The 70,722-nt window shown below is 35.6% G+C and overlaps 8 protein-coding genes across 8 annotated transcripts in view; 3 read left to right on the top strand and 5 right to left on the bottom strand.

The window, feature by feature from the left end:
• Positions 1-452, bottom strand: part of LOC132189732 (B-box zinc finger protein 21-like) — a 1,737-nt gene extending 1,285 nt beyond the window's left edge. The window contains exon 1 of the mRNA XM_059604510.1: positions 1-452. This exon is cut by the window's left edge and continues 52 nt beyond it. Coding sequence (XP_059460493.1) covers positions 1-134 — 134 coding nt within the window. The 5' untranslated portion in view covers positions 135-452.
• Positions 453-9,530: 9,078 nt separating this feature from the next.
• LOC132190628 (DNA damage-repair/toleration protein DRT100-like) lies at positions 9,531-10,844 on the bottom strand. The gene has a single exon (XM_059605669.1). It carries the CDS (start codon positions 10,822-10,824, stop codon positions 9,547-9,549), a length of 1,278 nt encoding a protein of 425 aa, XP_059461652.1. The 5' UTR covers positions 10,825-10,844; the 3' UTR covers positions 9,531-9,546.
• A 1,504-nt stretch (positions 10,845-12,348) lies between these two features.
• Positions 12,349-21,037, bottom strand: LOC132189565 (uncharacterized). Its single transcript, XM_059604306.1, has 7 exons — positions 20,809-21,037; positions 16,697-18,796; positions 16,546-16,600; positions 15,043-15,191; positions 14,325-14,411; positions 13,455-13,583; positions 12,349-12,609 (listed from the first exon to the last, which is right to left on the bottom strand). The coding sequence occupies exons 1-7, from the start codon at positions 20,875-20,877 to the stop codon at positions 12,508-12,510; spliced, it is 2,691 nt and encodes an 896-aa protein (XP_059460289.1). The 5' UTR covers positions 20,878-21,037; the 3' UTR covers positions 12,349-12,507.
• An 8,284-nt stretch (positions 21,038-29,321) lies between these two features.
• On the bottom strand, positions 29,322-31,721 carry LOC132190638 (agamous-like MADS-box protein AP3). The gene is given in 8 exon segments (XM_059605679.1): positions 29,322-29,435; positions 29,437-29,544; positions 29,648-29,692; positions 29,823-29,864; positions 30,362-30,461; positions 30,601-30,662; positions 31,349-31,415; positions 31,531-31,721. Coding segments are annotated over 8 exon segments (693 nt in total). The 5' UTR covers positions 31,719-31,721; the 3' UTR covers positions 29,322-29,354.
• A 1,216-nt stretch (positions 31,722-32,937) lies between these two features.
• LOC132189021 (coatomer subunit alpha-1-like) lies at positions 32,938-39,887 on the top strand. The gene is made up of 4 exons (XM_059603497.1): positions 32,938-33,233; positions 33,546-33,776; positions 35,622-36,116; positions 36,581-39,887. Exons 2-4 carry the CDS (start codon positions 33,569-33,571, stop codon positions 39,529-39,531), a joined length of 3,654 nt encoding a protein of 1,217 aa, XP_059459480.1. The 5' UTR covers positions 32,938-33,233; positions 33,546-33,568; the 3' UTR covers positions 39,532-39,887.
• Positions 39,888-48,221: 8,334 nt separating this feature from the next.
• Positions 48,222-50,377, top strand: LOC132189901 (protein EXPRESSION OF TERPENOIDS 1-like). The gene is made up of 2 exons (XM_059604737.1): positions 48,222-49,356; positions 49,775-50,377. Exons 1-2 carry the CDS (start codon positions 48,756-48,758, stop codon positions 50,146-50,148), a joined length of 975 nt encoding a protein of 324 aa, XP_059460720.1. The 5' UTR covers positions 48,222-48,755; the 3' UTR covers positions 50,149-50,377.
• Positions 50,378-56,683: 6,306 nt separating this feature from the next.
• Positions 56,684-67,100, top strand: LOC132190081 (V-type proton ATPase subunit a2-like). Its single transcript, XM_059604962.1, has 18 exons — positions 56,684-57,021; positions 57,780-57,824; positions 58,480-58,602; positions 58,690-58,797; positions 59,147-59,257; positions 59,346-59,519; positions 60,039-60,176; positions 60,544-60,651; positions 60,856-60,963; positions 61,105-61,253; positions 63,963-64,116; positions 64,207-64,367; positions 64,453-64,659; positions 64,976-65,159; positions 65,250-65,333; positions 65,462-65,655; positions 66,221-66,280; positions 66,374-67,100. The coding sequence occupies exons 1-18, from the start codon at positions 56,908-56,910 to the stop codon at positions 66,576-66,578; spliced, it is 2,427 nt and encodes an 808-aa protein (XP_059460945.1). The 5' UTR covers positions 56,684-56,907; the 3' UTR covers positions 66,579-67,100.
• Positions 67,101-67,464: 364 nt separating this feature from the next.
• Positions 67,465-69,414, bottom strand: LOC132190232 (cysteine protease RD19A-like). Its single transcript, XM_059605153.1, has 4 exons — positions 68,920-69,414; positions 68,669-68,788; positions 68,193-68,439; positions 67,465-68,043 (listed from the first exon to the last, which is right to left on the bottom strand). The coding sequence occupies exons 1-4, from the start codon at positions 69,373-69,375 to the stop codon at positions 67,766-67,768; spliced, it is 1,101 nt and encodes a 366-aa protein (XP_059461136.1). The 5' UTR covers positions 69,376-69,414; the 3' UTR covers positions 67,465-67,765.
• Positions 69,415-70,722: the final 1,308 nt, after the last annotated feature.

Genomic DNA, 70,722 nt, shown 5'->3' with positions numbered 1-70,722 from the left:
AAGCGTTGGTGCTTGGAGGCGAGCTTGTTGGCGTGGTGGACGCGGTGGTCGCAGGCGTCGCAGAGGGCTGCCTCGTCGGCGGTGCAGAACACCGATGCCTCGTCTTTGTTACACACATCACACTGGATCTTCATCTTCTGTTTTGGCTTGATAATTGTTACAGTGACTAGTTTGAAAGAGCTAAAGAGAAAGGAAAGGTAAAGAAAGAGCAGCAAGTGGATTGACACATTCAAGAGAAGGAAGGAAGGAAGGAAGAGAGAAAGTTAAAATAAGAGAAACAAATAAACACTACGGAAAAAGATCTCTGCGAGATCAGGGGATCAAACTTCAGCTCTTGTCTCTTTCCCCATCTGCATGTTTAGTTTAGAGAAACGACTGCAGTTTTTCTCAGTGAAAAAAACACTGGTACTGAATTTAGCCAAGCTTTCTATATTGGGGGTTAGGTTTGTTTCTTTTCAAGTGATCTCCTCCTTAATTTATCTTTTAATCTGGTTTTCTAAAGAAAAGTATCCTTCTCAATCTATTAAACTCATGTATTTGATTCTCTTTTATATATAAATATATATTCTGAGACACAATGAATGGTGAATGAATTAAAAATATTTCTTCCAATAATAGAGCAAAAGTTTGCCCAACTTCCCTCAAGTTTGAGACTGTTTTACAGCGAATGAAAAAGCTGACGTAATTTTATTGTAAATGACTTTCTCATTTAAAATGTATAATAAACATTAATGAGAAAAAACAATGTCCATCAACTGTAGCGAGTGAACCGCTTTTCATTGGTGACTCAAAAGTTCGGACGTTCTTTCCACGCAGACTTGGTGGGGACCACCCGCCACTGGCCGGTTTTGTCAATTGCCAACTCGATTGCTGGAACTAGTTCAATTCTTTAATAGCTCCCTTCAAGGCTCGGCAGGTCCACTTACGAAAATTCATTAAAGTTCATTTATGCCGTGGGGAAGATATAAGGATTTTTTTTTTTTTTTTTTTTTAATATTGACATGAGATCTAAGGAATTTGATGCGTTTTAGTGTCTTCATTTATCTTCATTTTTTCTTTTCTTTTTTTTTTCATGATGAAAAAAAAAAAAGAATAAAAAAAAAGGAGAGAACTCGAATTAATGAGTCAGTAACATTTATTTTATGAAATATTTGAACTAATGGTCACATAGGTATCAATTTTTTCTTTATGAAACTACAAATTTAAATGTGTTTATGTTACATCAGTAATGCATTTTTATAATTATTATTTGGTATATCATATATCTACTTGATCCATCTAAGTCAAGATTCCGGGATCGTGAGCTCACCATTTGGGCCGGAAAAGCCAATATCTAGGTCAAAAAATTCCATAAGGAGCATAGGGAGTGAGGAATATAAAATGATCGACCCGTGTCTTGTCCTAATTGCTAGTGAGCGTAGAATCGGGCATAGCATCAGTTCATGTAGGGGTCGGCAAAAACCCATCCAACCCGCAAACCCACACCGACTGGTTTTTGTTGTTGTTGTTATTGTGTTTTTTTTTTTTTTTTTTTTTTTTTGTGGAAATGAGTTGGATTTCTTCCAACCCGTGATGGAAGGGGCCGGTTTTGGGTAGAGAAAATTTAGGGCACCGGGTACCCGCCCTGCCCATTGATCAACAAACCCAATTCCCTCTTTCTTTCGCTACTCACTCTCCCTTACCAGTTTTTGTTATGGCCATGGCCGTGAGAGAGGCGATGATGGCGTAGAACTAAGACGACAATGGCGAGAGAGAGAGAGAGAAGCCCAAATCAACCGAAGAGCACCGAAGCACGAGGACGACAAAAATGACGAGGAAGAGCCTACCCACAACGACGACGACGTAGAACTACAAGATGATCCTGAGGAGCCACAATCCAGCGCCGTTTCGCTCCACGAGAGCGAGGTCCTCTTGGTGCTTTGATTCAAAAACAGCCATAGCCAAAACAGCTGCCTCGCCCTGCAAAACCCAAAATCCAGCGGGTAGGACTAACTATATCCAGGTTACGAGTAGGCTTTTTCAAACCTACAAGGCGCGGGTTGGGTGGAAGAAATGGTCAATATTCAACCGTGCCAACCCCTAAGGTCATGGTAACAACCTGCTAGCAAGCTGTAATTTGGTGCCACACCATGTCAAAGTCGTAATTTGGAGTCATACCTAATAAGGGTTGCATCCCATCAGCAATTGACGCTTGGCCAAAGCCACATAATGGGAGGGGTGACTACTTGACATAAGGTAAAGATATGCCATCATTTTAGGTACGATCACACAACCATTCTCACAGCTAAGATCCTAGCTCTCACCCTCGTAGCAATTCACATTTTCACCTCAATAACTTAATCATAGGAGGTTCTTCATGCGGATACTTTTCAGCTCATCTAATCCATTTTTTGAGATTTGGATCCCCTGAAATTTTAAGCGGATTTCAGATTCTGAAATTAGAGAATCCTGACCGTTCATTTTAATCCAAAGGCCAGGATCCCGCCACGTGTCCCATAACTTTTTAAATAATAAAATAATATTTAAAATTTAAAAAGTAATTATAAAAAAAAATAATAAAATAATAAAATTTAAAAACAAAAAATAATAAAATACTTGGGGTGGCCCGGTATGATTTTATAATAAAGGGGTGGAAAAAATTACACTTAGTTTTATTGATGAGGGTGGCTTAAATTTTGCATTTTATTATGAGTTATTGACCCTTTGGGGCCATGATGCCACCCCTAACCGCCATTTGGGGGTGGACACCCCAATGCCAAAAATGGGGTGGCCGGCCACCCCAAGTATTTTATTATTTTTTGTTTTTAAATTTTATTTTATTATTTTCTTTTATAATTACTTTTTAAATTTTAAATATTATTTTATTATTTAAAAGTTATGGGACACGTGGCGGGATCCTGGCCTTTGGATTAAAATGAACGGTCAGGATCTCCTAATTCCAGAATCTGGAATCCCCTCAGGATTTCAATGGATCCGGATCCCCTTTTTTGTGGGTATTTGTTGGTTTTGCAATCAATGCATCATAATTATTCAATATAAAATGGTACGTATATATTCTAAATCTGCTAGTTCCTTTAAGAGACGACGTCGTCTCTTTTAATATTTCTTAGATTTAATCTGTACTGTCTATTTTTTAACTGCATACATGCTGTACTTTTGTTTAACGGCACTGAAGCTGAATCCATTGATTATGAGTAATGCTATTTAATGAATTCTGCCGTACAATTGAAATAACATAACAATGAAGATTCCATTGATTATTTTTAAAGATATTAGGGATATATAATCCCAATTAAGCATTATTGATGGATTATAAAGCATGAATTAAAATAATAATAATAAAGAAAAGAGTAGTGAAGTGCGGAGACCGAAAGGTTGTTTCACTTTACAATCTGGTGTTGGGAAGTGGGAAGGGATAATGTCTCATCTCTCTCCTTCTCCCCGCAATTGGGGTTTATGGGACCTCTTTTTATGTGGGCATGGGGAGCATGGGGCGCTAAAAAAGGAATACGACGCACATTTATAAGTCCGAGTGACTCTTTTGTGATGGAATAAGGAATACGACGAAATAGCCGAAGACTCGAGACCCTCTCGACTGTCTAGCCGGCGCCGGCGGGCAGGCTGGGGAGTGTTGCCTCATAATGAAGAGTTGTGGCAAGTCATGGGCAACGTTGCTATCTCGTCCTTTCGAGGAGTCTTATTTTTTTGCATCCTATTATTTATGTATGCATATATATTTTGGTTGAGTGTTTTAACCGTCTTATCTAAAAATTAATTGGCCTTTAATAAAGAAAGCTAAAACCCTTTTTAGCATCCAAAATTACATCTCATAAGGCGTATTTTAAGTGCAGTCCACATGAACAGAGTAATATTGTTGTACCTCAACAGTTTCATTAACATTATTGCTAATGCTAGTATTGGCCGTTGCATACAAATTTGGCTTAGGTCCACCAAAAAATTTATAATTTTTCTGACAGTTCAAATTTAATACTGTAAGAGATCTCTTGTAGTTTTTCCAATGGTCCAGACTGTGGCAAAACTCGCATTTAAGGTTTGGGGTAAGAAAAAAAAAAAATTGAGAGTAAAAATTTGGTTTTAAAAGGGATATAGGAGTATTTTAATGAAAATTGTAGGTTTTTAATGACATGATAGATTATGAGTCTTTTATTTAGAATGAACGGCCTAAATATTGGGCCCGATGTCAATCCATAGAGATTTAAATTATGTTTTTAAAGAATAATCCAACCTTGGGATGTTCCTATCTTCTAGAATAGGGTTCTCTCTATTTTTCAAATCAAATTGATAGTATTCTTTTATGGTTATCATCTAAAGTTTGTATATCTAATAGTGTATATGAAGTTAATATTATCATTTAAAAAATAAATAAATAATGTTGTCATTTCAAATCAATCCATGGAGATTTAAATTATGTTTTTAAAGAATAATCCAACCTTGGGATGTTCCTATCTCCTAGAATAGGGTTCTCTCCATTTTTCAAATCAAATTGATAGTATTCTTTTATGGTTATCATCTAAAGTTTGTATATCTAATAGTGTATATGAAGTTAATATTATCATTTAAAAAATAAATAAATAATGTTGTCATTTCAAATCAATCCATAGAGATTTAAATTATGTTTTTAAAGAATAATCCAACCTTGGGATGTTCCTATCTCCTAGAATAGGGTTCTCTCCATTTTTCAAATCAAATTGATCATGATAGTTTTCTTTTATGGTTATCATCTAAAGTTTGTGTATCTAATAGTGTATATGAAGTTAATATTGTCATTTTAAAAAAATAATAATAAATAATGTGAAATTATATACACTATTAAATACATCAACTTTAAATTATGACTATAAAATAAATATTATCCATCAACTTATTTATCACAATATGATATGGTACTTGACCTGTAAATCTCTCAAGGAGCAACTATTTCCGATTGTTTCGTTGTTTAATGGAGTAATAATGTATTATTACACGCATTGCAGCCGAACGACGCCGTGCGTGAGTTGAAGCTGTTAAACTCATTTTCAAAAAGAAAATGGGCAAGGAGAGAAATACGTACCCATAGCCCATAGGCCATTACCACGTACTAGAAAACAAGTGATCTCTTACAAAATAGACTATACTCTTTATTTATTTATTTTTTCTTTTATTTTGGGTTCAGCATATGATTCATTGATGTAATCTGTGTTTTCTTAGCAAAGATTCTTGAAAGAAGAAAAGATGGATTGAATGAGGAGTTGTCGGCGTCAGTCAGACTAAAGCTGATAAAGAAAGGAATATTTTTGCGTTCATTATTTGATTCTAATACCATTCACTTGGACGAAAATTTGGTCGATAATAGCTCTGACTGATCCACGGGATAATTATAATAAAACAACCACCTATCAATCTCTCAAAGCACAAATTATTATGTATATATATATATATATATATATATATAGGACTATCATTTAATTAAGACAAAGTTTTCTTCCGGTTATCATTTTTTTAGTTCATATTTATTCTTGAAATATGTAATTTTTACGTACATTTTAAACTCTTACATGTTACTATATATTATGTTCAAACTATGCTTAGATTCGAACCGAGTTTTGAACACAAAGCCCCTAGCCAAGCCCTTATCGGGTATCGACCGGCTCGACTCCGGGTTTTTGTTCTTTTCAAATTTTTGATTTAAAAATAAATAAATGAAATGATCAAAAAAAAAATGATGAATTTTATTCAATGAAAGAGAGAGAATTTTGTAACAAAAACTTAGATATCGTTCTTGACCAGTGAAAAGAAATTTTTTTTTTTTTTTTTTTAAAAAAAAAAAAGGCAATTACAAGAGAAACTAAGCTCCCATGAGTCCCATCTCACTGCTGGTTGAAATAAGAATGGAGGCCAGGCGTCGTAGCCGTTGATAAGCTAGGAAGGAAGGAAGTTGTGGAAGAAGATGCAGAATGTGGCGGCGGCAAGGCAACAATGGGGCTACTGATGGTGTCTACTGTCTTGCATGATTTGGTTGAATATTACGATCATTAATCAAGTCATACACGCATTTATCATTTAATAATCAAACATAATTTTATGTTTACCAACGGCTCATATATTAAATGAATGGAGTTTGAGTGCCTTAATTAAAAAAAATAAAATAAATTATCAATCTTATAACAGAGAATTCAAATGGCTCGTCCAAAAAAAAAGACATTAACATAAGAGAATACATAGTTATAGGATGATAAATCGCAGTTCGATCAATAATGGTATTAGAATTTTTATTTTATATATATTGCATGCTAGCTAACGTAACCCAAATATATCAGAAAATTATTGTATATATATTGCAGCATGGGTCATCCTCAAGATGGCATGGCGTCCAACTCATGTGATGTCAGTTAACAGATCGATCAGGTTGATGAAAAGCTTTATCCGAAAAAAATGGTGTCCAACTCGCCACCCGGAGTTTTGTATGATTCCAAATATTTTCTTTTCGTTAAGAAAAATCCAACGGAGTGCACCAAAATAATGGTCATGATTTCAGATATTTTCTCTTTCTTCCACTATAAATAAGCTTTTAGCTAGACATATATAAAAAAGAATATCTTTGGATTGGACTAACAACATTTCTGGGACTGATTGCTAAGGTGTATGGAAAGAAGAAGCCCCATGATGCCAGCTGAAAAGGGCCATCTTCCATAACAACAATAAACAATAGGGTCCGGTGGGGATAAGGTTTTCGTGGGACAGAATGGGAGGTCTTCTGCCGACAGTGACTGCCCTATTTGGCCACTTTCCACAGGTTTGTCAGTTTGAACCTCCCAAGGGTTGTTTGGATGCAAATTTAACGTTGTTGTCTGTCTATATATATATATATATATATATATATATATGTTCACCCAATTACTCCTTTTGGTTTATGCTTGTTCCAATTTTCATTCCATGCTTATCACCTCTTTTTTCACTCTCACACTTGAATACAGCCACGTGCGTGGAAGAGTTACATGCTCAGTTAAAAATGTATATAAGAATCGCGTGAATTACATATTAGTTTAAAAGACTGATTAGAGAAATTTAGTTTAATCTAGTTTGAAAGAGAACTTCGTTAATATTATAAAAATGATGTAAATTTCTTCAAACCTAGTATATATATAAAACTATCATTTGTCTTTTGAGCGTACGAGAATCACATATATTTTTAATAGTTTAACTAAAAATTATGTGATTCTCAAATGCTAATTAAAAAATTATGTAATTCTCACATGTTAAATTATACATGTAAACACAGTTATATAGACCGATCGAGTTGGAGTTTGGAGAAATTCTTGTGCGGAAATTCCTCGGCCCCATTAATTTCTTGTGGAAAACTTAAGATGACAACCATCAATTTTCTTTGTTCCTTAGGTAAGTAATCACCTTCTAAACCATAAATTGAGTTTGAATGTTGGAGTTTGAAAGAAATTTGTGTCCTCACAAAAATATCACCCCGCCCATTTCTTGTGGAAAACTTAAGATGACAACCATCAATTTCCTTTGTATTTTTTTCATTTTTTGTTTTTTGTTTTTTGTTTTTTTTTTTTGTGGTAAGTAATCACTTTCCAACTCACCTAATTGTGTATATTTTTTCTTTGTGGACATTTATCTTCTTAGAGGGTATTTAAAGCACCAAAGCCTAATCAAATCGAAAAATTGAAAATAAACAAAGGGGCTGGGACTTATTGGCAAAAAGTATGAACAAAATGACAACAGCTGGCACCCCTCCGTACCCAAAAATTATAAAATATATATAGCATCAAGACCATTTTAATAATTCTACCATTATTCTGGGTATCTAATAAATAAAGTACAACCATGATAAAATAAAATAAAATAAAGAAGCCTTAACCCTTAATTCATGCTTGGTGAGCTTTAATTTATTGCACCAAGCAAGCTGGATTAGGGTGGACAGATGTATATGGATCCCCCATCTACCCCCCATTAAGTCCCATGGACCACAGTACAATTTTAAGTACAACGTACACTCTCAAAATAAATAAATAAATAAATATTATGTACAACTGAAGAAACATATTATTATTGAGTTCTGTCTATTTAAGCAGATGGCTCTTTTAAATGTGGGTCGACCCTTTATTTGTTTATTGTAAGTCTAAATTTAATGTGATAGTTCATGTATTACTTATCACATCAGTCACTAAATAATTAAAATTTTTTATTAATTTTTTTTTTTCTTCAATTGGCACCACACGGCACTCATGGGACTATCAAGTGAGTTTGTAAGCAGTTTTTAGTAAAAGTTGTAGTACTTACAGCTCTCACAGAACTAGAAATTAACTCTAGACGACCTGATTGCATTGGATTTTTTTTTTTTTTTTTTAAAGGATAGCTACAGTACCCCCAAAAAAAAAATTGATTGGGCTGGATGGACCAGGCTTCTGCACTCTACTAAGGCAAGCTTTAGTGTGAAAATAGTTATGGATGGGCTTAACTGAAAAGCCCAATCTAAGAAATATGGCAATATGTTGGTGGGCTAGTTGCTCATTATATCATATGCAATTTGGATACGATCCGTATCCAAATAGGTTTGTTTCAAAAACCCAATACATCACATTCTTTAAATTTTTCTTTATTTTATTAAAATATTCAATAAAATATTCAAATTTTTTTGGCTATTTTGAAGTAGATGAAGAAAAAGAAAACAGCTAATTCTATTTTCTAATGAATTTATATATACCAAGGCACATGGAGGTAATCTATTGAAAAAAAAAAAAAAAAAAAAAAAAAAGGCACATGGGGGCAATTAATGAGAGCAGTCAGCCTCTGCCATTTAAAAAGCCTTGACTATGCAATATTTTAACCATCTATATTGTACAATAAATACTTAACCATAATTTCACATCTCAAGTATTATATACAAAGCTATACGTTAGCATATAAAATGAAAGATAAAAAAATTAAAAAAAAAAAAAATGAAAACTTTAAAAAATTAGTGATATAGTTTATAGAAGTCCAACATCTAGACGTCATAAAATAATTCAATACATACATGCATAGGATCTTGATGATTTTCAGTTTCACGTGGGCCATGTGATGGATTTCTTGAAAAGAAAAAAATAAAGTGTTGATGTTAATACCAGTCTTATATTGACAAAACGAGTAGTTTATAACTCTACATAGAGTTTGTAATAGTGGTAAGCCTTACTTTGGTTTCTTATTACGTGAGATTGAACTGTATAAGTTGATGAAATTTTTTATACGACGGGATCGACGATGGACTACTTATGAAATAAAGAAATCGTACTGGATTTGCCAGTATTTAAAGAGACTGAAAACATTATGATACTTAAGTTAGCATAATATTTACAGTGAAAAGAATATAAAAAATTAAGGTTTTTTGAGGAAATCTTGTGTGGTTCTTTTAAGTATGTTTTATGATTTTATCCATCGATGGGCTAACAATCTAGTCAACAAAATATCTCTATACGAGGTAAGGTAAACAAGTTCAAAACAAAAAAAATAAAATAAAAAATCCTTCCATTTCTTTGGAGCCCTCCTATCTCAAGGAATCGCAGGCCCAAAACTCTTACAAGCCACCAACGACTTCTGATCCCCGCCTTGACAGAAGAAGTACACGTCAGGGCACCGGTACAAACAGTTATCCACCAGGCTCACGTTAACCGAACCCGGTTTCAAACCCATCAAAGCATCGGGTATGAGCCCGAACAAGTAATTCCCACCCAGCAACAGCCTCTTAAACGTCGACGTTCCGTCCACGGGAACAGCCGCTTTCAGAGCGTACTGCGAAGGTATCATCCCCGTGAATTTGTTGTGCTCCAAAGACAGAGCCGAGAGCTCCGGCATTGACCCCATAAACGCCGGCAACAATCCTCCGAGCTCGTTGTAGCTCAGATCAAGAGCTACTAAGCTGCTATTGACGCCCTTGTCACCTGGCACTTCCAGGGACGTGAAATTGTTGTGAGAAAGCGTGAGTTGTTGCAGAGAGGGATGGTCGAAGAGAGCAGAAGATACAGGGCCATTCAGGTTGTTTTGACTCAGATCCATTACTTGTAAAAACCGTAGATTGCCCACATTGTTTGGGAGCTTCCCTTCAAGGTTATTGTTTCGGATTGAGATCTCGACGAGGGATGATGGCAATGTTACCGGAACTTCACCGGAGAGCTCGTTATCGCTGGCGTCAAAGAAAAAGAGCTTTCTCAGAGAACCCAGATCGGGAATCTCTCCAGTGAGATTGTTTCTCTGGATTTCGAGTCTCTTCAAGCTTCCTAGCCGGTTCAAGCTTGAAGGAATTGGACCATGGATATGGTTATTGTCGAGACAGAGCTCTTCGAGCTCCGAGAGCGAGCTAAGCGATTCGGGTATATGACCCGATAGTGAGTTCCTGGACAGACTGAGCCGGCGCAGGCCAGTCAAGTTGGAGAGTGAGTCGGGGATTGAGCCAGAGAACGAGTTGTCCGAAACGTCGAGGGTGCGCAGGTAAGGGAGGGACCAAGTGGTGGAAGAGAGCGAACCGGAGTAACCGGCCGGGTCGAGGGTGATCTCGGTGACTCGGTACGATCGGGAGACGACTCGATCGCAGCGGAAGCCGCAAGTGAAGTGTTTGCCGAAGATATTGTCGCAAGGGTCCAAGGAAAAGTCCCATGAGCTCAGACAAGAACCTGAAGATACAGAGCGTGAGCTAAGCCCATTTTTCAGATCCTTGAGAACCTCAATATCTCCTGGGTAGGTTCTTGAATCTACCATTAGAAGGAACCTTCCTGAAAATGCTACGATCAGGAGCAGAAGCGATGGAGGTAGGGGGAGAGAGTACTTTGACATGGTTCTTTCAGTTCCAGTGGGATCTGTTTTCAGGGGAGTGGGATTGATTGTACGGTACGGTTTGGATTTGGAGGCTTTAAATAGTGTTTGATAGATGTGACCGTCAGAGAGTTGAGATTTGAGTTGTAAACAATTTAGAGCACTGCAATATGTATAATATGGTCCTGATAAGGGTTCAATTTAATTTGATATACATTTTTTTGGACACGTGTTTGGTATTGTTGACGTGATAGTTATGTCATATACTAGTCTCACAAAAAAAATTTGAAACACATAAATTTCCTCCAAATCGGTCTTGAGTAAATATTTACCAACCCATGTAAAATAGTATTAAGCGTATGTAAACATTTAAAAGGTACATTAAATTACTATTAATAAAGTTAAGAATTTAATGTGTATTTTAAATGTTTATAGACACGTGGCACTATTTTACATGGGTTGAAGATTATTTGTTCCAGACTGATTTGAAGAAAATTTATGTCCAAATTTGAATGCATGAAAAAAAAAAAAAAAAGATTTAATACTAAAAATAGTAAAATATTTAGAACACATTGTAATTCCTAATATGCATGTCATTTTCATATGCTAGATTTTGTAAGGTTAATCTAATGAACATTAAAGCTTCAGGATTTAGATTAATACGACTAATAATCCTGGGATGACTTTAGAATCTAATACATAATTCAATTTTCTTTTCTTTTTTTTTGTTAATTCTCTCAAAAATAAATTATAATAAGGCGTGCTACACATTATTCTCTTAACCATCTCTTTTTATAAATCTAATAGATCCACCATTAAATTTGTAGACATATATAGATCCACACAAATTCGATAATAAATTCACTCATTCGCTATAGGAAATGAGTAAAAGATGAGATGAGAAATTATTTTTATCATTTCTTTTTTATAATTGGGCTATATAATGCGATCACCATCTATAAATGGGCTACATAAGGAGAGAGATTCAGAAAGGATGATGATGGTCTTTCCTTTCAACATATCAATCTCTCTAGTGTCTCTAAGATCAACTCAGATCAGGTGGGAGATAGCATTTCTCTTCCAATGAACCTCCAGGAATCGAGCATCATCATCCCCCTTTGGCCATGTACCAGCATTTGAACAAGGGGGCATCTTCCCTCTTTGTTAAATACAGCCAAAAGCTCAGAGGGAGAGAGAGAGAAAAAAGAAAAAAGAAAATACCCAATAACGATTGCGCTGCTGCTAATCTGAATAATGAGTTTTCGGTACATTTTCTGAGCTTTCCAAACAGAGCCAATCGGTCCAATAACACAGAGATAAAGAAGAGTCATGTCCCCTACCAATCTGATGTAATGAACCAGTCTCGTCCAGTGAAGTTCTACGCCATGTGGATGATGTAATAATTGCCTATTTACTCTGTATATCCCATGATTGTTTTGATCCTTTTTCTCTGAAGGGGGGGGGTTGGGGTGGTGGGGGCATTATGCACGGTGGTGACTGCCATGAGCTACATGGAGAAGAAAATATTATGCAGATCCAAACATCTGGTAAAATTGCCTTTTCACTTGATAAAAGAAAAAGAACAAAATAGCAAAGTTCCTCCACTTTTACAGTTGTTACATGAAACAGAAAATATAGCTTCCTTAAGGAACCCAGAAAGCGCGGCAAAAATGAGCACCTTCTGCTAATTAAGTGGGCTTCAATTCACGGCTGGTGCTCCAGGGTTTGGTTATTCTTGGTGATGTTATCCAAATACTGCTTCACACAAGTTTGGTTCGTCTCAAATATGAATGACATTCCCCGTATCTGCGAATTTACCGTTTGTCACAAACCACCTCATATTTCAATATATACTGAAACTGACTGCACTGATATAATTCTATAAGGTATGGCTGTTAATTTGAACAAATCTTAATAAGGCATAAGTTACACTTGGGTACTCCAACAACAATAGATCCTGTGATTTAGACACCTTGAGCGCTATAAAACTGGAAGATTGGCTATAGGCTGCTACGAACTACTCTCTGAACAGTTCGATGTTAATGGGTCTAAAGCATCTGATTTTGAAGTTACTAATTAATGTAAAAATATACCCAATAAAATGTTTTTATTTAACTGATGCATTGCGAAACTTTGTTCTCTATACCATTGTAAAACATGTACCTGATGGGTCAGAGAATGAGAATAGAAATTGTATGAAAATTAGTGCAAGAAGGGTTTCTAAAAGTATTGAAGACACAATCCCAGATGTACACCTCCTATCGAATTAGGTTTCAGGATTCTGAACCACTGACAATTTTGATCATATTCAAGAAACTACAGAAGTCAAAAGAAGAGTAATGAGAGTATTTTTCTCAGAAAAAGTAATGAATACAATAAGGCGACATGGAAGGTTTGGTTTTAAAAAATCCTAGCAGTTATTAAATAAAAGGAGCAATTTTTGGATACGATCATTGGTATTAGACTTCGCGTTAATGTATGAAACACAGGGCGATTATCAACACCAAAACCAGTTGGTGCCAAAAATGAAAGTATATTGTAAAGTAGTTTTTGCATTATGATGATAGAAAAGATACCAAGGCAGAGAAATCTGCAATAAAACTTATAATACCTTTCAATTACATCATGTTTGAAGAACTATAGGAACATACCTCAATCAAACAACTGGAAATGAGGCTTAGACTCTGACCAGGGCCTACTTCCTTGCTATTCACTGAAATTGACCACTTGCCCAGATTTTTCAGATAGAATGATCCACTTTTGTCCATCTTTATTATAGCCTAATAAATGTGCAAAATAAATCAAATTAATCCATTTCAGGTCAAAGCAGAATATTTACTCCATGGTGGGCTAGCTAAGAAGGGTCACGAGTATCTAAAGATGCCTATCAGTCTAAAAGTAGCTAAGAAGGGTCAAGGGAATTTCGCAGGGGGTGGGGGTGGGCAAAGCAGTGGCATCTGATAAAGGTAAACCACTTATCTTCTCAACTAACAGCTACATACACACAAAAACACGCCAAAACAAAAGAAAAAAATAAGTACAACAAAATAATTTAAAAGGAAATTTCTGCTTCTAAATTTGGGCAAGACTTGCAAGCAGAATAGTCAAATTACAAACCATTAATATCTTGCTTAGTTATAAAATAAAATCTCTACCTTGACAAAAAAAAAAAATTTAATCCACATATTCAGAGGTGCTCCAGGAATCTTAACAGCAGGTGAAACTAACAGGAAATTTGTTTTTCTCTTATGTTAAGCACTTGGTGGGACAAATGAGTCATCATTAACTGTCCTTATGGGTCATGTCTTGATATTTTAGAACTGTCTATTCTGTAGTCAATTTGACCTTCATCTAGGAAACTGATATGACAATGATATTATATTTATAACAAAAGACAGAGAACTTCGGAGCGAAATAACAAATATAAATAAATTCCATACATTGACGGTATAGGAGAGAAATATCAACCCAAAAATATTCTTACTAGCATGGAAGAACATGGTGACGATAGAAAATCTCACCTGCCGTCGAGATATTTTATTGGCGCGCCCTTCCCTTCCCAAGTCAATGTCAACAATAACATCTTCTGTTGCTCTACCAAGTAACACCTGCAGAAACAAGCAACATTTTATTGATAGCATTGTCGCATGTCTGCTGACCTAGCAATAATTTGCAACATTCGTTTTGATTGGCTTACTCTTGTCTATAACACCAAGACCTACATCGCTTCAGAAATTAAGTCCTAAAAGAACCTCCTAATGTATTGGGTTCTGCAAGTTTCCAATTTAACAAAAAGAATCAAAATTTACCATCTTGTTCTTTCCAACATATGTGGTGCTTATCCTTGCAAAAAAGCCAGTTTGGGTGAACGTTAAAACCAAACTCATAGTTCTTTGCAACATATGTTCTTTTGACAATTTGGGTGAACGTTCAACCCAAACTCATAGTTCTATCCACATGATTCATGGTTGTCTCACTGGAATGATTTCTGGGAGTGAAACCCACTCACAATAAAGTGGATCATGCATAATGATACCTTTTCCGAGATAATTGCTGTTTTAGATTTTCAGGGTGCAAAATTGATCCAGAAATTACTATATTACAAAATTATTGTTGCAAATTTTAGAACATATACTCAAAAACTACTTTATAAAAGGCAACTCCAGATAGAGAGGTCCGCAAAATGATCATATATAGCCAACCTGGAGTAGGTGGGAATTGAATTATAGATTGACATACCTCAGGTTTTTTAATATAATGCTTTGAATATCGGCCATACAAAATGGCAAATGATCCATGAGAAGCAATGGCTCTCTGCATATAAGAATGAGCACCCTGCTCCAGCCTTATAATTGCCCTCTTTGTGTCCTCATGCTGATATCTTGAAACTGCACATAGAGAAAGAAATGTTAACTCAAGATGAGGAAGACATCATGCATATGATATAAGCACAATAACTCAAGATGTTAACTCTCTCACCATTAAAATAGACAAATACGGGTGAATGAGGCAGAGGGAAGAAAGGGGGGAATATAGCATGAAAGATGTAATGCATTGCTCAAGTAATCAAAGGTTGTCTCAACCATATTGGGTGTTATAAATTGAAGGGAAAATACACTTTTGATCACTGTGGTTTGGGATTGTGACAAATAACTGCATAGGGTTTAAAAAGTGATTAATCACTCCTGAGGGTAAGCAAAAATAAAATAAAAATTGGTCTCTACCATCAAAAAGTTGACAGAATCTATTAACTTGACATGTCAGCACCAATTATATAACGACACGTCTGAGTTGCTAATGTGGAGAGAGTGAGCTAACGTGGAGTATATGTGTCTCTAAATTGGTGACATGTCAAGTCTAGTGTGTATTTTTGTAGTGGCTAGGAGTATATGTGTCTCTAAATTGGTGACATGTCAAGTCTAGTGTGTATTTTTGTAGTGGCTAAACAAATCGGACGCATGTCGTTATATAATTGGTGGAGACATGTCAAATTGACGGATTCCGTCAACTTTTCTATCAATAAGGACCTTTTTTTTTGGCTTAACCTAGATAGTGATTAATCACTTTTTAAACTTCTGGGAGCAATTTGTCACAACCACAAGGACCAAAAGTGCATTTTTCCCTAAATTGAATAACAAATAATTTATTAAAGAAAGCAAGCATCCCTGGACAGGCATGCATACAGACACAATAAGAGAAAGAAGACAGAGAGGTACCGTAAACAAAGAGGTTGCAATCATCTATCTCATTATATTTTGACAACATTGAACACATATCTTGTAACATCAAGGTTGATATACATAAGCAAACACCAAAAACATGCAATATGTGTCGCATATTGTCCATTGTATAGAAAATTATAAGTAACAAGAACATGTATAAATTTCCATTTCATCAATAATAAAAATATCAACACAACATTAAATAATCCAAATCATATACAAGAAACCAAATTATCTATGTTATATGTGCCCAAATTCAACCTAAAATCACTCAACTTGAGGAGCAAGCATAGCATACATCTGAATGAAGGACAAATATTATAAAATGCCCAACCATGAAATGTCTGTAAGAAAGGAAAGTGGAACCATTATTTCATCTCCATATATTAATAGAGTAAAGCATGGTAAAAGTAGATCGGTGGCCAAAGGATTTTCAAACTAGAAGTGGACCATCCTGATCAACAGGCAAACACGTAATGAACAATGGATACTTTTATCAATTTGCTGAACTGAGAAATACCTTCCTCACTAGAATACAGATCCTGGTCCTCTGGATCCAAGTCCCTATCAAGTATCTGTAAGGGGAAAAAGATCAACAAAAATGTAACAAATAAATCAAAGATGAGATCCAAAATATCCACCAATCCTATAAGGTTAGTAATAGCATTCACCATCGCCTCAATATCTGAATAATGAGGTACATCATCATCGCTCTCAACAGGTAGCTCTTCCAGATCTGATATTGGAGGGTTTCCCACAGGTTCAGATACAGCAATATCTAACAGTCCCACTTCTGCAATTGATTGATAATCTCGAATTGTAGCTGGTGCATCTAGTTCCTGTTTAATGCCACTAGCATTTGTCTGGGTACAGCCATCAAAGCTATCAGAACCAAGACATTGCCTCTTTATGAATGAATCCGTTTGGTTAAGAAATTTTGTGGGTGAAACTTCTACCATCTCTTCCTTCAGCATTGAGGGTCTAAGATTATCGGTGCTCAGATTTCCTGAATTAATATGATTTGAACCACCACAAACACCACCTGTACCCCTAGATGCCACATGTCCGTAGTCACTATTGGGCAACCCAAACTTAACCCCATCACCAACTGGATGGTTTATACCCACTTCGGTTAACACATATGACCCTACTCCAGTGTTTTTTCCTTCTCTCTGCATCAGAATCTTACCTCTTTCATGTGTTCTTTGATTACCAGAGATATCATTTATAGTTGAAGACGTTGGATTATTAACTCCTTGAAAATTCTGCTGTGCTACAAAGGAAACTGATGATGGGGACTGCTGATATGATGGGATAAAATCATCATTGCATGGAATTTCTAGATCTTCGGTATTAAGTAGACAAATAGCTCCTACACTCGGATCAGGTAACGGAGAGTGTGAAGCTGGCAAAGATAGTAGCATTTGGGCCCCTGAATCTTGAGCTATAAGGCCATCACTACAGTGAGATCCCCTGTTGTCCTCCAACTCTCCAGGACATCCAATAGATGGATTCTCAAGACACATATCTGGAGCTACTGATGTATCTGGCTCATCAGTCATATTGGGTGTGATATCTTGACTTACATCATTAGGTGAATTCAACAACAGTGTCAGGCCCTCATAGTAAGATTTATCAATCACATCTTTCCCGTCAACATCCATGAACAGGAGTGCTTCCTCATTTGTAAAATTCAAAAGAGAATTGGACAGCTCCGCCAAATAACCTTCTGCACTAGCAGTTGGACTTCTCAAACCATCATAATAGGGCATTTCAATTTTCACCTTGGAATCTAAGTGACCATCATAACCTGATGTTGTTGCATTCTTAGCGTCATCATCATCAGGAAGTTTAAATGCACCTTTTTCTCTAAGGCCAACATCAACTGGCATAGATGGCTCTGCAATGCCCTCAACTGTTCTCCATATAGGAATTCCATCAAGTGGAGATGAAAACTCCAAGTTGTGAAATGATGCACCACACTCCGACATAGGTGAATTGAACACCTGGTTACCTTCAAAATCAGAGCAGATATTTCCTGGACCGGTATCAATCCGATCAAATGTAGATGAGGGTTCTGCACCTAAATCATCGACTTTGAACAGGTTGTGTGCAGGTAACTTTTTTGGTTGACCCAATTCCTCAACCGCTGAGCTATTCCCAGTAAAAGGTGGATTCTCAGCAAAAAGATGAGGAATTTCTTTGTGTATATTATCTTGTTCGATATGAAAATTTTCTTCACCTGGGTGCTGGAATTCAGGATCAAAGGCATGGGCAGCGACGGCAGTACCACTAGTGTCGGTGCCACTATCCATCAGATTTTGTGGAAAAACAGGATGCATAAGATCCAAATTCGATCCTTGGAGTCCAAAATGATTTGAGATAGGATCTCCAGCCATGCAATCTCCAGATAAAGGCTCATCTCCATTCTCAATGTAATTGCCATTACCAGGTGCAACAAGAAAACTCAGATCCATGGAGTTAAATGGCTCATGGCATATTCTTTTTCGCAGAGCATAGTAACAACTACGAACACTTCCAGCCTTTCTCTTCCCAGAAACGGATTTGTTTTCTTTTGAGTTGCCAAATCTATTGAATTTTGATGGAAGAGTTGAAGCCGAATGTTCAATCGCAATCATGCAAGCAGAAGCTTCTTCAGAAATAACTGGATCATAAAGGAGAGAATGCCACCGATCTTCTAGCTCACTAACAGTAAATCTTCGAGAAAATTGCACTGCACCTTTAGCAAGTGATTCCAAAGAAGCACCAGCCTGCAAACAGAAAATAAATAAACTCAAATAGGGTTTCTGAAGACGATACAAATTTTGGGGTCAGAAAATAATTTAAAGGCAGTCCCCCCACCCCCAAGAGGAAAAAACACAAAAATAAAAAAATAAAATAAAATAAAATTGTGAATATGCATCTATATTTCAGTTTAGGCCTTGGCTGGAAAACCTGCCTTGATCTTCTGTAAGAAGTGGCAAACCAGTTGCAAAAGCTTTAGCAAGGCTGTTATCACACTGCCGCAGGAATGAACACGGTTCTAGAAGGCAGGAAGGGTGATGGTGAGTTACCAGCATTGGACTTATGGTGATAGTGCACTAGCCCCCCGTATGTGCTCCCTTTCCATGGAGACTACCTTTTGACATGCGGGTTAAGCAGACTAAATATGTAAGGAAAACCCAATTACATTTTTTTTTGGCAGCACAAGTGTGCAAATACTTAATTGGAAACAAATCTTAGCTCTCCACTTCTTTAAAATGAACAAACATGGCCTTTATTATTATTGAGATGCCATAAACCAATTAAAAAAAAAAACAGAAATATCTGCTTCATTCACTGATATTCTGTAAAGTACTTACCCATATAAGAATAAGTAATGCAACAATTACAACAAAAAGTAACACAATCTATTGGCATAAGCACTTTTCCTTCCAGACCTTTGTCTGCCAACTTTTATGGAATTGTATTAAATGCATTATTTCATCCACTATCGTCTTTTCCTTTTCTCCTCAACCAGTGACCAAACAGATTTGAAAAATCGTGAGACTTTAGCTATATGCCTCCCGGCTCAAACCTAACAGATTCGGAGCTCTCAGTGCTTCTCATGTCAATTTTTTTGTTTTAAACAGTGATTTTGATAAAGATTTTTGAGTTGTCAAATCTCGAGAGAAGCTGACAAAACAACCCTACGAATTATGGCATGTATGATGCAACTAACACCAGCACTGCATGGCAGGCACTTAACATAATACGCCCAAATGTACACTCCTTACTCATTAAATGCTCACAAAGGGTCTTCTTTCCCCATGGACTATGTCAAGGTAAACAGCTCCTCATCTCAAATATGCCAGTGAATCTCAAACACATTGATACACATAAATTCTTAATAAGATGATTCACAAGCTCATGAAACCATGTCCAGTGAACTAGATTTCTGGGACCTGATTTTTGAACACCCAATAACTGCAGGAACTTCTGAAGGCAACAGCTGGCTCCATTTTTATAGATTATTGGAGAAAGGCTAAGGTGTATGGTTTGGTTAAATCTCATACTTGATACGTTTCCTGGGTCTCCAGAACATCACCAGCATACATATACAGAATCATACATTTATGGAGGCATTCAAAATTGACACTTCAGAACCTAATGAATTTACAGAAAACGACACTCTAACACCCACCGAAACCCAATTTGATTTCCAAATATGGCACCCCGACAATTTGATTCCAACCACATACTCTTAATGTGTGGCAAAAAGATATCAGTAGAAACAACACAGCACCTACGGCGGAAAAGGTAGACAGCTAACAGTTAAAGGTTCGGCTCCACACCACCAATTCTGACAGTATTATCTAACGTTAATGACTAATCTATCTAACATGGTCAATTTCCTTGATTCTAAACTGTAAGCGCTTGAAATCCTCTAATGGTAAGAATTTGAAGTATCCTAAGAGGCTACGCAATCAAGCTCAAAATTCTTTACTTTCATACAGTTCATGCTTCAATGCACCAAACCAATACTTCAAAAATCCCAAACAGACACAGTGTTTATTACATAAAGCACCAAAAATCAAGATTAATATACTCCTACAATGCACTTAACAACTCCAAGAACGACTAAAATAAAACCAGAAAAAGAAAATTCCCTGATTTTTCAAAAAACACAAACACAAAGCAATTCAGGCACGAACGAGTACACAGTTTTTCGCCACAGCAAAGAAGAAAAAAAGAACCATATTTTGCAAAGAAAGAACACTAATGGTGGGTTAAAAGCCTTTACCTCAACAGCGTTCCTCAGCAGAAGATCATCTTCTGGATTCCAAGGCATCATCGGAGCAAGTGCTCCCATTTTTGGACCCCTCTCTCTCTCAACCGCGCTCGTTATCTGAGAAAGTTGCCACTCATGTAACTATGCTGGGAGAAAACGAGAGAGAAAAGAGACAGAGAAAACAAGTAAAAAAAAACGGAGGGGTATTTAGAGAAAACCTAATATAGAGGTGGGGGGTTTTGAAACGTGGGCAATTGAGCCGCTCGGCGGTCTCAGCCTCAGTGTAATCCGTGATGTCATGGAATTTCCATGAAATCTAGCTCAGGTGGAGGCCACGTGCCATAATCCCTCCTTGCCTAACCTAGATTCTTCAGGTGACATGATGGCCCACTGATACTTTGCATTGGCACGTATGATGTAAAATTCCACTTGTCTGATGTTTTCTTAACCGTCGATTGAATCTTAGAGTGAAAATAAGATTTAAGGAAAAAAAAAAAAATTATTACCGAGACCGTTTTGGAATTGTGTGACCAAGGTGATGGGGCTTTTTTATTTTTTTAAAAACTGCTAAATTGGTTTTTGTGGTATGAGGCTGTGATAAATAGTTCTGTATGGTTTTAAAAAAAGTAACTAAACACTTTTGATAATCAAAAAATAATAATAAAAAATAGGTCTCTACCGTTAGAAAAATTGGCAGAGTCCGTTAATATGCCGTATGTGTTGTTGATGTGGTACATTAACAAATTCTAATGGTAGGACCTTTTTGGTGTTTTTTTTTTTTTTTTTTTTTTGGGATACTCCAAGGAGTATTTAATCCATTTTTAAAGCTCAATGAGATATAATTGTCACAACCTCAAATCACAAGAACTACATCTGAAAATAAGCACTTAAAAATATGTGTAGCATTTTTTATTGGGTTGATGTGATACTATTATCAATCCATTGGATTATAAGAGTAATTATAATACTTAGTACTACATTTTCATCTCATTGGGCAAATGTGGCGATGTCCATCAGCCTTTAAATTTTTTATTTTTAAAATGATTGATTCAAGGACTAATAAACATTACTGCATCAATCTAAAATAAATGGAATAATATGTTGTATGTAGCCTAGAACGGACCCATGTATAGACTAAGGGCATAGCTCCCCTTGGTTTTCAAATTTTCTTTTAAAATTTATTTATTAAGCTAATTTAGGCTTAGAAATTAAGCTTGGCCCTATCAAACATAAATTTTAACTCTCATTTATACTTTGGCATCAATATGAAAAAATCCTTGTATGTATAATTACTCTATTAATGAAATGGTGAAATAAAAATCGAGAAATGTTAAGAGTCAATAAGTTTTCTATATTCTCCGGCCATCTATTTGCTTATGCAGCGCTGCCTTCGTCCGCCCTCCACCGTACTGAGCTGCTCTTCGCCCCCCGGAATCGGTTGGGCTTTTCGCCTCCCTCACCTTGATTGTTGTAGCTATTTGTTGGTTTTTTTTATTGTATTTTTGTTATTTTTTTTAATAAGGATTTGATTTCTCCTTAGATCTACTTTCATGAGCGATCTTCGGGATGAAAGTTTTAATCATGGTCTTTGGGTCGAGGAGGATTAGTTTCGGTGTGAGACTTTTGATCTAATGGCCAAAAAAATAAATGTTGGGAATATGGGCTACCTATGTATTAGATTGAGTTTGTTTAAAGCAAATATGTTTTATAACTGAAGTTTGGACATAGGTTAACGGATGTTGAAGTCATAGATAAGACTTGATTGTAAAATTTTTATGTTTGTCTCTATGACATTGTAACCTCATAGCTTTGGCTATAATTTATGAGAGTTTTATGTTCTCTCATAATGTAAGAGTTTTATGTTCTTAATCTTTTTTTAATGAATGAATAAGAAAGGTCGGTTGGGTCTTTGGTGTGTACACAAAATCATATTAAACACTAAATTACGAAAATATCCCTATCGGGTCTTGGGTGGGTCCTAGGAGTGACAATTCGGGTAATCGGATAGACCCGATTAAGACCCGCGACTCGATTACCCAAGACACGAACACGACCTGTTTAGCTAATCGGGTTAACGGGTCTGACACGATTATGACACAAAAAATACCCGGGTAACCCGACACGACCCGTTTAAACATTACCGGATAAGATCGGGTAAACACGACCCGACCCGACCCGGGAGGGAAAAAAAAAATGTAGAAAAGCCATTTGAGGCTTGAGCAACCGACATGCATCTTTTGTTGAGCTGTTGCATGATAATTGTTTTCAGGTGTTTGAAAAGTAAAAGCACTTCTCAAAAAGTTTGCCAAATGAGAAATTAGTCCTTACACATTAATTGCATCTACAAATCAAACCTCCTGTTCAAATTTTGGGGTTTTTAGATGAGAGAGGGTCCAAAGGAGATAGCCAGATAGAGCCGAGAGGGAGAGCCTAGAGGGAGTGCCGGTCCGTCGGAGAGGGAGAGAGGAGAGAGAGGCGTCGCCTGTTTGGGGTATCAAGGGGTGGCGTACATTGGTGGCTTGCAGACTGCGAGGTCGCGGAGGGTGAGGCGACCGAATGCCCTGAGAGAGTGAGAGGGAGTACTGGTCCTACTGGAGTAGTCGTGTTTTAGTGTTTAGCTGTTTAGGAAATTTTGATTTTAGAGTTTCACTTATTCTTAGTTTCTTACCGGGTTGGGTTGGGTTACTTGGGTCTTGGGTACTTGGGTTACGCTTGGGGCTTGGGCGAGTTAGGGTTTTTTTTATTTTTTTTATTTATTTTTTTTTAAAAAAAAAAAAATTAAATAAGTTAACGGGGCTGGCGGGTCACCCGTGACCTGCCAGACCCGTTAACTTAAACGTGTCTGGCGGGTTGACCCGCCAGAAACGAAGTTATCCGGGTCTTAATAGGGTCTACCCGATTAAGACCCGAACCCGATAAGCATAAACCCATTACCTATTAACTTCGTGTCGTGTTCGTATCGGATTCGCGGGTCGTGTCCAAATTGCCGGCCCTAGTGGGTCCTGCCAGGGTATAGGGCTGATCCCGACAGGTCCTGATAGGGTCTAGCGGGTCCCGGATGAGTCCCAGTGGGGTCCTTGCGGGACTCAGTTCAAACACCTCTAAAACTTGGTCGGGACATTTTCATAATTTAAAGTTTAATATGATTTAATGAAAAAATAATTTTTTTAAAAATTGAGTTTCCGTGCCCTCACTAAACACCATAAAAGAAAACATTTTTAAAAAAAATGACTTTCCTAAAAATATTTTCTAACGAAAATCATTTTAGGTCAAAAGAAACAGAACTCAACATAAAATTGCAGTGTCTGGCCACTCTCTCACTTTTCAAGTGGAGTAGTGGTCACATCCCAGTAGGCAGGTCCAGCTCATTCTATAAGTTTTAGACTAACGGTCCCCATAATAAAGGCTACAGCATATCTAAATTAATTTTTTACAAATTTAATAATGTATATAGTCATTCTACAAAGTTATTTGCAAATTATTAATTATAAACTGCCACATTAATTTATAAAATAATTTTACACTTTTAGAGTTGTAGCATCCTGCCATCCTAACACGAATCTAGACCAGAAAAGGACCCGAACAAATGGGCTTGCAATAACATGGTTGTCAGTATTAGCGAAAGCATGGAAGCGTGTCTGCCTGATTACACAATATCAGAATAAAAATGGGACTAATATAAACAAAGTTGTCTGTTGTTAGATTTAGTGATAATGACATTTTGCACGAGGAGAACAGAAAGAGCAAGTGGTGGGGAAGATTAAAATGACACTAAGTGGACCTGCTGACTAGAGAGAATCTCATGGGAACTGTGAAAAATAGAGCATTGGGCTGACTTTTTGCTTTAATTAAGAATCCAATGACATGGATTCTAATGACAAGATTAATTCAAGAGGGCTGTTGGAGATATTATAAACTTTTATTATAAATTTCTTTTAAATTGACATGAAAGTGCATGTGACACCATATCAACCATTTAACGATCATGCTTACATTCGGTTAACAAAAGAACGTGAGAGAAAGTGTTAAAGTAATTATTAAATTTATCTCTTCTTATAAACTTATAAGTTTTTGGGATAAGTAGTGATTTAACAATAATATGCTATTAAAAAAATATGTATTTATCAAATGTTAACAGACACATGTCACTTTTATAAACTGAATTTGAAGAAAATTCTTACAATCCGGTTTGTAAGAAATTTGTATCATACACAATTGCAAACATATAAATTTCCTACAAATTGTCTCTTGAAGAGGCTGAAGACAATCACATTAATTATTGAATTTGAGCGTGACCTTCTCCTTTTCCCCTCTCCCGCTTTGAATAAAATTAAAAAATAATAATAATAATAATTTGCAATTGACCAGAGAAAAGCATGGCAAAAAAGTTATTATTATTATTATGGATGAATAAAAATAAGTACAAGTACAAGCAAACAATACAGTTATAAAAATAGAAAATTAAAGAATTCAAAATATAAAGACCAAAAAAAAAAAAAAAATTCAATCTTGATATCAATCAAAATATAAAGTCCAGAATTAGTAATCATTTTCAAAATAGCTCCACAAACTTATAAGTGTATATATATATATATCAAACAATTATTTGTGGCTAACATGTCATTTGACTCATTTCTGTCTTTCTTTCAAAAGATACCCTTATTTTCTTAAAAATGAAAAATGATTTTTTAAAAAAGAAAACCAATATAAAGCAATCCAAATGGTGAAATCAACAATAGGGGTGACAAACCACCCTTCAAAACCAAATATATGGCTTGGGGTGGCTCAACCACCTTTGAGGGTGGTTGTCTAGCCACCCCAGAAGAAAAAGGGTTAGCCCAACCACCCCGTTCAGTATTTTTAGGTAACTCTTAAAATGAAAATTTTGGTTTTTCAAAGGTGAAAGTGGGGGCATTTTGGATAGTTTGTGGTAAAAAAGATGACTGCAACACAATTGTCAATACTAATGAAATTGTTTTTTTGCTACAAAATAATAGTTTGATGTAACCAAGTGTCACATTAATATATATATATATATATATATATATACTCATGAACATAAGGGGAACTATAGAAGGTAGCTGTGACTTGATTAGCATGTGGAACTGAGAGAAGCCATAAGCCGATCCCAACCACCATTAGAATCTGCATAATCGTATGCAATTTCCCCGTGTGCCTGACGATGATGAAGTATACAACTAGCTAGTTTCTGGTATAAAGTTTAAGCTTTCTTTGCATTTATAGTGGGAATATATCCCTGCCTACAGCCATGAGCAAACTTTTATTTATTTATTATCATTTGTTTTTATTTTTTTTATTAGAGAAATTCATTCTAATTTCATTCATGAATAATCAAGAGCATAAAAACTTTTATAATTACAAAGCATACATCTTTGAAATTCATAGCCGAAGCTAAAAGATTACACGTCATAGAGGTCAAAACATACAAATCTTACATTGAATTCCTATGACGTCTACATCCGCTAACCCATGCCCAATCTTCAGCTTATAGATTAGATATGTCCGGTGCAAACTCTATCCGAGACATAGGTAGCCATTCTCATCTTTCCCCAATTGCTTTGGTATCTTTGAAATATTGTTGGAGAAGTGCTTTACTCCTGGCTCCTAGAATTCTTAAATATTTCACCCAATGAATTCATCAATTCTCAACCATTTTTTTTTTCAAATTAAATGGTTTAAGTTATTTAATATTATTATTATAAAGTTGGGTGGCCTTTTAAATCTTTTTTGTTTTGTTTTTTGTTTTATATATATATGGAAGGGGTCACGGCTTGAATTGAATAATGACTCTTGAATCAATTTGTAAATGGTTAGAGATCCTATATTGATTGTGAATACGGTACAATTGTAATATATATTGGGAAAAAAAATGTAAAATCAGTCATTGCGATTTACTTAATTTGCAATTAACTATATGTGGTATTAAAATGAATTCAAAGGACCCTGAGATATGCGAAAAAAATAATTTAGTTCCTACAGTCAAATTTTGTTAACTGGCGTAACATATTCTGATAGCATGAAATGTTATAGCCAATAAAATTGTGACAATTGTACTATTTAAGTCAATGTCACACTAACTGAATCTATTAATTTAGTTGATGAAATTTGACTTTATGAATTAAATTATTTTTTTTGGCATACCTCAAGAACCTTTGAGTTCATTTTGATATTACTGAGAGTTAATTGCAAATCAAGTAAATCATATGGATTGAAATGAAATGGAGAACCCACATGAAACGTATGAAGATGCTAGTGATTGAGGTTGGAATGTAACTGGAAAATGGATTGAGATGATGGAATTATAAAATTTGAATTGAATTGGATGAAATCTAGACTCCACTTCGGGAATATTATAAAACATTTTACATTAAAAAATTAAATGGTTTAAATAAAATCCTAAATTCCCCATTCTCGTTGAGAATTGGAGTAATTTTCTTGACTCAACCAGTCAACCAAAACACATAATAACTTAATTAGATCTTAGGAAAAAACATGTTTAGCCCATAAGTTTTACTATGATTCAGATTTAGTTATCAGGGTTTCAATTTAAAGAATACGGTCCTTAGGTTTCACACAAATTTAAAATAGTTTCCTCTATTAGTTTGAAATGTATGTCTCATTTAGCACATTATCGTCCATTTTAACACACAATACAATGCCACGTCAACAAGTGCCAACCCATTCATTTTATAAAAAAAAAGGAGGAAGAATACCCACAAAAACCAATCAATATTATCATGTTTTATGTTTCTCTAAGTTTCGTGGGTGTGGGTCTTTTATTTTTTCCTCTATAAATGACATGGCACTTAGTGCCGTGACATTACATTGGGGTGTTAACATGGACAATAACGTATCAAATGAGACATACGTTTAACTCCAAGTACACTTCAACCAATCCCTTTAATTTCTATGAAAATTGTAGTGCATTGGATCTACGAGCACTAACAATTTCAATCATTAATTTTTAAAGTTTTTACACAGCAACAATGATCTGAGGCAGTCTTACACTAACAATTACCAACCTCAGTTTCTAAAAAATTATATGGGAAGAGATTAACATACCATTAAAGTTGCATATAGTCACCTCCACTGTTTTTTGTATTTTTAAAAGTGTTTTGTGTTTTATTTTTAAAAAAGAAAACAAAAGATCGAAAACAAAAAATTTAACAAACGTATAAATCATTTATATATCCGTTAAAAAAAATTATATATAAATACTCACGAACATAAGGGGGATTATAAAAAGTAGCTTTCAATTCAGAAGCATATACAACCGAGAGAAACCATCATCAGAACCCGCATAACCCCATGCATTTTCTCGATCCCTATGTATGCCTAATGAGGAGCTAGGTACCATACATGCAACTAGTTTAAGGTACAAAGCTCAAGCTTTCTTTGCATTTATATTGGGAATTCCTGTCGAGATTAACAGGAGTTTTCATGTAATTATCTGATGAGTTTTTGGGTAATTAATCTCGTGTATATTCGAAGGGATCATGACAGAGAACGTGGTCCAATGGTAATATTGTATTGAAATGAAGAACCCATATGAAATAATGAAAGGGTGATAACGATGGAGGATGCTTGCCCAATTGAAACAAAAGGGTTTCATAGATTTATGTGAAAAGACAAAAATTAGGGTTAGAATAAACATGAGTTTACTAAAAAAACCCTTATTTGATTAACAAATAGAAAATGTTAATTTTGGGTATTTATTATAATCATTTTGTTCTATATATATTGTGTAACTTTGTACACATGGGTTGGAAGAACCTCACCAATGGTATTATAGCATATGCTTTGATAAAGATTCATGTTGAATACAACGTCTATATGCATGGACCCATATTCTCTCCATTTCAAAGGAAATAGAGAGAAGTCCATCCCTTATTTTACAATATTGGTAGGATGGTCGTTTAATCATTTTATTTTAAGGACCTAATTTGTTTAAATATTGTGATTTCAATTTCCAGAATTAGGTCTTTAAATTTCTTTTCGGTTTCAAATAAGTCCCTTTGTCAACCAACTTTCTAACTAATTAAAGATATGCCACATTAGACTAATCAATTAATGTAATGTGGCTCTTGTTTGACACGTTATATGCTAATTGTATGTTCTTAATTACTTATAAATTACAAATATATTATAAATGAAGAATTAAAAACAATTTCTTAGAGAGATAGAGAGAGAGAGTTGGTTACTTTACATTTTTCGTTGATTGTTATTTTAGGTCACACCAAACACCCGAAAATACGAAAAACTTATTCTAGAAATTATTTTACCCAGAAACAAACGTAGCCTAAGTATAGTTTATCCTTTAATAAGATATTTACTTCATCTTCTTTTAGATTCTTCAACATAAACCAAGCATAAAGCATTAGGCTATCACTAAGTACTTAAGAGAATAACGAATTAAACGAGATTCTGAGTACTTCATCGATCATACTCTAAAAAATTACAAATAATTTGGATTCTTGAAATAAAATATTAATTGGGGTAACTGAATGTGGAGAATTTGTGAGATAATCTCATGAGGTCTACTCAAGCAAGGTATAAGTTGTGAGCTCTGACCCCGACCCACTACGAAAATTAGGCTGCTGGTTACTGGTTAGGTCGTTGCAGGCGTAGAGCAAATATGCCAGAATCTCCATTTGAGCATCCAAGGAGGGACCCATAATCCCCTGCATTATCCACTAACCCATATTGTGGATCTTCATTTCTTGCATCCTTAATCAAGTAAGAAGCATCCTTAATTCTATTAGTTCCAATTTGTTTCTCAATTTTCAAATTCCAGATAATATGATATAGAGCTTGCATGCATGATGCTTACAAGTTCATGTAGAAGAAATCTCTGTACTTCTTCAGCATTCCTTGACTGCAATAAGGTTAAAACAGAAAAAATAAAATAAAATCTTTATCAATCCAAACTGAAAAAAGAAAGTTGAACGAAATATGTTAATTATAACCATGCATATATATATATATATATTGCCGATTGGGTTTACCTTTTTCTTGTGAGCTTCAATCCGGTTAGTAATCACCCGATACTGTGGATTAATTCACATAAAACCAATTAAGTTCATTAATTAGCTTACATGATATAATAAGCCTCAGAAAAACCCTAGCTAATTATCCGTTAGGCTAGCAAAAAGATAAAAATAACCTTAAAACTCTAACGGTAAACTTAATAGATAAATACATTATATATATATATATATATATATATATATATATATGTGTGTGTGTGTTTCACGTGTTATTAAAAAATGATATGATTTTCTTAATGCTAAGGAACATATATATGACAATTTTCATAGATTAAATTGGATCGGAAGAAATTCATTTAATTCAGTTTGGAGTAGAACTCTGTCTAAATGACTTAATTTTTTAAAATTTTATACGGCCATTTTGAAATAACAAAAAATGAAAACATATTATATATTGTGAGAAGGAAAGAATACAAAATTATGAGAATGGAAATCAAAAAAATGTGTAACATATAATGGTGATAATAGAAACAACTGCAAAACCCTAATTTTCCAACCTTACGGTCACGAATAACCTTGACAGCAACCTCCATTTCTTGCTCAAGATCATGCAATTCCGTCAAGTTCAAATCATTCAGAGATTCACCCCTCCTCTGCCTACCAGTACCCGGTCATATCATGCAATTGCAATTTGCCAAAGAAACAATTATATCAACACAGGAAACTCTCAAACCAAATTCACCAAACACAAAAAAGCGACAATTATTCCTCATCGTTCTCCCTATTAGGCTATTACCTTATCTCCCTTCTTAGGCTTTTGTTCACCTCGTTAAGCTCCGTCAGCTTTTTTAGATTTTTCTGCACACATTTTCATCCGATCTGAGTATTTCCGCATAGTAGCCGGCCAAATGGACAATTTTCCTTTAAATTGGATTATCGGAAGAAATTCTTTCAATTTAATCTATAAAGTGACATGTGTTCATTTTTTTTTTAATAACATGTGATATACATATAAGTTTTTAATAAAATTTATTTCAACTTTATCCTTACTATTAAAAAAATATGTGCTTTTCAAATATTCAAGGGACATATGTCACTTTTATAGACTAGATTAAAAGAAATTCCTCTAATCCAGTTCGAAGAAAAACTCTGCCCGTAGCCAAAATCGCCACCGAAAAAATATAAAATTTTATTTTATTTTATATTTTTTTATATACACTCCAATAAATTATTTATTCTACTTTTTATTTTCTTTAAACCTTTTTTTTTTTTTTGGTGGGAAAGAAAGTGAAAGAAAGGAGAGAAAAAACAATAAAAACTTTTGTAACGTGAATAGTAGATAGGCAAAAAAATAAAAATAAAAAATGTTAAAGTAGATACTACTCTGGACACAAAAAAAAAAAAAAAAAAAAAGGCTTATAATAATCAAATTTAGCTATATGAATTATTTGTTGGAAATTTTTTGTAGTAAACTGACGATTTTTGCATTCAATATATATATATATATAGAGAGAGAGAGAGAGAGAGAGAGAGAGAGAGATCACCTCATACTGAGAGCTCCAAAGATCGTTCCCTGAGATCTTTTGGTACTCATCGAATAATTGCTTTGTTCTAAATCCAAAATTTTGAACCAAAAAAAGAGAATTAAAATTGGTATGAAAATAGGAAAAAGCTAGCTAGCTCAGCGGATGGAAATCTGGGGTTTCAGAGAAAGAGAAATGCGTACGTGATGGAAGGGCTGATATACTCTTGGAGCTTGTTAGAGGTAGAGAACATTATGATAGAAACCTTGGCATCGCAGAGCACCGTGAGCTCCATGGCCTTCTTGAACAGACCGTTTCTTCTCTTCGAGTACGTTACCTGCCTGCTCGTCTTGTTCTCTATCTTCTTCATCTCCATCTTTCCTCTCCCCATTATATCTCTCTCCGATTTTCTTCCTTTTTTCCTTTTCTAATGATACAAAAACCAAAGGAGGAGAAGAAGAAGAAGAAGAAGAAGGGGCATTGTCGAAAATGGAAAGGTTCTGCCAACCTGGTGAAAGGTAGAAATGTCTTTCCAGATTGATCCGGGACCCGCATTTCGATGTGGAGAGTGGACCATTGCCTTTCCGTCCCCGATTCTCCGTTTCCTGCCTTTTGAATTTGATTTGATTTGATTTGATTGATTGGATATTGGGTCGGTTTGAGTTTGGCTCCGGAGAGAAATTCCGCTTATCCTCCGGTTTAATTTCTTCGTTGCCGCATAGGCTTGTAGCTTAAGTAATTGCTTCGGCTATAGCGCTCCTGCGAACGTTTTGAGGACATTAACGTTGTTGAGGCTCGAATGTCGTATCAAGTCTCTCATCACTCCACTCACAATTTGAAGGGCTGAAGTGTGTATAAATTATAGAACCACCCCTCTAGTTTGCCCAAATTATAACCGTGACTCCAGAGACAGGGACAGGGCCGGGTAGCCTGCAGTAGGTCTTAGATCCCAATATTAGGCTATTGGCCCAGAGACTTTTTTTTCTTCCCAAATATCAATAAATAACCAAAGACATTTTATGGGCCTAGATAACATTTTATGGGCCTGTATGAATTCCACATGGGCCCTAAATATACGTATTTGAGTTAGTCGAATATGAATAAATAAATATAAGTCCAGCCCAATCCAATATACTTTTTTTTTTTTTTTAATTTTAATTTTAATTTTTTTTATTGTGCATCATGTCAATTATCCCAGCGAAAAACACTTATATATCACATGTGCGCAATGATTAAAACATTAGGTGACTACCTGTTACTTCAAATTTAATTCAAGATTGTTGTGCCAATTTACGTGAACTTTCAAAAACAGAAAATGATTTACCTTTATCTAAATTAAAATTTTCAGAAGTAACAAACAAGTGCTAAGATTTGATATATTAGAAAAATTAAACCTGTTTTTTAAAAAACATTTAAGCTAAAGTCAACATATTTTAGAATTATTAATTTTTAATTAAAACCAGTAAAAAAAAAGACACGTAATAATAATTTTTTTTTTTTTTTTTTGACATGTTCACCTAAGAAGAAGTAATAATAAATAAAATAAAATCAACGGGCTAAATCCCTTCCATTGGTAGACAAATAAATAAAATAAAATATTATATTTATGAATTTTCCAAGAGAGATTTCAGTCCAGAATGTAACGACCTCCTCGCAAGCATTTACATTAGCAACTTGTTACCCCTAAAGAGCGCAGATCTGCTCTTGGCGAGGAGGTGGCCCTCGCTTTCTACTACTTCTTGTTTCTTTGCATTCATTTTACGCTTCTGATCTGCGACGAGCCTAGCCCTTCTTATCCTTCACCCACCTCCCTGCTTATCCTACGCCGATCTCTCGCCTCCGCTCTTCCCGCCGCCGGAAAGGTCCGGCCCTCCTTGATCCGGCTGTCCTCATTCTCAGATCTGAGGTACGATCCTTTTTGTTTCTTTCTTTACCTTAATATTTATAAATATGTACATTTTTATATCTGTTTAGGTTTCTCGATCCGAAATTTCCCTGTGTTTGTTTGGTTGCTGAGAATAGGACGAAAATGAGAAAGAATCGTGCATAAATTCGGACAAACTAATTCAAATTAAGCTCAATTATGTGGTCGAGAATTGCGAAATGCAAGATTTGGATCATTTTCTCAGCATTCAACCGGGGATTAGACGTAATTATGTGAACTCGACCTGTGAAAGAATTTGCTTGATATGTGATGTAATTGCTTTGGTGTGTGTAGGGTTTGAAAATTGAGTGGAAAGGATGCTGACGAAGTTTGAGACGAAGAGCAATAGGGTGAAGGGACTGAGTTTCCATACTAAGAGGCCATGGATCTTGGCAAGTCTTCACAGCGGTGTGATCCAGCTCTGGGATTACAGGATGGGTACTCTCATTGATCGATTCGACGAGCACGATGGACCAGTCCGTGGTGTCCATTTTCACAAGTCTCAGCCATTGTTCGTCTCCGGGGGTAAATCAGTCTGTCACTCTTCCAAAATTTGTTTTGCGGTTTCACTTGTTTGTAATATCACGGATTTTACTCATTTGGAGCTGTGTTGATTATTACTACGTAGATATTACTATATCTGCTATGATATTAAACTTTCGGGTAGCTTAGATTTCATGTTTTCAGTTAGTAGAATTTATTATCCAAATGTTAGGTATGTTTTCCCATTGCGGAGTTGCAGTGGCAGAGCCAGTATTTCACTGCAGGGAGGCATAATTGAAATTAACAGATAGAGTGCAATACAATTCAACAAACACTAACTCAAGAGAAAATTCTAAATAAACAAAAATTTAATTGAGTAAAAATATTAAGAAATCTATTTTTTTGTTTTTGATGTCGGGGAGCCTCTTCAAGGCTGGACCCTTTGGACCCATCCCTGTAGAATAAACCCCGGTCCTGTGCACCGCACCCTCAGAAGTTTCCCTACACGAAATTGGTTAAATCACTGGGTTTTCACCAGGGGGTTTAGCCCCAAGGGATTGTTTGCACCTATGAGGTGTTGAACCTTGGACCTTGAAGGGAGCAAACGCTCAAGACCAAGGTCTTCACCACTTGGGCCAACCCCTTAGGGTTATTAAGAAATCTAATTTTTATTTATATTTTGATGCTAGTACTTCGTTTATCCTGTAATGCGAGTTCAGCTATAGTTTGTTTGATTTTGGACAACCTATGGTTTTGCTTAGGGTTTGTCATTATTTCTACCAAGTACACCAACTTATAACTACAATTAGAGAACTGAATAAAACTTAACATATAGTTATGATTTGATACTTCTAATTTGGTTAGTAGGATTATAATTAACCAATGAACTAGTAATTTTATGGATCATAAAATGCAAATGTAATAATGTAAAACCATAGTTCAGCATATAAGAATATAAAAAATTGATGAATACTTTTGCTTTTGAGATTTAAAATGTTAAAAACCAATTAGAAGAGTTAAAGAAATTACTTGTTTTGGAGAGAAACTATTTAATTGCATAGAAAAATTATTTAGCGATTGAAAGTCATCCAAAAGAAGAAATCAATGCGGTAGTATTCCAAGTATGTCAAAATTTGGTAAAAGCTCTCTAAACTTTCTTTATTTGGTTTATTTCAAGATAAAACATGATCCTCTGTCATTCTTTATTTTTTGTCAGCTTGTTACTCCTTTAGAACTTAGAAACGTCAAAAATATAATATCCTCTTTGCTAATACAATTATACAAATAGGATCACTAAAAGGGTAGAAGGAGAAATAAATTTGATAAATAGTGGAACAGCAAGATATTACTGAAATAAGATTATGAGAAAGAAAGTATTAATTTCATGGTATGGCAAAGAGAAGAATACAACTAGGAGTATTATTTTTATACTTTTATTTTATATCAAAATAGATACAATTATTTTCTTTCTTTTTATTGGAAAATACTTTCATTGAAATAAAAAGTAGTTTAGGTTGTGGGGTGGCAGGCCCAAGATGCCCAAGGGATCTCTGCTCTTTTTTAAGGGGTTGGGGCAATTGCCCTGCCCCTTCTCTTTTCTTTCAACCCTTCTTCCCTCTGCCAATGTGGGTTTGGGCATTACGACTCATTTTCTTGTACATCATCCAATGCATAAAGGATTTGAAGATTTTTGTTTTAACATTCTTGCTGCCTTCTATCATTAATAGATGACAGCTCCATATTTTCTATATGCCAAATTATAGAACCTTTGAAGGAAGTAAAGGTTCTGTAACTTGTGAAACCTGGTTATGTTTGTAAGTTTCATGATGGTGTGTTGATTCCATAAATGCCTTTAAGGAAGTAATTTCCGGTTTTATGTTTTCTCAGGGGACGATTACAAGATCAAGGTGTGGAATTACAAGTTGCATAGGTGTTTGTTTACCCTTCTTGGACATCTTGATTACATCCGCACTGTTCAATTTCATCATGAATACCCATGGATTGTTAGTGCGAGTGATGACCAGACTATCAGGATATGGAACTGGCAGTCCCGAACTTGTATTTCTGTTTTGACTGGACATAACCATTATGTCATGTGTGCTTCCTTCCATCCTAAGGAGGACTTGGTTGTGTCAGCGTCCTTGGATCAAACTGTTCGTGTCTGGGATATTGGTGCTCTAAGGAAGAAAACAGTTGCCCCTGCAGATGACATCCTGCGGTTGAGTCAGATGAATACGGATCTCTTTGGCGGGGTTGATGCTGTTGTCAAGTATGTCTTGGAAGGCCATGATCGGGGAGTTAATTGGGCATCATTCCATCCCACTCTTCCTCTAATTGTATCAGGAGCAGATGATCGGCAAGTGAAAATTTGGAGAATGAATGGTATGTCTGTGTAAACCTGTCTTTTTTTACTGGTTATTCATTTCATTTATCTTTTGGTTTTGGGTGAAAATATCTTACAGAAAAATATGTCTTACAAGATTGGTCATAATAAACAATCGCCATTGTTTTTCATGTGCTTCTCTTTGCCAGGGAGAAGGAAAAAAAACGTTGAATGACCTATACTGTTGTTTTTTTTAATTATTATTATTATTTTTTATTTTCATTTTGAAGAAGTTAATCCAACTTGAATTATAAAGAACTTGATATATGTTAAGGGGGAAAAGAATAGTGACTGATGACATAGCAAACACTAGGATGAATTTTTTGCTGGGAGACAGCTCTGACAGAAAGAAATAGGATGGGGGTTTAATGTGTTCCTTCTGTGAATAACATACATAGTACAGATTTACCAGTCTGTTGATTCAAAGTAGATAATGGTTGCTGGTTCACCTTTCTGATTTCAGATACAAAGGCTTGGGAAGTAGACACTTTGAGAGGGCACATGAATAATGTGTCATGCGTTCTATTCCATGCTAGGCAGGATATTATTGTGTCCAATTCAGAGGATAGGAGTATTCGTGTCTGGGATGCTACAAAGAGGACTGGTCTTCAGACATTTCGCAGGGAGCATGACAGGTTTTGGATTCTTTCATCACATCCTGAAATGAACCTTCTGGCTGCTGGTCATGATAGTGGCATGATTGTTTTCAAATTAGAGAGAGAGCGGCCTGCTTTTTCTGTGAGTGGTGATTCTATTTATTATGTTAAAGATCGTTTTCTGCGTTCCTTTGAGTTCTCCACTCAGAGAGACACTCAGGTAATGTCAATCCGAAGGCCTGGTTCTGTCTCCTTAAACCAAGGGGCAAAAACACTTTCTTATAGTCCTACAGAAAATGCTGTTTTGATCTGCTCGGATTTAGAAGGGGGTTCTTATGAGCTATATACTACACCTAAAGATAACTTTGGTAGGGGTGAGACTGTCCAGGAGGCAAAAAGAGGTGCTGGAGGATCAGCTGTTTTTGTGGCTCGAAATAGATTTGCAGTTATTGACAAGAGCACCAACCAAGTGTTAGTCAAAAACCTTAAAAATGAGATTGTCAAGAAGAGTGCGATTCCTGCTGTTGTTGATGCAATATTTTATGCTGGAACTGGAAACTTGCTTTGCAGGGCAGAGGACAGAGTAGTTATCTTTGACCTCCAGCAGAGGATTATTCTTGGAGAGCTTCAAACTCCCTTAGTCAGGTATGTTGTTTGGTCACACGACATGGAGAGTGTTGCTTTGCTGAGCAAACATTCTATTATAATAGCCAATAAGAAGCTCGAGCATCAATGCACTCTTCATGAGACAATCCGTGTAAAGAGTGGAGCTTGGGATGAAAGTGGTGTCTTCATATATACCACCCTGAACCACATTAAATACTGCCTTCCTAATGGAGATACTGGTATCATCCAGACCCTTGATGTCCCAGTATACATAACAAAAGTGTCTGGAAATACTGTTTTTTGCCTGGATCGAGATGGGAAAAACCGTGCCATTGTTATTGATGCAACTGAATATGTTTTCAAGTTGTTCCTTCTGAAGAAGAGATATGACCAGGTTATGAGCATGATTAGGAGCTCTGATCTCTGTGGGCAGGCCATGATTGCATACCTTCAGCAGAAAGGTTTCCCAGAGGTTGCCCTTCATTTTGTGAAGGATGAGAGAATTCGCTTCAACTTGGCACTGGAGAGTGGTAACATCCAGGTTGCTGTTGCTTCCGCTAAGGAAATTGACGAGAAAGATCACTGGTACCGATTGGGAGTGGAGGCCCTTCGCCAGGGTAATGCTGGCATTGTAGAATACGCGTACCAGAGGACAAAGAACTTTGAGAGGCTATCATTCCTATATCTTATAACAGGGAATATGGATAAATTGTCCAAAATGCTTAAAATTGCTGAAGTCAAGAATGATGTAATGGGTCAGTTCCACAATGCCCTATATTTGGGCGATATCAAGGAGCGTGTTAAGATCTTGGAGAATGTTGGCCATTTACCTCTTGCTTACATCGCAGCTAAAGTTCATGGGCTGCATGATATCGCTGAACTTCTTGAAGCTAAACTTGGAGATAATGTTCCTTCTTTACCTGAGGGGAAATCACCATCTCTTTTGATGCCTCCAAGTCCAATTATGTGTAGTGGAGATTGGCCTTTGTTGAGGGTAATGAGAGGAATATTTGAGGGTGGTCTTGACACTGTGGGCAGGAATGCAGAGGAAGAGTATGAAGAGGCTGCAGATGCTGACTGGGGTGAGGATTTGGATATTGTTGATGTGGAAAACATCCAGAATGGAGACATCAGCGCAGGGTTGGAGGATGAGGATGTGCATGAAGAAAACGATGAGGGAGGATGGGATCTTGAAGATCTTGATCTTCCACCTGAGATGGATACACCCAAAACTGCTAGCAATGCTCGTTCTTCAGTATTTGTTGCCCCAACTCCTGGTATGCCTGTAAGTCAAATTTGGATCCAAAAATCATCTCTTGCAGCTGAGCATGCGGCAGCTGGCAATTTTGATACTGCAATGCGTTTGTTGAGCCGGCAGCTGGGTATAAGGAACTTTGCTCCCTTGAGACCCTTCTTTCTTGATTTACACATGGGCAGCCATGCCTATCTGCGTGCCTTCTCTTCGGCCCCTGTTATTTCACTGGCGGTCGAAAGGGGATGGAGTGAATCAGCTAGCCCTAACGTGAGGGGCCTGCCTGCTCTTGTGTATAAGTTCTCTCAGCTTGAAGAGAAGCTTAAGGCTGGTTACAAGGCCACAACAACTGGGAAATTTACGGAGGCTCTACGGCTTTTCCTCAGTATTCTCCATACCATTCCTCTGATTGTTGTAGAGTCGAGGAGAGAGGTTGATGAAGTAAAGGAATTGATTATCATTGTTAAGGAATATGTTCTTGGTTTGAAGATGGAGCTTAACAGGAGGGAAATTAAAGACAACCCAATTCGTCAACAGGAGCTTGCAGCCTACTTCACCCACTGTAACCTTCAAATGCCTCACTTGAGACTCGCCTTGTTGAATGCCATGACTGTTTGCTATAAGGCCGGTAATCTCAACACTGCAGGAAACTTTGCCAGGCGTCTGTTGGAGACCAACCCAACCATTGAGAACCAAGCGAAAACTGCCCGTCAAGTCCTGCAGGCTTCTGAAAAGAATATGAAAGATGCGTCCCAGCTGAATTATGACTTCAGAAACCCATTTGTAGTTTGTGGGGCAACATACATGCCGATATACCGTGGACAGAAGGACATATCATGCCCATACTGCAGTTCAAGGTTTGTTCCATCCCAGGAAGGGCAGCTTTGTGCTGTTTGTGATCTTGCAGTTGTTGGATCAGATGCATCTGGGTTACTTTGTTCCCCGTCCCAGATAAGATGATCTCGGAAGCTAAATCGAGAATGGTTTTCATCTGCCAGCAGCAAGCATTGCTTATGATAGTTATTTCTTCTCCACAAGAGTAGGGGTTCGTATGTTAGAACCAAATAGTTGGTTCTGTCAGATTATAGTTCTGTTATATTTTTGGTTCAATTTCTTTTGACAGGTTCTCTCTCTCTCTCCCGCACAATTGAATTTTTATGATTATGAATGATGATTTTCACTGTAATAAACTTGTTGATCGTTTTGGCCTATAGATTGTTCTTGACTTGTGAGAATAGTATATCAGGTTGGTGGAGGGCATATTCAGTGCTTTTCCCAGAGATTTATTAATGTGAATTTTAATTTTCTATTCTTCACTTTGAGGAACCGATACTTCTTAGAACCTTCTGAAGATCTGTCGGTGTGCATAAAGAGCTGCTCAGCCAACAATACTTAGCAGTTAGCCCAATGGGCCTCAGCCCAACTTTTAAGAGCCTACTCTACTTCAAACTTATAATTGTATTCTCAATTAATTTTCAAAATAATTTTTGTTAAATATAATAAAATTACGGTATGTAGCATTTTTTTTTTGTTACTTTTTAACTAGTCCATTTAACCAACCTGGGACGAGGTTGTGGGGCGATTGGAATTTCAGGACCCGTCAGCGTCACCGGTATTCTTTAAAAAAAGTCGGTGAAGCTTATAATTGATACACATGGCTACGACTCTACACTCACTACTAACTGGTAGGGTAAGTGGGTGAAGCCACGTGAGAGCCTTGGTACTTTTTTGGCAATGATAGTTCTCCCTCTCTCTCTCTCTCAATAGTTCACCTTTGGAGAAAAAAGAAAAGAAGATAGAAGAGAGAGAAAGAGAGAGAGAGAGAAATTTTGTTGGTATATCTATCTATCTATCTTTATAGATAGAGGTTGCATGCCCAAACTTCGAAACATAGGTTATACTGAATGGAAATTTGTAGGCACTGATCACAACGACCTGGAAACCTGAAATCTTATCATTTGACACAAAAAACTAAAGAATTAAGGAGTAATAGATAATCCTATTCAGTATTGTGATATTATTTTCATATAATTGGTATAACTTAACAGTAAGAATTATTTGTTTATTTTGTTTAAGAGTGTTAATTTATTGATTGATTTTTATTATTACATCGTCAAGTTATATAATAGCTTATTAAATCGTATTAATCAAAAGTAATAAATTGGAGAATCAACTTCTCTCTCTTCTTTTTACCGCAGACTCTGCCTAGTAAGAATGGTAGCGAAGTAAAAGAACAGAAGGAGGAAATGAGAATGTAAAAAGTTAGTAACTATTCATCCTGGTTGGTAAAACAGAAAAAATAAAGTTTTGTTTGTTTTGTTTGGAAGAGGAGAAAATTGGGAGGAAATAAATACTGTTTTATGTTAGATTATATCACTATACCCTTAAGTGTTAATAAAGGGATCATTAAATAAAGTCATTTGTCATAGTCTATTTGTCCTTTGAAGATATGGATACGATGGATCTAAGTTTTTTTTTTTTTTTTTTAATTCAATATATCTAAACTTAATAGTAACTACTAAAGTTGTCAAATTAGAATTATTTAGCTTGAAAACTAATAATTATCATGTTAATAACTATACAATAAAGTTACTAACAATCCTTTAACATCCTAATCCAAGTTAAAATTCTCTCATCTTCCCCGAAACAGGAGAATGTTAGTATTAGGATAAAACTTTCTTTCAGACTGAATTATAGAAATGAATTTTTCTAATTCAGTCTATTAAATTAAATGTGTATGTTAAAATTTATGTTGACTAATTCAATGTTCAAAACTTAATGTAAGGCAAAAATTGGTAGGCCAAGTTTTGTACTTAGACTAGTTTTTAAACTTATAATTTTTATGCATGCAATAGTTGAGACAGTACCCATTCAAAGTATCCCTTCTCATATTATCTGAACAAACTACATCACCAATGGTTATTAAGGCATTCATTAGCTAGCTCGTACGTTGTAAACGAGAATTTTAAGAAGAGTTATATATAGAATTGCTCAGTTAAAAAATATGTTGAATAACTCGATCGAATGAATAATTTGTGAAGAGTTTCGGTCTCAAAAGAGCGTTTGATCGAGTCTTTCACCGAGCTTTCAAAATTGAAAATTTACGTAAGAATTAATCACACATATTTAAACACACCAATTTAATTTGAAAAAAAAAAAAAAAAACTTTATAGATTAATATTAATCTCCCCTCCATTTTCCCTTCCTACTTTTCTCTCATCTCACTTTTGCTCTTTACCAGATTGGATTTGGTGAGCATATGATTCCACATATCCAGCTTACTTTTTTCTCTCTCTCTCTTTCTTTCTCTGAGGCCTGTTGAGCGAACATTAGAGCTTTAATACGCGGCCATGGGAGGGAAGTGAGAGAGTCAACGGGAAGAAAGCGAGCTCAGGGCTCGAGAGTGAAAGAGAAGGACACAAGTGTTGGGACTCCCCCAGACAACATTAATCCACTCCTATTAAAGGATTAAACCACACTCTCTCTCTCTCTCTCTCTCTCACGTGACGTATCCAATTCTTCGTCATGATTTGATTTTAGGAAACTCTAATATAATTTTTATATATTTTTTCAGGTCAGGCCACTTTTGCATTCTTTCTTTGGCATCACCGAATCCCACCGTGTTGAAAAACAATCGCCGTGTTGAAAAACGTAAAAAAACATCACCGTGTTGAGACCCACGATGAATCTCATCATACGTCAAATGATGATCTTTTCAGGTGAGAGAGTATAAAAAGAGAAATTTTTATGATGATATGTATCAAAATGATATGGATTGATCGGAGAAATGTTTCAGGTAATTATTAATTAATAAGTTTTACATCATTTTAGTATTTATTTATATGAAAAATAATTAACGTTACTCTTTATTCTTTTTAATAAGAGAAATACTATATTTACCAAATTAATTGATTTTTAAGAAGAAAATTTGGTAAGTGTAACATTTTTCTTTCAATTTTAAATTGTATGTGTTTCTTCACGCGACTTGCACATTTTTAAATGAAGTTACCAAAAATATTGCGTGTGAAAGTTTGTTTGAAAAAATAACGGTTTTAAAATGTGAAAACGTGGGTGTGTTTTAAAAATTACACGACTTTAAAGCTCGAATTGTAATTTTATTGGACACTTAACTGTGCTTTTTAAAAGTTATATTTTTATTAATTAAAATTTTGAAATTGCTGTTTTTAAACCGACACTATATGAAGATCATAATGAGTTTAGAATTGCTAATTAATGTTTTACACCTTTTATGGGTAATGTTATGCTGATGCATGCACTGTTGCACAGTTGAAGTACAGCAAATTTGACATGGCCATTTATGGTGGTGGTTCAATAATTTTAGGTCGTTTATATCAATTTTAATAGGAAAAAAAAAAAAGCCTTTAGTTCTATGCTTTGGGGGCAATATTCTTTCTGACTATTATTAAGTTACCACATAGGTTTTCCACCAAGGTGCTATTTCGACCATGGCGAGAAGGCCAACAACAAAATCCAATAGGCATATTTGTACAACCCCACTCACAAGGGTATTGACTACAAATCCTTTAACAAATTAATAGTTCATGTGTCTCCATGTAGCCTTTTTTTTTCTTATTCAATTAGAAATAAATAAATAAATTGTACAAATATCACCCCCACCCCCCGTGGGGCAAATCCTTTACAAATTAATAGCTCATGTGTTCCCTATAGCCTTTTTAGTTATTACGTTTAAACAATTAAATTTGATTATGACTTAATGTATTGTAATAAAAGTTGTATTGCCCATGGTAAGGATGTAACTAACATTTTAGGTGTGGGTGGGGGAACTAAAAAACTATTTTTTGGAGAGTAACAGGGTTTTTTTTTTTAAAAAAAAAAAAAAAAATTATAAAGAATTTGTTTAAATGTTTTTAAAAGTTTAATGGGACCAAAGTGCGTTTTTTTTTTTTTTTTCATTTGCAATAATGGGGTATTGCAATAATGGGGTATACTTAAGGATGGCTATGAAACACTATTATTATCTCTAGACTCATCCTATATTTGGTTTTAAAAATTTGACATCAAAATGATAATTATTCAATTATTTTAGCTTGATAATGATGATTTATTTAATTAAACTATGAAAATTCCCTTGATTGACCCAGATTAAATTTATCATCTGTGGTTCCTCATAATCGACGGTGAAGAATCCGCTAGCCATCAAAGAACACACTAAATTTGATGCGACCAGTTTAAACAGACATGAGGAGGCCCATTACGAAGACAATAGTTAAGTGTTTGTTTGTTATTTCAGTAGAGAGTTTAAAAAATACTTTTAGTACCTAAAAAGTCGTGTCAAACAAAAAAATGATATGTAATTGGTAAAATTTTTTAAAAGTACTTATTTGACTTTTTTACTCTAAAAATTGCAAAAATACATTTTTCGCAAAAACTTAATATCTTAATGTATTTTTGATTTAAAAGCTCTATTTTTCGAGCACAATTTCAAATATGCTATAAGTTAGGCCCAAACTCAAACCACTTTATTTGACAAAAGCAATATATCATATCATGTTTTTCTTTTTCGTTTTTGCTTGTTGGGTTATTGGATTCATAAAAAAAAATTATTGTTGGGGTACTACAGCTTTTATTACAAATGTCTATGTAACAATTATTTGTGTGACATCTATACGGATTAATATCACGTAAATTTGTAAAAAAATTATAGTAAAAACTATAGTATCCCAATTATTTTTCATATATATATATATTTGTTTGTAATGTGGTATCAATTTTCAACTGATTGAACTAGATACTAATAGATGATTTCAGTAAAAAAAAAAAAAAGAAAAAGAAAAAAGATACATGGAGATATTTTACGTTTATTGGCTCTTAAAATTTCCCTAGGATGGGAATTCTTAGGAACAGTTTACTGTCCTTAAATTTTGAAAACTTTAAGGTACACATGCCAATTTAGGTAGGTGCTGAGTCATTATCCACAAAGGTGATTTTGGCTTCTACCACCAATTTAGGGATGCTCAATTCATCACAATTGGAGTCATGCTCATCTCACCCTCTACTGAACCTTATACTAAGAGATGCTTTTCCTCCTCTTCTATATTTTCATAAAGCATAGTAATTATAATCGTTTTGGGATCTTTTTGTTAGTGTTCATACTATATCAATATTTAAGGTGTCGGCTAGATGGTAAAAGCTTACTTTCATGTGCTTTGGTGGTGGATTATAGATTATGAATTCCACACTCACTAGGTTAACTAATTCGGGAACATGAGATATTCAACTTTATTATCTATGTCTAGGGGTGCTAGTATTTAATTTATGTGACCGTTCACATCACAATTATTTTGTCAACCAAAATGTGAACTACCACGTAACAATTAACAATATGCTTACTATTCTAACAAGCTAGTGTGATTTTATTATAACATGACGGTTACATCAGCCAAAATATAAATTGTCATGTAACAGTTTAGAAGGTACTTACTACTTTGATAAACTAACGTAATAATTTACATAATACCTATTATAATAACTACAAAAATATAGACGGACACATAATGTTCATTTTCATGGATCAGGATCTAGGAAATTTTAGTTTCTAGAATTTCGAATTCAGGCGTCTATTTTTCATCTAATGATTACTGTTTTGCCACGTGTCCCACTACTAATAAAATAATAAAATATTAGGCAGAACAATGACTATTGGATGAAAAATAGACGGTTTAGATCTGAAATTCCAAAAACCGAAATTCCCTTAAAAATTTAAGTGGATCCGGATCCCATTTTCATAAAGTATAGACAGTTTGTAATAATCATTTTCCCATGTCCACCAACTTCTGAGCGTTATGTCTCTTATATCCAAATAAAAAAATATACTAAAAGTGTATTATGTATGTAGTATTTATCAAGCAATATATATATATATATATATATATATATATATATATAGGATCGGCACTTTTAAACATGGCCTCGGGCCCCTAATAGTATGGTTATTATAATGGTGTGAAATAATTAGTGTTAGCATTAAGTAATGAGGTTTAGGTTCGGCACGCCGAACCAGATTTTGTCAATTTGTGTGTACGGCGGGGCTAAGACGGCATGGAGACCGTACCCGCTTTGATTATTGGAACCCAATTATTAGCGGCCACTAATTTTGGGCGCTTCACGTGACTGTTTGATAAAAAGAGGGTGCTCGATTCCCTTGCTCACCCTAATTAGGCTCTACTGCTTCAAAAGTCCTACTCACGCTAGCTGAGGAATTATTCTATGGGGTCAAGTCCATGCCAAGAACCCGCGTTGCCCTCGATCAACAACTATATATGCCGATCATCACCCATCAATCAATTATGATGATCACCTCCAAAATTTTTAATCCTCCTTGCGATTAATCTGAGGCGGGTCATTACGCATGATGAGAGTCGTGAGGCATAGAGAATATTTGTAGCAGCACAATATATCTTCAATGAAACCGTAAAACGTGGCTGACCGCTAAGGCATGGATTAAAAATGAAATTTTATGCCCATTGTCTATTTACATGTGCTTCTGATTGTAATCTCGACACGCGGTCAACTATTCTAACAACCAAGAATCTAAACCATTGGAATTCTATAGTGCCAAATGTCAAATGCCAACTCTTATTTGTGCATTAGTGGTATATCGACTTTATGAGGAGCAAAGGTTTTTTTCAAGTTTGAATTTGAAGATTTTGTTTTTCTTTTTATTTTTGAAACATAGTCTATTAAGCTAACATATGCCATTAAAACATTCAATTCTTGCATATACTTTTAATTCTCAAGTAATTTTCAATAGAACATATTGATTATAAGTGATCAGTTTAATAGATTGTATCAAAAGACTTTTTCAACTAAAATTAGATAAAAACTTCATCTTTTTTTTTTGACATGTCCGCACAAGAGGAGGGAGGCGTAGTCTTAATCGATTGAGCTACCTCTTGGAGAGAAAAACTTTATCTTCTATGCACCAAAGGGTCATGAAGAATATAATAATCGTTTGAAAGTTATTAACATGATATAATTGACTTGGAGAAGGTTCAAGTTCTTCGTACGTATGATATGATCATTGATTATTGAATTGAGGACTAAAAACTATGAACATAAATTTGTTGTGCTAGTGACGGGTACACGTTAACGCTGCAAACTCTTCCAGTTCCGCATTAATTGGTTTAATTCTTCGTTGTCGTTCAATTCAACCTGCACTTGTGAAACACATGTTGGTCAAATTTCACGAGCAATACCGTTTAAAATAATGAATGTGCTCCTTTTCTTTTAATTTTTTTTTTTTTTTTCATTGAGCAAATTATAGTCCTTGGTCTAACTTTGAAGATAATAGAAGTTGATTAGCAATAAACTATCTTTTATTTGTCTTAAAAGTTTGATGTGACTATATATATATATCACACAAATTTCTTACAAAGTTAATATGTGAGAATGTCTAGTAACTCTTAGATATGTGAGAATGGCATATCAATATTGTAAAATAGTTGTGGCATGGTATATAACATTCTTCTTCATCTATGATATAAATTTTCCTTATTTATTAAAGGTTTAGCATATGAAATATTTAACTTAAACCCTAAAAATGAAGATTCAAATTTAAAATCATATATTTTTGATACCATTTTAAATTTTCACTTATCTCATAAACTTAATAAATAAATAAATTATTATTTTAATCATAATTACATTGCTGTCAATAATCTTGCATCCCACCGCCAGATCGATGCATGGGTTGGGCAATGGCTGGCAATTTGACCTTTTTTTTTGATCTTCGTTTGTTTTTAGTTTTAGGGTAGTAAAATCTTCCACATGGTAGTGTCTCACTGGCTCCAAATTCTACTAGTCCCATGTTAGATATAACATCACAGGTGTTGACCTCTAAATCAATCGCATTATTCTATGTAAATTATTTAAATTGATTCCTTAAAAACTATTTTAGCAACAATTAGTCAATCATGAAATGATCACTCAAAGAATTTTTAGTGGAATTACGAGGCATTGACGATGACAAACATACGAGCAACCAGACAACACAAAATACGCTAGGAGAAAAAAATTTCCTTTTAAAAAAAAAAAAAAAAAACGTTTTTCTAGAAACTCGTAACCCTTGATCTGAATAGGCGAAATGTGTCAGAGTATTGAGACAACTGTGATGGAAATTGTTGGAGATGTGCGGTGATGCTATCGTGGCCCCTTTTTCTTGTGGTAGATTGCTTTTGGGGCATTAAAAATAGGAAATAAGGGACGGTCAGAAAAAGTACCAGCGGGTTTTCCGGTACAAGGACGAATAAGCAAAAGCTGATTCCTTGACACGTGGCATTTCGGGGGGCCGTTGGATGAACAGGCAACGACTGAGATCGAACCATTATTGATCAGATTCATTGTAACTGGAAGAGAACTGTAGAGAAATGTCAAGTGATAATGATAGTGTAAAATTTCTTTTTCCCTCTCTGTCTCTCTCTCTCACTCACACTCTCTCTGTGTCTCTCACAAAGGCACAGCCAGCCAAAACCCCAAACCCAGTCGAGAGAGAGAGAAAAAGAGTCAGAGAGAGTTTGAGTTGGTTGTCATAAATTTAAAGAGGTTGAGTGAGAAGTGGCGCAGAGTGTGGCATGGCGGCGTTGCAGAAAATTTCTTTTTCCCTCTCTGTCTCTCTCTCTCACTCACACTCTCTCTGTGTCTCTCACAAAGGCACAGCCAGCCAAAACCCCAAACCCAGTCGAGAGAGAGAGAAAAAGAGTCAGAGAGAGTTTGAGTTGGTTGTCATAAATTTAAAGAGGTTGAGTGAGAAGTGGCGCAGAGTGTGGCATGGCGGCGTTGCAGAGCTCTAATTCCGTGTCATTATTGCTTCGAACAAAGGAAGAGAATTGAAGCAAAGCGAAACCCTCTTGTTTTCTATGTCTTTAAACCTAAGAAAAACCCAAAATTTGGCCCCAAAAAGCTGCAAAAACCCAAGAACGAAGATCGAGAAGTGTGAGAAACAAAAACCAGGTCAAAACAGAAACTCACAGGCTCACAGTATCATAAAAACCCACACCAACTGTTCGCACCCACGCACGAAAGAGCCCAAAAAAAATCACAACCACTGGTCTTGTACAATTTGGTGGCTACTTGTTATTGAGAATAGGAGAGTTTTGTTTTGATATGGATTTGTTGTCAAAATTGAGAGCTATTGGGTGCAAGAAATGGCAGGGATATTCTATCTAGGCGGAGGACGGGAAGGGCAGCAAAACAAACAAGAGGAGGAGGTAGAGAAACAGGAAAGTAGCTTGTTTTTGTTCAGAAACGAGGAGATCTACAGCAATAGCAAGGGGTTTGAGATATGGCCGCAGCAGTACTATCATCAGACACAGCACCAGAACTTGAGCAACTACTACTCGTTTGGACTGGGTCCTAGTCGGAGAAACCCCGCGGGCAGCGTCTCCGATGACTCGTCCAGATCCGCCGGTTTCACGTTGATGAGGCAAGGAGGAATTGGAGGAGGAGGCGGCGGCATGAATTGCCAAGACTGTGGAAACCAAGCCAAGAAAGACTGCCCGCATCTCAGATGCAGGACTTGTTGCAAGAGTCGAGGGTTTCAGTGCCAAACGCACGTCAAGAGCACTTGGGTCCCTGCAGCAAAAAGGCGCGAACGGCAACAACAGCTCTCAGCTTTACAACAACAACTGCAACAGCAGCAACAGCAAGATGATCAACAGCAGCAACAGTTTCGAGGAGAGAATCCCAAAAGGCAGAGAGAGAATCAATCTCTTGCTTGCGCTCGTGTACCCAACACCACCACGTCAGGTAAAAGAAAACAAACAAACCAAGATTGATTGCAAATTTACGGCTAAGATTTTGGAAGAAGAATTGTCAAGAAACTGTTAATGTTTAACAAAGTTATTCCGAATCCGAGATCTTGAGGAATTTTCTGTACAAGCAAATCATCAATATCGTTTGCGTGTGGGAAAGTCCACCTCCATAGTCACTCTCACCCACTCACCTGCTTTTCTTCTTTTTCCATTCTTACAACTGTTGGTTAGTAAAACTGACGAAAAAAGTTCCATGAAACTAGTTAGACTACTTTCCGTCCTCCTTAATTACTTTATTTTTATGATGAAAAAAAAAAAAAAAGTTTCTTTTGTTTTGTTTTATTTTTATTTTTTGTTTTTTTGTTTTTTTTTTGCTTTGGTTTGAACTGAACATGTTTGTTGGAGTTGATTAGGGTTGGAACTGGGACAATTTCCAGCTGAAGTGAGCTCGCCGGCGGTCTTTCACTGCGTAAGATTAAGCGCAATGGACGATCCGGATGAGCAGTACGCGTATCAAACGGCTGTAAACATTAAAGGACATGTTTTCAAGGGAATTCTGTATGATCAAGGCCCCGAAGGTCGTTACACCACAGGCGGCGAGAGCTCGTCGGGCGGAGGAGGAGGAGACGGAACTCAACCGCTCAATCTCATTACAGCTGCAACAACCAGCACCACGGCGGCAACCACTAGTAACCCATCTGTCACGTTGCTTGACCCTTCACTATATCCAGCTCCATTCAATGCTTTCATGGCTGGTACGCAATTCTTCCCACCCCCAAGATCGTAGAAACCTCGTTAAGATTGTTTGCTTTTAGCAAATCTTGAAATTTGTCACCATCTCTAGAATATTAATGCTAGCTCTCCCTCTCTCTCTCTCTCTCGTTAAGGTTTTCAACTACTACTTTGTAACCCCCTCCCCACTGAAGTAAGGCGCATAGGATTTAGAAACGAGGATGTTTGATCATTTTGTTCGAATTTCAATTCAGATTTTCATGGTTAATTATTCTGATCTTATCGATGACTCATCTTCAATCAGAAACCATTTGTTTTTTTTTTTTTTTTTTTGTGTGTGGCAGCATGTGGATGTGTGCATTTTATAATGTTTGCCATTTGATTTCTTTTTACTTTTTTCTTATCTGGGATGATATTCAATGCACTTTCTGGTTGGTGTTGCACTCGAAGCCGCTTTTTCCAGTTTATCCGTTCGCTTGCCGGATTTAAATGGGACTATTAGCTTCCGTGTTTGGCTAAGCAAAGAATTTAAAAACCCTTCTTTAATCGATCCCGATTCCTGAGAGTTTCCTTTACACGATTTCTGGATCAAACGAAAAGATGGGCATGGGCGCCTGGGTTTGCAGAGTTTGTCATGCATTGCCAATTTGCAAGCTGGCAAATTATATCCCTCCCTCTCCGCTCTCTCTCACATAGTCAGATAATTACTTTTAGCGCCTAGCTGCACCATCTAGTTATCTGCAAAACAATACAAATGTAGCCCTTCATAGACATGCATGGATGTGAACCCATGGATGTTTAATGCTGCTGAAGCATTTGCATGTGATATATATTTATATATACATGTTTTGTGTAGGTACTGTAACTAGTACATAGGCCGGGCAAGGTACGTGCACATATGAAATAAGTAGGATTATTGATGCTTCCATTGACTGCTTGCATTTGATATATATATATATATATATGAAAGAAAGAAAGGTTTTGAAAATGTCTCATCTTCAAACGATTGAGACACCATTCATATATATATATATATACACCGTGGAAGCAGATTTGGTTGGAGACTCCGATGGTTAAGTCAGTATATATATTTATCTGTTGTCTGGAGATGGTGAAGCGGTCTTTCAATTTGAGGATCTTTAGAAGTGGTCTTAATTTGGTGTAGGTGTGTGCAATAGTTGTCCCAACATCTTATACTTTTCTTTGAGATTCTTTCTCATATTCTATCTTGTTTATATTAATTTGTTCAATGGTTGAGACAAGTAAATAAAAATAAAAACTAGTATCCCATGATTGACGTTAATGGACACTATAAAAGAGCATAAGAAATGCACTCATGAGAACTGCTTAAATTCATCATTTATTTATTTTAAGACTGAAAAATGATATAAGAACATCTAGTAGTAGGTATAAGAACACAAAACAACACGGAAGAAAGGAAATGATGTAATTGACATAAAATTACAGAATCAATAAAATAAACAAATGTTAGGCATGAAATCATGATAACTACAAAATGGTAACCAAACTTTTCTATCTCTTATGCATATATTTAATTTCATTAGTACTGGGTCAACAAACATTGCTGCTGAAGTTGAGGGTTAAAGTACTGAGGGTCGATTATTTTAGTTGCTTTTGTATTTTTTACACAATAAATGATGTAATTTGAGGATATTGCAGTATCCTCTTCATCATACAAGCTAGATGGTACTGTGTAAGAGTGGGGGTTGTTGAGATGTGTGTGTAACTTTCTCCTTGGATAACTGGATATGAATACTACTCCCAGCATTTGAAATGAGTTCATATATTGCTTTTCAGTTTACCAAATTCCTTATCTATCGGATATAGTTTTATTCATTATGTTAAAATATTGATTAAATGATTAAATTTATTATTTTTTATAAATTTAGGTTGTTTGGATAAATGGTGTCCAAAATGGTGTTTAACGGTGTATCAAGACAAAGTTCATGAGTTCAAACATTGTCTCCGTTATTCACTTCTCATGCTCTTTAATTAAATGTTTCACATTTGAGAGAGTTAGCTAGAGTGTTAGAATATGAATTAAATAATAACATTTATCATTTCTTATCACATAATTAAGCTTCAATTGTTATATATATATATATAAAGTGTTCATAATAGGGATTCGAATAAGAGGTAGTGTCCATCATTGTGGAAATGACATGTGACCAGGGACGGATTCAGCTTTTAATTTGGGGAGGAATTTAGGGTCAAAAATTTTTTGAAGAGGGACCAATTGACAAAAAATACCTTATTTTTATTTTTTATTTTTGGCCTTAAAACTTTATTTTTCTTATAATTTGGTGGGACCAAGGCCACTCTAAGTCCCCCATAGATCTTGCATGTGACCAAACTTCTGTCACACTTCACTTATGATTGGAACATTAAATGGACTTTAATGCCAATGCAGTCATCGTCTCATGAGGAGCTGCTGTATATATGATTACATGCAAAATATTTGATATGTATTTGTTTTTACAGCTAGCTGTGAGCGTGAGCTCCATGCAGGTTTTTCTTTCTCTTGCTACAGAAATCATGCACTTAATGTATAGTTTACAAGTCTTCTTAAAGAGTCTTGTGATAGAATGATGAGGTGGTCTGGAGTGGATTTTGACGGGAGATGGAGGGAATGGGGGGAAACAAACAAAGAAAAATATAAGCAGAATCACAATCACAAGAGCAGTTTGTTTGTTTGTTTGGTTTTTAATTTAAATGTGACTGAGAAAGGATCGTGGCTGGTCAAGAAACAAATCCTGGTCAAGATTTTTTTGATACCTCTGTCATGTCCCTGTCAGAAATCGGCTAGAAAATTGACTCTCATCACTCGTAATTAAATGTAGTCGGCAAAATATGGACACCTAATCCTTGAATGGTGAACATTTGTATATATAGCCCCCACCAAGTTAGGCTCTTACTGCAGTACTTACCCATCTATAGCTTTCTCTCTCTCACCTCATACCTTGAGGTTTTATATATACGGTTCTCTACTCATTTCTAGGGTGGTACCATCTGCTCAGCTGCCTGCACGAAGGAATTAGCTCTACTAGGATCCAAAGTTTTTTTTTTTTTTTTGAACAAATAGATCCAGCAGAGTTACTTTTGTTTGTTAAAACTCATAATTTATGCTCTTAAATTACTAGTTATCTAAAATAATAAACACTAAATTTAACCTAACGTAAATGCTTGCAAGTTATTGGCCAGGATAATATGAGAGCTGTTAAACAAAACCATAGTAGATCATATTTGGAGTTAGGGCACCATGCTAAACACTGAAGGGAGAATTTTGATTTTTAAATAGAGTAATGTTACGTACTCATCTCTAATCTTACTCTCATACTACCAAGAAGCTGATGTAGTAATATTCATTAGCCATTTGATCAACATTTATGTTTAAAGTGACTTCCAAATGTATGGCTTATTTTAACCCGTTAAAAAAAAAAAATTAAAAAAAAAAAAAAAAAACCCAATACATAGTTGTAAAAAAAGCTAATATTATTATTATTATTATTATTATTATTTTCATTTGTTATTTATAAAGTGAATAGCTAAAATAATGCTTTTTAACTAAATTTTAGCTAAATAATTGCTGAATGGGAATGTAAATGCTTTGAAGTACAACTTTAGGAGAAGTGGACAGGAGTGGTTGGTGAGTCACCCATTGAGAGAGTAGGCTAAGTAGCGAAAAAAGCCAAACAATCCAGAAGAGAGCGGGTGATCACTAGGGTTTCTTAGCGCAGCTAGGCACTATAGCCAGCTAGGGTTATGGAGTGGTAGCTAGGTCGGGGCCAGGCCGTGGCGCATGCGAAACCGTTTATCTCTTCTTCTTGGCTCTGTTTCTGCCTGCTGGCTGGCTTTCAAGTTGTGGTCCAAAATTTATCAGTTTTTTCTCTCATTGATTTGCTGCCGTGCACGGCCTGCATATATATTTTGATGGCTTGTTTTTGTGATTTCCAAGGTTATATATATATATATAAAGCTACAGCGTTTAGCATGGCTGGCAAGATTGCCTGGTGCCATGGCTACATAATTATTAATTATACAATTCTTTCAATCCAACCGGGCCCTCATCTCTCTGGTTCCAACTTTGCCACCTGCTCATCAGCCCACTCCAGTTTATTCCACAAATTTCACCGAAAAGACTGCTCCCTTCAACTATTTGTTTGAAGCTCCTTTTGCTCATGAAAATTGGCAGCACCAAAAATAATAATAATAATAATAATAATTTGTCGTGGAGCTCTCTAGGGTATATATATATATATACTGATCAGCGCTGCGGAGCCAGAATGTTTTACCTGGGCCGGGTCAGACAAGTTTCAAACCTTTAAGTCTAAATTATTATTTGCTTATTTTGTAAAAATTAGGCATTTACCTACCTACTTTTATAACCTTTTTTTTTTTAAAAAAAAAAAAAAAAAACATTAATAAATATAAATGAAATAACCTCCTCATTATCATGTTTCTATTACCACATAATGAAAATTAAAGAATTCTTTTTCCTCTTCAATATTTCTTTTCCTAACTTGATAAATAAATACAAAATAGGAATAAATTTTTTTTAAAAAAAATCAAAGATTATAAAATCATTGAAGAAAATGGAATATATCACGTAGCTAGATAGGTACACTCACCTAAATAAATGAAACAACAACAAAAGTGCAAATAAACCTTGTAAGAAGAATAGAGGTGAGCTTCAAATTAATTAACCTCCCAACTAATTTTACATGCTTAATTACTTCATCTTTTTGTTTGTGTATATTGTAAGAAGGCGAGAAAGGAGGAGAGCAGGAGAGCAGTATAGAGAAAGAGAATGAGTACGTTGCCTTCAAAGAGAATTGTTTTTTTTTTTTTAAGGGCAAAAAACAAATTTAGCCCCTAGGTCTTTATGCGATTTTAATTTAGTCCTTAAGTTTTAAATTTAAAATGTTGGAGCGTTTTTCTGGTCCAAGAATTTCCTATCCAGTGATTTTCTTGATGGCTAAACTATAAAAAACTCTTATATGACAATGAGGTTCCTGCAAAACAAAAACAAGATCAGAGAGTTTTCGGTTGGGACCGAAAACTTTCCGATACTTAAGTTAACATCTTTATTTGTGGATAAGAAATACAATGGCACTTTATCTTTATTTATCCATATATAAATCAGTACATGAATGGTAAGAGATGTATATGAGATTTACGGGGAGAGAGACATGGGATAAAGAGAATCTCAAAGATATGTGAGAGAGAGACTTTCTAGATAGAGAGAGAGAGAGAGAGATATCCTCCCTCTCTCGCTCTTTTTCAAAGAGGTCTTGCGTGGTGTGTACATGTGTCGCCTAATGAGTGGTAAGAGTAATGTTGTAAGTAAGTGTAAAAATGAGTGAAGCCCACTATGAGATATTTTCTCCCCAACATCCACGATTAGATCCTCAAGTTTTTAACTTTTTATTTAGTTTCAAATGAGTCCCTTTATCAACCTACCATTCAATTAATTAATGATATGTCATGTCAGACTTTTACACTTTGTTATGCATGTTATAGGTCCTATATATGCTACAAACATCTTGTCTATTTCGTTTTATCTTTACCAGTCTATTTTTTCTTATATAAAAAAGTAAAGATATCATCATTCACCAAGAATATCCTACTGCTCAAGAATATCCTACTGCTCACATATTCTTAAGAAGGAACCTATGAAAGGTCATGGGGGATTTTATTTTATCATTATATTTGGCTCCCCTTCATAAACATTTTGGTTCCATCCCTGCTACATTGTGTCTTTAGATAAGCATTCACATGGTTGATTCTTTATAAGTTCTAGATAATATATATATATATATATATATATATTGCAAACATAGCCATTTAGGTTTTACTTGAGCGATAAAAGGGTTCGCTTGGGTTTATGATTTCAAAACATGTGATTCAACTGTGTTTTTAAAAATCGTAATTTAACTTTTAAAATTGTGTTTAAAAAAAGGAAAATGCTAGGCTTACAAACACATTTTACAAAAAAAACTTTTACTAACTGATATGGCACAACATGACTGGGTTTCTCAAAATTTGATTTTATCTCATATCCAATTATATTATGCCACATCAGTTTGTAAAAGGTTTTTTTTTTTTTTGTAAAATGTGTTTGTAAGCCTAGGCTGCCTAGCATTCCTCTTTAAAAAATGCACCCATTGTCTGATATTTGAAATTGCATATATTTTTACATTTTCAAATCGTAAATTTTTAAAAACGCACTTCCAAATGATACATTTTCTATAATTTGATTCAAAGTTACACTTTTTTAAATGGGAAATCACATTGCCAAATGCACTTATGTGCAGTAATTATGACTTGGGCTTTCTATTTATTTTGGGTCCTGAATTATGGACTCAAAAGACATGGCATTTCATTGGTGGCCACACAAGGTTCTAATGTGCAAAGCCCCACGCCGCTTCAAATCAAAGCGGGCCACAAATCTCCTTAGGGCCCAATGCTGAAGACGGCTAAAGAGGCGCCAGAATTAAACGACGTCGCCCAGGGGAATTAACTTCTTTTGCCTCAACGAACACTGACGTGACAGAATTCTTACCGCGGGTCCGTAACGTTCAGTGCGGTGAACGAGAAACGAATAGTATATATATATAAATCTCAAATGTCAAAGCAATTTCCGACATCGCCCGGTGAATTCTCTCCGATCAACCGCGCATGCACTTGTATATAAAATATACGAACGCGTAGATATAGACATTATATAATATCATCTATATAGGAATTTATTGAATAGAGGTTAGAAATTGGGGAAGGAGGGTGCTGGCAGGCGATGGATCTGCTGCGGTCGGAGCCGATGCAATTGGTGCAACTCATCATTCCCATTGAGTCAGCTCACTGCACGATCTCCTATCTCGGCGACCTTGGCCTCTTTCAATTTAAAGATGTGAGCACCATTTTCCGCTTCAATTTATGTTTCTTTTGTATTTTGTATTTTTTTTTTTTGGGTATTCTCTTTTGCTATTCGTCATCGTTTCTCTTATGTTGATCGTTCTTCATACGAATTTTCATGCATTGAAATCCTAACGTCGATTTCCTTTTAGTTTTTGCTTTAATTTCTGTTGTGATTATTATTATTACTTATAAAAAAATGATTATTATTACTATTATTGGTTTGTGCTTTTCTTCTTCGATTGTTATCCAGTGATCCTCTTTGGAATGATTATTGTGCTTGTTTGTTTGTTTTATTTTGATTTTGGAAGAATTCGTGGTGGATCCTCGAGTATTTGCTAGGTTGTTGTAATTAAGAATGGAACCATGCACACCAGAATTGCTTCTAATTTGATGTTATTGCTAAAAATCATAATTGAAGGATTGCATTTATGACAACCTTTGTATGCTCGGATAATGTGTTAAAATGTTAGTCTGTGAAAACATTAGTATTTTGAGTTCACATATTATCTTAGCAGAAAAGTTTGAGAAATTCATTTGTAGAATGTTGAGACTGGACTTAATTCTTTGTTTGAATCATGATTGGATTTTATTTTACTTTACTTTTAGTTTGGGTGGATCTTATATGATGGTTTAATACTATGGCGCAGAGTCATGACTCATGCATATGAAATTAATTTTGTGACATTTTCTCTAATTGGCTATGTTTTATTTTTATTTTTTTGATTGGGTGTATCTATTACTTCTTTTCAGCTCAATGCAGAAAAGAGCCCATTTCAGCGGACATATGCTGCTCAGGTGCGTTCACGCGCCATCTCTATACTTATTGAGCCTAGGTTTCTTGTTTTGTGGGAGTGCCTTCTTGTCTTGTTTTATGCTAGCACGATGATCTAATTTTCATGCGAATCAATCTCGACAAGTAACACATTTATGCCATCAACATCTAATGGTTATCTCACATCAAATGAGGAGACCTCTAACAGCATGACAACCTGCACGCTGTGATCTTATAAGTTTCTATATATCCTTAAACTAAACACAGTAATCAAATATAATCACCAGCTAACTTTCTTTTGAGTTTAAAAATTTTTAGTTATGAAGCGGAGGTCATTTATTCAAATCTTCACTTTTTGTACACCTCCTAGTTCCATCCTTCAACTGGCCCTGTGAATTATGGTGATTCTTAGTAATAATGGTGGGACTCATGCACACAGTCTTATTTTAGTTGTTTGAACAACATAATTTGTTCTCCCATCCCTTTATCAACACAATGTGTGAACTTTGATATGTTGGTTCCCATTGTTTTTTGGCACCTTGGATATTTGACAATACAAAAACAATTGACCTTACTTTTGTTATTTTGGGTTGAGTTCTCATATAATTTATATTAAACATGAAAATCCCTTTTCGGTTCTACATATATGTACTCTGTGTGTGCTTGTCTACCATGCAGATTAAAAGATGTGGGGAAATGGCTCGTAAGCTACGTTTCTTCAGGGAACAAATGAAAAAGGCTGGTTTGCCACCTTCAACAAGATTTAATCGAAGCAATGATATTGATCTGGACAACTTGGAGGTTGCTATATAATGTAATTTTGGATTTTTGGTCTCTTAAGACTTCTGATGTCTTATATTGAAATAAATTCTTTTGTGGGTGTGTCAGGTTAAACTTGGAGAACTTGAAGCTGAGCTGTTAGAGATAAATGCAAACAACGAAAAGTTACAACGATCTCATAATGAGCTATTAGAATATAAGCTTGTTCTACAGAAGGTTTGGCTTGTTTTTCTGCTTTCCTACCAGGTTTTAAGAGAAAGTTTTACCATAATAGCTTCATGGTACTAGGAAATTTAAAGTTTTCTGGCAATACCTTACTATTAGGTTGCTTATGTATAGCTGCATGGTACATAACTGGTGTAGATTATGATCTCTCTTCTCTCTCACATCTGTATTCTATGTGGAAGAAATTGTTAAGTTTACATAATCACATTGATCTTTGACTTAGAGTAAAAATATTTACTTCATAGGAAGAAGAGAATTATCAGTTATCATGGCATTCCTTTTGTTTTCTTATATTTCCAAAATCATACAGTGAACTGTGGATCTCTTTTTCTCATTTCAGGCTGGTGAGTTTTTCCATTCAGCTCAAAGCAATGCAGCTGCTCAGCATGGCGAACTTGAAGTGCAGCACATTGCTGAAGGATCTATCGACAGTCCTTTATTACTGGAACAAGTAATAGTCTTTTGCTTTCTTTTCTTGATATTAGCTAAAGATTTTTTTCCCCCCCTTAGGATGATGCTTAGGGATTTGGTGTTTGTAGGAAATGATAACAGACCCATCGAAACAAGTTAAGCTGGGGTTTGTTAGTGGTCTTGTTCCAAGAGAAAAATCAATGGCTTTTGAAAGGATTTTATTTCGTGCAACCAGGGGTAATGTGTTTTTGAAGCAAGCTGTGGTTGAAGATTCTGTCATTGATCCCATGTCAGGAGAGAAGGTATCTCCAGAACTTGTAATTATAAATTGTCAACTTTTGGAGGGGGTGTAAACATGTGGTTCTTTAGATTAGCCTCTACCACACACTCTGCACATGGTGGGTTAATTCAAACAAACCAAAATTTCCTCATTTGTGTTTCACTTTTCTACTAATTTTATCTTGACAAGGGATGGGTCCAACTTGTTTGCTCTATATAGATGCGTCTCTTTCTTGCTTATTGATTCTATTGCCATTAAAAGACTCTGGTTGTAGGAGGAAATTTTTTGTTCTTAATTCTTCTGTATTAGAAGAATGTCACATTTTGGCAAGAAGAAAAAAATTACTCAACACATTCCGTCTTCCCCTATTCCTGTCAATAAATATGAGTATGATGAATAAAAGAAGGAAGCATATTCCAATTCCCAATCTTGAAAGACTTTCCAAAAGAAAGCCCATGTATCAAGGGTTACTCCTTTCTTTCACCATTACTGATTTTTAATCAACGGTTTTACTGGTAAACTGATAAAGTTCATTCGCCAGGTTGAAAAAAATGTTTTTGTTATCTTCTATTCTGGGGAAAGAGCAAAGAATAAAATTCTGAAAATCTGTGAAGCTTTTGGAGCAAACTGTTACCCATTTGCGGATGACTTAGGCAAACAATTTCAGATGATTACAGAGGTATGAATTATACACTTTATGGGTTCTTTCCTGTCATTTATGTGGTATAACCTTCAGGATATTGCAGGTTGATTCTATTTATTGTGGTATAACCTCAATACCTCCCCTTATCAAAGGGTTCAGAGTTACCATTTGTCACAAACTGCTGGTCATCCTTTATCAGCGATTTTCAGCTGGCACAAAATCATCAATTTAAAACATGTTATGTGAACTTATTCCAATTTAGCAATGGTCCTTAGTTCTCACCAGTTCACCTTTTCTTAGTCAATTTGAACTAAATTCTGTAATATTAGCTTTTGTTTAATTGCAAAAGTCATCAGTTACAGCCTCAGTGAGATCTAAACTATGTAGTTACTTTGATTTATAGGTGTCTGGAAGACTTTTAGAGCTGAAGACTACTATAGATGCCGGGCTGTTGCATAGGAACAATCTGCTACAGACAATTGGCTATGAATACGAGCAGTGGAATCTTCAGGTTTGTTTTAGTTGCTTTATTTGATATTCCAATGCTTTTATTTGTTGCTAAAGAAAATGCATTTAACTAAATTTTTTTCCACTTTCATGTGTGCGCATGTGTGTTGGGATTGATCTTTGGATATATGCATTTTGAATTTTTTTTTTTTTTTTTTTTTTTTTTTTTTTTTTCAGTCACTTAACTTTGGTCCTCTTAACTTTACAGGTGAAAAAGGAAAAATCCATTTACCATACTCTAAATATGCTCAGCTTTGATGTGACAAAGAAGTGTCTCGTTGCAGAAGGTTGGTGTCCTGTTTTTGCGACTAATCAGGTTTGTTCTTTCATCCTGTATCAGTTGCCATTTTTAACACTGCACAACGTGCTTGCCTTTTAATTCTTTTGCTGATTTTGCTTCAAGTGAAGTATATTGTTGAAGGAATTACTTAATTAGCTTATTCTTGATGTTTGGCAGATTCAAAATGCATTGCAGCAGGCAACCTTTGACAGCAACTCACAAGTTGGGGCCATCTTCCAGGTTTTGCATACAAAGGAATCACCACCTACCTATTTTTGCACGAACAAGTTTACTTCTTCTTTTCAAGAAATTGTAGATGCATATGGGTGAGTCACTTTGGGAGAATTCATGCTTGTGCCGTCTATAATTGTAAATTCTAATGTCTTATGTGCTGCAGTTGGAAATATCAATTTCATGCATCTAATAGTGACTTGTCAATTTCATGTATCTAATAGTGACTTGATATCTTATAGTATTGTTTGAAAAATTGTGTGATGTATGCAGTATTTAGGCTTTGTGCTATACTTCCTATCTTCTGGGAAAAAAATGCTAATGTTGTGTGCGTTTGAAATTTTGTTTTCTCAAGTTAAGCTGTGTTATTCATCTTTGATCCATGTGAAAACAGAAATATTGTAGTTGAGAAATAATTTGACCTTTGCTTTCATGTATGGATTTAGTGTACAACATTGTTTAGTTAAAGGTAATTAGGATTTAGGGTTGCATCCTAATTAGAATTTATAGTGATACTGTGTTGCATTTAGCACCTAGTTGCTGGAGTTTAATGTTTTTTCCCCAAGTATATGAGTTAGGATGGGTTTTTATCTTATTTATTTATTTTTGTTTCTTTAGCAGTGATAATATAATAGAGGAATTAAAACAAGAAAAGGTAAATGTATGGTTTGCCTACTTTCTCTGCATGGAAAATCCGATGGCATGGTGTAATCACTAAGACAACTGACAATAACGGATTACCATGCATTGGAAGTAATTGTGCATGATATTGTCAGCAGTTTAAGTTGGACAGTGGAACCATATTTGATGTTATACATTCAAATATTTTTACAGTTAGAATTGGCTTTGTTCTTGTCTTTTTAGTAGTGGTAATACTATATTGGAATAGAAACAAGAAAAGGCAAACGTTTGTTTTGCCTACCTTCTCTGCGTTGAAAGATCCGATTGCATGGTGTAATCAGTAATACGACTAATAATAACAGTTTACCATGTATTGCAAAACCTAACAAAATGATTGTATGATATTGTTAGTAGTTTCAGTTGGACAATGAGCTCCATTTGATGTCAAATTCTAAATTCTCACCTGTATTGAATAGTCTAATGATTAGGTCTCAACTGTCCATGTCCCTTACAGCAATTAGAGGTAATAGTTGATGTATAATTTTTCTTAGGGTTAAATACATTTATGCCCCTCAATTACCATTTATTTACACGTTGCCCCACGAACTACCACATGTCATATTCAACTGCCTTTAACTACCATTTCTTAGCCAAAAAAACCCATTCTGTTAGGGCAACTCACTAAATTAGATGGAATCTCGATCACGTGAATGGCACATGCATTTTTTTAGTAGTGAAATGACAAAATTACCCTAAGTCGTCGAATCACTCCCAGGTACATGGGGTGGCTTATCCACCCCAAACACACTTGGGGGTGGTTCGACAACCACCCCTATTCTGTGTGTGTGTGTGTGCTTTTTTTTTTTTTTTTTTAACTTGAGGGCATTTTCGTGATTTCACAGAAAAAAAAAATGAGCACATGCATGTCATGTGCACTACGCATGTGCGCCTTTTCTGTCAGATTTAACAATATGGCCTGACGGAGGGGTTTTTTTTGCCAAGAAATGTTAGTTAAAGGCGGTTGAGTGTGACATGTGGTAGTTCATGGGATATTGTGTAAATGAGTGGTAGTTTAGGGTGATAAAGGTATTTAACCCTGACTTGTTTATTGTCATTTGCCAAATCATATATGATATAAAGGGGTGTAAACGAGCCGAGCTTGAGCGAGCTTTCCTTGTTTGGGCTCGGCTTGTTTAAATTTTACTCGAACTCGAGCTCGAGCCGAGCTTAAGGACGAGTCAAAAAAATCGAGCTCGAGCTCGAGCTAGTTCACGAGCTGGCTCTTATATTTAATTTAATTTTTTTAATTTATTAATTTATTTTTTTATTATAAATTTAAACTTCAAGTACTCTTAAACAGCTTAAGAGGCCAGCTTGCATATGAGCATTTGCTTAGTCTGGCTAGCGAAATATGGAGCTCGAGTCAATACAACAAGACACTTGGTTTCGAAGAGAAAGGATATGCATCCTTTTATAATAAAATGATGCTATTAGAAAGAAAAAAAAATCTTCAATTTTTAATATTAATATGAGGAATTATGTGAATAACTACCAATTCGAGCCTTATACGAGCTGCTCACGAGTTTAGCCGAGTCGAGCCGAACTAGTTTCGTTTAATATTCGAGCCAGGATTTGTGTTCACAAAACGCTTCATTTAATATTCGAGTCTAGCACGAGCCGAGCTTATGCGAGCCGAGCCCGAGCTCGCTTACGAGCGGCTTGCTCTCTTAACAGCCCTTCATATAAGTATAATGGAAAACTTTCTTGTCTAGTCTTTTGCTTTTGACATGTGTCCAAAATTTCCCCCTTAAATCTCAAGAATCCCCTCTTTAATTTTTTTCAAGGATTTTAGCCTTACGTCTTAATTAATCAGTTTCTCTTCATCTTCATTCCTTAGTATTTTTTTTTCTTCTGTAGATTTAGGGAAAAAAAAATGATGTATGTGAAAACTTGATTTATGGAAAAGCTAGAACTTATAACAACCATTCTCAAAAAGTTATGTGACTAACTGGTCTTTCTTTTATTAGAATTTAATGATCAAGAGTTAATGCTACGTTATTCACTAAAGATTGTTCATTTCAGTGAACAACGTTGACATAATAAAAGAAAAACCCTTCATTGGGTGGGTTACAAGCTCGTGAACATATATACTGTCGTAGTTAACTAGTCTGATCTTATTGCAGGGTTGCCAAGTATCAGGAAGTCAATCCCGGTGTATTCACAATTATCACATTCCCTTTCCTTTTTGCTGTTATGTTTGGTGATTGGGGTCATGGTATATGCTTGTTGCTGGCAACATTATATTTCATAATCAGAGAAAAGAAATTTTCCAGTCAGGTAATTGCTGCATGTCTTGGGAGTTGACTGTAATCTCTTTTTTTCCTTCTAACCGTTTCAGTTGAGCTTACTTGTTTGTGTTGACAACAGAAACTTGGAGACATCACAGAAATGACTTTTGGTGGCCGTTATGTTATCTTGATGATGGCATTGTTCTCAATCTACACAGGATTGATATATAATGAGTTCTTCTCGGTCCCATTTGAACTATTTGGACTCTCTGCCTATGGATGTCGAGACCCATCCTGCAGGTACTGAACCAGATATGAAACACTAAACATAATTGTAAAATTTTTCTCCCTGTTAAGTTAGTTAAACTAGTCTTTTTTGTCGCAGCGATGCTTCTACTGTGGGTTTAATAAAGGTGCGTGACACTTATCCATTTGGCGTGGACCCTAAGTGGCATGGTACCCGTAGTGAGTTACCATATCTTAACTCATTGAAGATGAAGATGTCAATTCTATTGGGAGTAGCCCAGATGAATCTTGGAATTATTTTGAGTTACTTCAATGCAAGATTCTTTGGAGATGACCTAAATATTAGGTATGCTACATTGCTCAAGTTATCCTTGCATGCATTCATGCATTTGTGTGCAGCACTGTTTTTATAGAATAGTAATTAAAAATGAACTTTTTCTTTCTCTATCTTGGTATTTTACTGCTAGAGTGATTATTAAGATTTTGTATATCTCAACATATGCATGTGCACCCTTAATTGCATGAACAGGCTCTCTCTCTCTCTCTCTCTCTGCCCTTCTAGTTATTTTTCTAGCTCGTGAAGATTTTTTTTTGTATGATCTTGGGCAATATCATAACTTTGTTTATTAAGTGCTATGTAATTAACCATTCATTTGCTGTAGGTACCAATTTATTCCCCAGATGATATTTTTAAACAGCCTGTTTGGCTACCTTTCACTCCTCATTATTGTGAAATGGTGCACTGGTTCACAAGCTGATCTTTATCATGTGATGATATACATGTTCCTGAGTCCTACTGATGATCTGGGTGAAAATCAGCTTTTTGTTGGCCAGAAATTCCTTCAGGTTTAAATTCTTTTTTTTTTTTGTTATATTGATTTTTTCAGCTATTCAAGATAGATAATAATTTTAAAATGTCACTTTTTTCATTACCAGATTGTTTTACTACTGTTGGCCCTTGTTGCTGTACCATGGATGCTGTTTCCGAAGCCTTTTCTCTTGAAGAAACAACACCAAGAAGTATGCACAAAAGTTTATCTTACCCATGTATTTTTAGATTTATTTATTGTTTCCTAGAAGCTTTTATTTTATTCTTTCCACTTGTTTTTGACTTCCCATCATCTCTTAATGTGATTTTTTTTTCTCAGAGGCACAAAGGTCAATCCTATGCACTGCTTCACAGCATTGATGACCCTCTTGAAATGGAATCTCATCATGATTACCATGACCATGAGGAATTTGATTTCAGCGAGGTCTTTGTCCACCAACTTATACATAGCATAGAGTTTGTGCTTGGAGCTGTGTCTAATACAGCTTCATATCTACGTTTATGGGCCCTTAGGTATGTAGTCAACAACTTGAAAGCATTCATGGATGGTCTTGCCTTTTCCTTATCAAAAGAACTCTTAAAATATAGCATACTAGAACTATTTAATAATTGTCTTTGTTCTGTTCTCCATGGTATTGGAGCTAGATCTGAAACTTCTTAATTTGGTTCTAGTTGGACCTTTTTTGCTATTAGCATGATTTGTGTAGAAAGCATGTTAAATGGACTATGGGTTATAGATCTATAAAGTTGAAATGAAGTACTCAACAGTGTTCTAAAGTTGCAAAAGCTTTGAAGATTGGACTTATCCCAAAATAATAGTATTAGTAATGATGATAATAATAACTATAATGTAATTTTTGTAATAAGAATAATTCTATTTGACCAGATAATAAAGTCCTGGCCTGTTTAGGCCTATAGGCTGCGCTTCTTCATCGTGAAAACTTATGTAGCCCTTCAAGGGTGCATCTTTCCATGATTTAAATCATGTTCTTTAAACAGATTGTACTTTCTTTAATTTTCAGTATAAAGTTTTTATCATTTGACTTCTCTCTTTTTTTATTATTATATATTTGTTCAGTCTAGCTCATTCGGAGTTGTCAAGTGTATTTTACGACAAGGTTCTACTTCTAGCCTGGGGGTAAGTTTATTTAGTCATTCTGTTTTTTTGGTACCCATAACAACGTAAGCTCTATATGATTTTGAGTATTGGATGCCTTGCACATAATTGCAGGTTCAACAATGTCATTGTTCTTATTATTGGCATCGTCGTTTTTATATGTGCTACTGTTGGTGTGCTGCTATTGATGGAAACCCTAAGTGCATTCCTACACGCGTTACGGCTTCATTGGGTGGAGTTTCAGAATAAGTTCTATGGGGGAGACGGTTATAAATTCCTTCCATTTTCATTTGCATTAGTTAGTGAGGAGGATGAATGATACATTGCTTTGAGTTTGGTCATAAGCTAAACGATTGGAAACGATATTGCATATTGAATCTGCCGAAAGTATAGATTCCGCCAATTCTTTCATATAAAGTATAGATCTTAGAAAGCTAATGAAGGAAGTGCCTTTAGCTAGTTTTGGGGAAAGCAGCTTTCTCACGATTCCCCCGCCCGCTTCCGATTACAAATTGCTTATTCATTTCAATAAAGAGCCTCGCTGATAGGGCCGTCAAGCATTCTTCATGTATATTAATGGGAATCTGCATCCAACTGGTGAACATGCTAATATGTTTCCTCCATATTACAGTTCAATTAATTGATGATGATTGTTGTCTGATTGTCCATGTAAAGGAGTCTCTACTGCCTGCTTCTATCACAAAGAAGGATGAGCTGTTATTTTTTCGTCAATTACTCTATGAATGAATTCAAACTATTGTTGTAATATATAGAAAAGAAAAAAATAGTTGCTGACATATATGTTTGACAAGTTTATGAATTCCTCTGAAATTGTCATGTTTATAGAGTGTTCGTCATTCAGCCGTGCAGACAACTAGTTGCCCATGATAATTCTCACATTTGATATTTATATTTCCTTTCAGATAATTACCTTATGCTAATTGTTTCAAGTTTAGTAGTGGTAGCCTTTGAATTGATCCAAAACCAAATGATGGTTGAAAATAGGCGAAGTTTCTTTCGCTTTTGAACAATGTTTTTCTTTAAACTAATATTTCAATTCGGTCTGTTAAATTGGCATACTTAAGAAGAAGAAGAAAAAAAAAGTATTAAATTAACATGTATTCAAAATTAATTATGCATTTGAACATCTATTAATTTAATAGACTAACTTAAAAGAACATTTTCTAATCCAATTAAAAGAAAAATACATAAACTCATTCTTTTTCATTACAACCCAAATTAACAAACCCACTGCTTCACATCAAAGTCAACATTTAAAACTAACATCCCCACCATAGCATTCACTAAAGAATTGAGCCAGGGGAGCTTCCTTTCAATAAGCATACATATATAACATAAATTATGCTATAAACTTGCAAAGAATCAGCAAGAGCAAGCCAACTTTGTGTCTAAGCAAAGTTCATGGGAGCATCAAGAGCTGATAAAAGTCTAGAACTCCATATATATTATTTACAAGGGCTCCACTTGCCAAACACAATAATATTATTACTGAGCGGTGGTATGTATAGCAGCTACAGTTGAGACCATGGAATCCACGCCACATACATTACGACCCCTGCAGATCTTGTAATATCCATTTTCTCCCCAGTTTTCTCCCCAAGAGTTCTTTATGATCCAGTAAGGCTTCTCCTTAAACCGGATCGGTGCATAACCGGCAGACCCGAACCCCACCAAAAGCACCCCATGATCCAGATGCCTCGCGCAGATATATGGGCATGAAACTCCTTTCATGTATGTCTGCATGAAAACTGCATTGATGCCAACTGCACAATGCAAGCAAAAGAACCATTATTTCACTTGATTTACTTGGCTTTGAGTTCCCGCGAAGATTGCAAGACTGGGGTAAAAGGAAAACTTGCTGACAATGATATCAATAAATAACGAAAATGGAAATAAAAAGAAAGCAGCTTACTTGCAAGAGGGCCATTCTTCACCAAATTTGCGGCAATTTGATCTTCATCAATAGAAACGACACTGAAGTTGGACACAGAAGCAGCAATCTTGCTCCGGTCAAATTTGCAGGTGCCACGATCAGTCCCAGTGTAAGGATAGTCCTTCTCTCTCTCTAGTCCACCAGCCTTGAGGGTGTACTCGAAGGCAGAGGTCATCAGCCCACCACTACAGCCCGCGTCACAAGCACCATATTCTTCGGGATCACACTGCAAATAATTATAGCGCTGAGAGTAAAGATCATCTTATGCACCCTAAAAGTCTTTGCTGTTGTGGCTTTTCTATCATTTTTCTAGGTTGTCGAACTCCAAAAGATATTCATGTCACAAATTCAGAAACTTTCTATTAGGACTATGGATTAGATAGTTGTAAACAGATGCTCCGATGGTAACCATCGATTAGCCTATTTCAACAAAACAAAGGAAGAACAAATCAAACCTCATGGTCACAATCCACAAGCTGTTGTTCGCTTAGGCTCACGAGCTCCCCAGTCTCCAAATAATGCGCTCCTTCCAGTGCCCCCGTTGCACTAAACGACCAGCACGATCCACAAGAACCCTAATTTCCCCCACCCCAACAAAATTAGGGAACCAAGTAGTAATTAAAAATCAAAACCCACTTCCGATCAAAGCGTAAATATTCAAAAACCTATACATATGTATGTATGTATGTATGTATGTATGTGGTACCTGGTCTTTAACGCCCGTCACAGCGCCGTGATCGCGCCAGTCAAAGTCGGCGGGGAGATCGTTGGTGGGGAGTATCGGAGCCTTTTGGGCGTCAGACGGTAGCCGAACGTTCTTCAGGCCGAGGAACTGTTGCCGGAATTCTGCCGGAGTGAGATCGGAGAACTTGGTGACACCGTGGACTGCGCTGGGGTCCAGCTTCTGGTGAACCTTGGCTCGGCGCAGGTTGGCCTGGAACACGCCGAACCTGTAGTCGTGCTCCTCTTGACTCCCATAGCTCTTCCCGAACTTGGCCTTGAAGGTCGAGAAATGGCGCTCCGCGTGGAGCAAAGGATCCTCGCCGTCCGGTACCACCTGGCGGATCAGAAGATCATCGTCAACGCCGTTGACCTCGTCGACGGCGGAGGATAAAATGACCAAGCTGAAGAGAACAGCGAAGAGAACGAGAAGGCGGTCCATTGGTTGGTAAGTGTGCACAGTGATATTTCCTATGCTCTGGGTCTGACATATAAATAGTTCAGGGAAGATAGTAAGTAAGTGGGTGGTTGAGATTTCGACGCGTGGTGTGCTTTTATTGGTTGGGCATGCTGCAAGTTGAGTGAGCTCAACGGAGAAAGGAACAAGGAAAGGAAAGATGGGGCGGGGTTTCTTTCACTCTTGACTTTAAATTAAAAAAGACACAGAATTGTCCATTATTGTTGCTTCCTCCGTTTGTCCGGGGAGCGCGTGATCTTTGTTTTTTTCTTACTAATTTTCCTTCCCCCATTTCCTTTTCATTTGCTTTCTTTTAAGATTTAATTTGAGATTTTTCATGTTTTCTTGCTGATAAAATATAAAACAAATATGAATAATAATTGTAAATGGCGGAAGCAAGAGAGACAAATTTTTGAGGTAGTTTAGTCTTATTGGCCTATTGTTAATTAATGTCCAATAAAACTACATTTTTAAAAGATGTCCTATTTATAGAGTAAATAGGGTAAGATATACATAACAAATGTTGTAAATAGAAAATCTCCCGTAATATTCGGTCGACTTAGTATGCTCAATTCGCTATTAATTTTTTTTTTTGTTTTTTTAAATTAAGATTGATTTAAAGGTGAATTAAGTATGATACGGACGGTTAGAAGAAATATGATGAAAAAACTTCAATATATCATAGATGTGCATGATTTGTACAAGCAAATCCCCTAGAAACGCATGCGAACGCATGATTTGTTCAAATAAAAGTCTTATGAAGGCACGTGAACACATGTAAAGTATTACAATAGCTTTGTGTTGTAGTAGTTTTCATAAACATCAAAAGAGATCTTATGAAAGGGGCTCTATTGTTAAAATAAACTGTAAAACAAAAACAAAAATGAAATAATTGTAAGAAGCACAAGCAAGAGAGAGAAACATATATTTGAGGTAATTTGACCTTATAAGCCTACATCCACTATGGTAATGCCCGATAGGACCACATTTTGGTTATATTTAAGAAAGTGGTACAATTTAAATATGGTAAAAAAAGTAATAATAATAAAAAATAAATATATTAATACTATAAGAGTCTGTTTAGAATTGCGTTTGACAAATAGAACTTTTAAGTCAAAAAGAGCTTTTCAGGCAAAAGTTTCATTTTTAAACTTTTATCAAAAGTGTTGTTTGAACCCTTAAAAACATTTTTAAATTTGTTTACTAAACAAATATTTTTTTTCTTTAAATGAGCTTTTTAAGTGTTAAAAATATTTTGAAACTTTTTAAACACAATCTCAAACAGACCCTAAGTTATATGGAGTTATGATGATTGAAGCTCACGCATAAACT

This window comes from Corylus avellana, chromosome ca8 (assembly GCF_901000735.1).
Source record: "Corylus avellana chromosome ca8, CavTom2PMs-1.0".
Lineage (NCBI taxonomy): Eukaryota > Viridiplantae > Streptophyta > Magnoliopsida > Fagales > Betulaceae > Corylus > Corylus avellana.
The sequence above is the reverse complement of the archived record's forward strand: the minus strand, read 5'-3'. Positions and strand labels throughout refer to the sequence as shown.

Excerpts from the sequence above, each read along its gene's own strand:
- LOC132190628 (XM_059605669.1), bottom strand. The coding sequence starts at position 10,824 with ATGTCAAAGTACTCTCTCCCCCTACCTCCATCGCTTCTGCTCCTGATC.
- LOC132189565 (XM_059604306.1), bottom strand. The coding sequence starts at position 20,877 with ATGGGAGCACTTGCTCCGATGATGCCTTGGAATCCAGAAGATGATCTT. Across the intron at positions 14,412-15,042 it reads ATTATATTAAAAAACCTGAG|GTGTTACTTGGTAGAGCAAC; the intron begins GTATGTCAATCT and ends TTGTTTCTGCAG. Across the intron at positions 13,584-14,324 it reads ATAAAATATCTCGACGGCAG|GCTATAATAAAGATGGACAA; the intron begins GTGAGATTTTCT and ends CACATTTATTAG.
- LOC132189021 (XM_059603497.1), top strand. The coding sequence starts at position 33,569 with ATGCTGACGAAGTTTGAGACGAAGAGCAATAGGGTGAAGGGACTGAGT. Across the intron at positions 33,777-35,621 it reads GCCATTGTTCGTCTCCGGGG|GGGACGATTACAAGATCAAG; the intron begins GTAAATCAGTCT and ends ATGTTTTCTCAG. Across the intron at positions 36,117-36,580 it reads GAAAATTTGGAGAATGAATG|ATACAAAGGCTTGGGAAGTA; the intron begins GTATGTCTGTGT and ends TTCTGATTTCAG.
- LOC132189901 (XM_059604737.1), top strand. The coding sequence starts at position 48,756 with ATGGCAGGGATATTCTATCTAGGCGGAGGACGGGAAGGGCAGCAAAAC. Across the intron at positions 49,357-49,774 it reads ACCCAACACCACCACGTCAG|GGTTGGAACTGGGACAATTT; the intron begins GTAAAAGAAAAC and ends GGAGTTGATTAG.
- LOC132190081 (XM_059604962.1), top strand. The coding sequence starts at position 56,908 with ATGGATCTGCTGCGGTCGGAGCCGATGCAATTGGTGCAACTCATCATT. Across the intron at positions 57,022-57,779 it reads GCCTCTTTCAATTTAAAGAT|CTCAATGCAGAAAAGAGCCC; the intron begins GTGAGCACCATT and ends ACTTCTTTTCAG. Across the intron at positions 60,652-60,855 it reads ACGAGCAGTGGAATCTTCAG|GTGAAAAAGGAAAAATCCAT; the intron begins GTTTGTTTTAGT and ends TTAACTTTACAG.
- LOC132190232 (XM_059605153.1), bottom strand. The coding sequence starts at position 69,375 with ATGGACCGCCTTCTCGTTCTCTTCGCTGTTCTCTTCAGCTTGGTCATT. Across the intron at positions 68,789-68,919 it reads TGACGGGCGTTAAAGACCAG|GGTTCTTGTGGATCGTGCTG; the intron begins GTACCACATACA and ends GGGGGAAATTAG. Across the intron at positions 68,440-68,668 it reads TTGTGGATTGTGACCATGAG|TGTGATCCCGAAGAATATGG; the intron begins GTTTGATTTGTT and ends AATTATTTGCAG.